This window comes from Suncus etruscus, chromosome 14 (assembly GCF_024139225.1).
Source record: "Suncus etruscus isolate mSunEtr1 chromosome 14, mSunEtr1.pri.cur, whole genome shotgun sequence".
Lineage (NCBI taxonomy): Eukaryota > Metazoa > Chordata > Mammalia > Eulipotyphla > Soricidae > Suncus > Suncus etruscus.
This window is the reverse complement of record NC_064861.1, coordinates 87,464,987-87,537,075: the sequence shown is the minus strand read 5'-3', so window position 1 is coordinate 87,537,075 and position 72,089 is coordinate 87,464,987. Positions and strand designations below refer to the sequence as shown.

The 72,089-nt window shown below is 44.2% G+C and overlaps 2 protein-coding genes across 2 annotated transcripts; both read left to right on the top strand.

The window, feature by feature from the left end:
- Window positions 1-18,520: 18,520 nt before the first annotated feature.
- On the top strand, window positions 18,521-28,890 carry LOC126028553 (carcinoembryonic antigen-related cell adhesion molecule 6-like). The gene is made up of 11 exons (XM_049787510.1): window positions 18,521-18,584; window positions 18,835-18,891; window positions 19,629-19,997; window positions 22,817-23,095; window positions 23,795-24,049; window positions 25,614-25,892; window positions 27,015-27,132; window positions 28,017-28,069; window positions 28,392-28,423; window positions 28,576-28,601; window positions 28,782-28,890. Exons 1-11 carry the CDS (start codon window positions 18,521-18,523, stop codon window positions 28,888-28,890), a joined length of 1,641 nt encoding a protein of 546 aa, XP_049643467.1.
- A 15,347-nt stretch (window positions 28,891-44,237) lies between these two features.
- On the top strand, window positions 44,238-58,005 carry LOC126028552 (carcinoembryonic antigen-related cell adhesion molecule 1-like). The gene is made up of 6 exons (XM_049787509.1): window positions 44,238-44,275; window positions 47,079-47,219; window positions 47,308-47,373; window positions 49,880-50,016; window positions 52,869-53,144; window positions 57,947-58,005. The coding sequence occupies exons 1-6, from the start codon at window positions 44,238-44,240 to the stop codon at window positions 58,003-58,005; spliced, it is 717 nt and encodes a 238-aa protein (XP_049643466.1).
- The last annotated feature ends 14,084 nt before the right edge of the window (window positions 58,006-72,089 follow it).

The following is a 72,089-nucleotide window of genomic DNA, read 5'->3' as shown; positions in this document are numbered from 1 at the left end:
TGGCGGGGATGCGGTATGAAAGGAACTCTCATCCACTGCTGGTGGGAATGCCCCCTAGTACAACACCTATGGAGAACAGTCTGGAGAGTGCTCAAAGAACTCAGAATTGAGTTGCCATTTGACCCAGCAATTGCTCTCCTAGGTATATACCCCCAACTTGGAAGGACATTCATTCCAAAATACTTGTGCACCCCACTATTTATAGCAGCACTCAGTATAATAGCCAGGTCTTGGAACCAACCTCGATGTCCAACAACAGATGAATGGATCATTAAGATGTGGTATCTATACACAATGAAATATTACATGGCAGTCAGAAATGATACAATCACAGACTTTGCAGCAACATGGATGGATCTAGAACATGTTATGTTAAACGAAGTAAATCAGAAGACCAAAGATAAACACAGAATGATAGCACTATTCTGAAGCACCCAGATCATACATCTTATACACAACTAACACTCAACAATCAAATAATAGGGTTTAATAGGGTAGAAACTCTAAACACTGTAATAGCCAACATATACTCGAGTGCAGCGCCCAAAATACATGAAAAAAGGAACAACGCAAATTCTTGACCGCATTACACCACAAAGAAAACAGCAGCACCAGAAATAACAGCATAGGGAGAACAGGTATGTAATCAGCCTTCTACGACAAAGGCCCACAATAATCACTTGGAGATCATAATCAGGATCACAGGTAAAGAATACCACTGGAGGGGCCGGGCGGTGGCGCTAGAGATAAGGTGCCGCCTTGCCTGCACTAGCCTAGGACAGACCGCAGTTCGATCCCCTGGCGTCCCATATGGGTCCCCCAAGCCAGGAGCGACTTCTGACCGCATACCCAGGAGTAACCCCTGAGCGTCACCGGGTGTGGCCCAAAAACCAAAAAAAAAAAAAAAAAAAAAAAAAAAAAAGAAAACCACTAGAAATCACTGACTCCAATGGAATCATCCCATAACATCATGTTTTAATGCCTTATCTTACTATATTTAAAATAACCTCTCAGCTTTTCTGTCCACAGGCATCCTTGGATACAAAGGGTGGATAAACCAAGATGGCAGCTCGGGATACCACACGAGATACCATACCTAGCTGGCACTACGAGATGGTCCCGAGAAAACTCTTTAACATACACTTTATTTCAAGGTTATACCTTCTTCTAGGAATCGAAGCACGTGGCCAGTCAGACCACCGAAGCAGTACCCGTGACATAGGGACTTATTAACTTATATTAAAAAAACAAATAGAGCCCAAACCTTGAACTGACTTGAACTCTGGACCCAAGAACAAGACCTCAACAATGATGAGTGATAACTGTGACTTGCCCTTTAGTGGATTATCACCATGACAGCCCCTTCAAATTTGGCTCCTGTTCTGAATAGCTTTATGTTGCTCTTGTCTACATGCTTGCATTTCCTACTCTGAACTGTACATGCCAGGCTCCCTAGAGAGTCTCCTGCACACATTCCACAAGAAGGGAAAAGGGCCTTCCCAGAGGCGATGAGCTCTCAATCTAAAGGCCTTCCCAGAACTGATAATTTATCATTTACTACTAAACAAGAGGGACCCCCACCTCCCAACAATGATAAGCCAGCTACCATCTCTGCAGACTCAGAGTCTGAAAATGGTTTAACCAAAGTTATTCCCATGCCCAAGCTCTGAGTCAGATAGACAAGTCAGTGCTGGCAATCCAAGTCCTGAGCACCTATAGCAAAACTCACCAAAAAAGGGCAGGAGAGAAATTCAATAAACCAAATTATAAATGAAAAGAGTGAGATCACTACAGATAATACAGAGATTCAAAGGGTACTTTGAGAAACTTTATATTATAAAACATGAGGACCTAGAAGAAATGTATAAATTCTTGAACTCTTATAATCTTCCACGATTGAATCAGAATGATATAGTACATCTAAATAGACCCATAACTATTGAGAAAATTAAAATGGTAATCAAAAGTCTTCCCCAAAATAAAATTCCAGGCACAGATGGATATACTAATGAATTCTTTTAAGCTTCTCTATAGGAACTACTCCCAATTCTTTCAGGCTCTTTTAGGAAATTGAAGAAACAGAAACACTACCAAATAGCTTTTATGAAGGTAACATTACTCTGATACAAAAACCAGACATTTTGATGCTGCAAAAAAGAAAACTCCAGACTAATATCCTAGATGAATGCAAATGCCTCAACAAAATCCTAGAAAATAGGATTCAACACCTCATCAAGAAGTTCATACACCATGACAATGTAGGTTTTATTCTAGGAATTTAAGGACGATTTAACATGTGTAAATCAATCACCATAATACACCATATCAACAAAAAGAAAAATAAAAACCGTATGGCCATATTAATAGAAGCAATTAAGGTCTAATTCCCATTTATGGTCCAAAAACTCTCAATAAGATGGGGATGAAAGGAACTTTTCTAAATATATACAAGGCCATATACCACAGGCAATGACAAATTTATTCTCAATGAAGATAAACTAAAGCCTTTCCTCTAAAATCTGGTACAAGAGAAGGATGCATACTCTCACCACCCCTATTCAACATAGCACTGGAATTATTTAACATAGCAATTAGGCAAGAAAAGGATAGATAGGAAAGAAAGAAGTTAAGCACTTACTGTTTGCAGATGATATATAGAAAACCTAAAAAGACTGTACCAAAAATACTTTTAGAAATAATAGATTTATTTAGCAAATTGGCAGGCTACAAAATTAACATGCTAAAATAAATGGCTTCCTATACACAAATAATGATAGAGAAGAAATGGACAACTATAAAGCAATTCCATTCATATTAATGACATAAAAACTCAAATACCTTGGAGTCAACTTAACTAAAGAGGTTAAGTTGAATAAAACTACAAAAATGCTTCAAGAAATGAAAGAGAAAACAAGGAAGTGGAGACACATACTCTGTTCATGGATTGAAAAGATTAACATCATTAAAATGTCAATACTCCCCCCAAAGAATTGTACAAATTTGATGCAATTCCTCTAAGGATACCCATGACAGTCTTCAAAGAAATAAATCAAGCACTCCCGAAATTTATTTGGAACAATAAACCACCACAAATATCTAGAGCAACACTGAGAAAAAAGAATATGGGAGGCATCACCTTCCCCAGCTTTAAATTGTCCTACAAAGCAATAATCATTAAAACCGCATTGTACTGGAATAAAGACAGACCCTCAGATCACTGGAATAGACCTGAGTGTTCAGAGAATATTCCACAGAATAAAATTAATTAATCTTTGATAAAGGTACAAGAAATTCAAAATGGAGCAAGGAAAACCTCTTCAACAAGTGGTACTGGGACAACTGGTCACCACTTGCAAAAAAGTGAACTCATATCTCCATCTAACACCATGAACAAAGGTCATAAACAAATGGATTAAAGACCTTGATATCAGATACGGAGCCATAAGGTATATAGAAGAGCACATGGGTAAACTAGTCCATGACATTGAGACTAAAGGTATCTTCAAGGAGGAAACAATGCTATCTGAACAATTGGAAGCAGAGATAAACTGATGGGACCATATTAAGCTAAGAAGCTTCTACGTCTCAAAGGAAATAGTGCCTAAAATACGAATGCTACCCACAGAATTGGAAAAAATATTCACCCAAGACTCATAAGATAAGGGCTTAATATCTGAGATATACAAGGTACTAACAAAACTTAACAAGATAAAAACATCGAACGCCATCAAAAATGGGGAAAAGAAATGAACATATACTTCCTAAAGAAGAAATACAAATGTCAAAAGTCATATGAAAAAATGCTCCACATCACTAATAATCAAAGAGAAGCAAATCAAAACAACAATGAGGTATAATAATCTCACAACACAGAGAATGGCACATATAGATTGAGAACAATCAGTGTTGGCGGGGATGTGGAGAGAAAGGAACTCTCATTCATTGCTGGTAGGAATACCATCTATTGAAAACAATATGGAGAGGGGCCCGGAGAGATAGAACAGCGGCGTTTGCCTTGCAAGCAGCCGATCCAGGACCAAAGGTGGTCAGTTCGAATCCCGGTGTCCCATATGGTCCCCTGTGCCTGCCAGGAGTTATTTATGAGCAGACAGCCAGGAGTAACCCCTGAGCATTGCCAGGTGTGGCCCCAAAAAAACAAAAAACAAACAAACAAAAAAAAAAAAAAGAAAAGAAAACAATATGGAGATTCCTCAAAAAAACTGGAAATTGAGCTCCATATGTATTGTGTAACTGATCCTACCCTAATCAATAATTGTGCCCCACTCTGTGTGTGTCCTGGTGATAGTATATTGGATTATTTTTTACTTGGTATTCTGCTCTCACGCTAGGGTGGTACCTAATTCTTGTCAATAAAAGCAAGGGTCTGAGGAAGGCTGGGGTTCATTCTTTGGTCTTCTTCCATTTAATAAAGCTGATGTCTCCTGAAACCTGACTTCCTGTGTATAATTTTCACGTGGCTACTTTGAACCCTCAGCCCCGCCAGCTGGAGGGGCTTGCAGGCATGTGGCCCAGGGTGGAGGAAAAAGGCCTTAACATCCATTCATCCATCTCACCATCATCCAGCCCATTCCAGGGCTATTATTCTATACATATGATGTAACTATATCAATCCTAAGGATATACCCTAGGAACAAAAAAGCACAATACAAAAATGACTTCCTCACACCTATATTCATTGAAGCTCTATTTATAATAGCCAGAATCTGGAAAAAACCTAGCTGTCCGACATAGATGAGTGGCTAAAAATAACTGATATATATGGATTTAGGTGTAGCTACCTGAGACCCACCCATTTCTGGGAGGGGTCTTGGGAACCAGATATTATGTGTGACCTTACCTTCCTGGGAGGGGTCTTGGAAAAGGTAGATAAGCCTTTGAGCCAGGGGATTAGGGGCTTCTGCCCTGCTGGGCTCTCAGGCTTTTGGGTCTCTGCGTTCTGGTCTTTGACCAGCATGGAGCCCAAAGTGGAGATGGCTGAAAGGGGTTAAGATGCAGGGCTAGCGAAGAATGGCTGTGCTTGAAAGGTTATGATGTAGGCCACACACATGTGGTGGATAGGGCATGAATAAAGCTGATACTTCCTGATGCCTGCCTGTGAGTGAGTTCAATACCCGTCGCTTCTCTGGACCCCAAACCCGCCAGTTGATGGGGGATGAAGCCACGTGGCCGGGGCCTAAGGACAAAGGCATCCATCGTTCACCATCCACCTCCATCCTTCACCATCCACCACCATCTTTAATTATTTGATTCTACATATATATATGAAATGGAATACAATGCAGCTGTCAGGAAAATTAAAGTCATAAAATTTTCCTATACATGGATGAACATGAAAACTATTGACATTATTGTAATAGCACCCAGATATATTAGAGATGAATGCTGAAAGGACCATTCCATGATAAGAAGTTTACCACAAAGAATGGTGATTTCAGGTAGAGACATAACTACAATGACAACTATCATGACAATGGTATTGAGAGATGTAGAATGCCTGTGTCAAATACAGGCAGGGAGTGGGGGAGGAGGGAGGTGGTCGCATTGGTGGTGGGAATGTTGCACTGGTGAAGGGTGAGTGTTCTTTTTTATAACTAAAACCCAACTTCAAACATGATTTTAATCATGGTGCTTAAATAAAGATATTATTTAAAAAAATATATCCCAGAAACACTTTCCTGGGACCAGAGAGATAGTACAACAGGTAGTGCCTTTACTATGCAAAAAGCCAACATAGGGTTTATCTCTGGCATCCAAATGGTCCCTTAATCCTGTCAGAAGTGTTCTGTGGCCAAAAAGCCAAGAACATAGCCTGAGCATTGCCCAGTGTGGCACAAAAATAAAACTAATAACAACAAAGAACATTGAAACCTTTTAGAATATTTCTTACAAAATAATACTTTTTATTTTATTTCTTTTATTTACTTAATACACTAGTAATTAAAAGCATGTAGAACTGAATGCCAATGTATATTAAATGTCAAAGTCAAGCATATGTAATTGGTGGAAATTGAAGAAGGTCTAAAGTTTTTGCTAAATAGTTTTGTACCAATGTCAATTTCCTTCTACATTCTGTTATAGGAGATGTCTTCATGGTGATATGGAGGAAGGGTTTCAGGAACTCTATGGTATTTTTGCAAGTTCCTATGTACAAATAATCATTTCAAAATCAAAAGAGGGTGGTTTGGCTGGAGTGATATTACAGCAGGTAGGAAGTTTGCCTTGCACACAACTAACACGGGTTCAACCCAAAAACAAACAAAAATCAAAGGTTTTTTAAATGGAACTGAGGATATATGAAGCAAAATAAGGCAGAGAAGGACAGACAAATGCTGAATGGTTTAACTTATACATGGTATATAGAGAAATAAATCAAGGGCATTGGCATGATTAGATGACAAAACTGAGAAGATCACACAGGGTAGAAGTGGTGAGGAAAGAAAAGAGAGAAGTAATAGATGAACATGCTGGGGGAGTGGATCCTGGGAGAGGGTGAGGCAGTAATTGAGCATCCAAACTGGAAACACTAAGGCTATTGGAAACAAGTTCCCTCAACTGCAGTTGCCTTCCCATGGGAGCTAAGCTCCTCTGTGCACCACAGAAAAGCTCTGACCTGATGGGAGGACTCACCTTGTTGAGTATGTGGGGCCCTGGAGGGCTGGTACTCTATGTTAATATTTCACACAGGGAAAAATAATTTGAACTTGGGTACTCTGAGTTTCTGTGTGGTACTGACAGAGCCCAATCAGGGCCCAGCAAAGGCCAAGACAGTTTTTCTACCAAGAACAGGGTTGAAACGTGAATGGAAACCAAGTTCAAAGGCCAAACTAAGCAAATTCTCCAGAGACCTGGTGGGTGCTCATGCCTGGAGCTTCAACCTGACATTTAGATCCCGAGATATCAGTATCTCAGAATGTCTTGGTACAGGACAGCATCCTCCAACACAAGTGACTTGAAGCTGTGGCACCATTTTCAGCCTCCCATGTGCACTGACACTTAATAAAGTGCCAAGGGAGGCTCCCCTTCTCATAACTCAACCCTACTTCTCTCCTGGCCCTAACAGACTCACCCATCTGTCATCAGGGAGCTACTTACTTCAAGCTCATAATGGTATTTCCCAAGGATTATCTTTGGTCCTGGTGGGCAATAGAATTTGATCTAAGGCTCAGAGTGTGCTCCTGGGAGGATTGTCTCAGAATCTGTCTTATAGGTTTGGGCCATGATAAGGATGCTCACACATCCTCTCACACTTGGATTTCTCTTCCAATTTCTGTCTCATAACTGAACAAGATAACGGCCCACCGGGCCAGTTTTCTTACTTCTGTCACTCTCTCTGTACCTAGTGTGGTCTATGAGATTCAAGAAAGACACTGTAAACAAAGACAGAAACCTGGTTCTACAGCCAAACTATCCATCTCCCACTTGTATCCTCATGTTTCTACATCCTTCCATGAACTTGGTATGACCATCTCCAGGGTTCTATCTGTCAGTCATAATGAACCCCTAGACAAACTGTCCCCCTCCTGAGCCTACAGCCTGATGCTGAACAGACCCACCTCGCCTGATCCTGGCATCCCTGTGTCCTTTCTGCTCAGTTACTCAGTTCCAGACTGAGGCCCAGGCTTCTCAGGGCTGAAAGTCTGTGAGCTGAGCGTCAATACCATCCCTATAAAACTGTCAGTGGGACCCCAGGTATAATGCACAGCCCAGGTAATAAAGGTGTGAATTGGTTAAGGGACTCACACATTGCCCAGGAGCACTGTGAGGTGGATCAGGCCTCTGGAGAGAGAGAAGAAGAGAGGCACTGGGTCAGCTGATGCCCACCCTGTGTCCTCCACAATTATGGAACTTTCTTTCTTTTTTCCTTTATTTAAAAATCTTGATTAAAAATATGATTGTGATTAGGTTTCAGTCATGTAAAGAACACCCCCCTTCACCAATGCAACATTCCCACCACCAATGTTCCAAATCTCCCTCCATCCCATCCCACCCCCACTTGTACTCTAGAAGGCTTTCTAGTTCCCTCATTCATTCATTCATTCATATGATTATGGTAGTTCTCAGTGTAGTTATTTTTATAACTGCACTCACCACTTTTTGGGGTGAGCTTCATGAAGTGAGCCAGAAGTTCATTGTCTCTGAGGATTGTTGCAAAAATGACTTTTTTCTTAAAAACCCATAGATGAGTGAGACTATTCTGTGTTTCTATCTCTCTGACTTATTTCACTCAACATAATAGATTTCATGTACATTCATGTATAGGAAAATTTCATGACTTCATCTCTCCTGACAGCTGCATAATATTCCATTGTGTATATGTACCACAGTTTCTTTAGCCATTCGTCTGTTGAATGACATCTTGGTTGTTTACAGAGCCTGGATATTGTGAATAGTACTGAAATAAATATAGATGTGAGGAAGGTTTTTTTGTATTGTATTCTTGTGTTCTTAGGGTATATCCCTAGTAGTGGAATAGCTGGGTCAAATGGGAGCTCAATTTCCAGGTTTTGGAGGAATCTCCATATCGCTTTCCATAGAGGTTGGACTAGATGGCATTCCCACCAGCAGTGGATAAGAGTTCCTTTCTCTCCACATCCCCATCAACACTGCTTGTTCTCATTTTTGTGATGTGTGCCAATCTCTGGGGTGTGAGGTGGTACCTCATAGTTGTTTTGATTTGCATCTCCCTGATGATTAGTGATGTGGAGCATTTTTTTCATGTGTCTTTTGGCCATTTGTATTTCTTCTTTGTCAAAGTGTCTGTCCATTTCTTCTCCCCATTTTTTTATGGAATTAGATGTTTTTTTTCTTGTAAAGTTCTGTCAGTGCCCTGTATATTTTGGAGATTAGCCCCTTATCTGATGGGTATTGGGTGAATAGTTTCTCCCACTCAGTGAGTGGCTCTTGTCTCCTGGGCACTATTTCCTTTGAGGTGCAGGAGCTTCTCAGCTTAATATATTCCCATCTGTTAATTTCTGCTTTTACTTGCTTGGAGAGTGCAGTTTCCTCCTTAAATATGCCTGTAGTCTCAATGTCCTGGAGTGTTTTGCCTACGTGTTGTTCTATATATCTTATGGTTTGATATTGAGGTACTTATTCCATTTGGATTTTACATTTGTTCATGATGTTAACTGAGGGTCTAAGTTGAATTTTTTTCAAGTTGATAGCGAGTTGTGCCAACACCACTTGTTGAAGAGGCTTTCTTTGCTCCATTTAGGATTTCTTGCTCCTTTATCAAAAATTAGGTGATTGTGTGTCTGGGGAACATTGTCTGAGTATTCAAGCCTATTCCACTGATCTGAGGGCCCGTCTTTATCCCAATACCATGCTGTTTTTATAACTATTGCTTTGTAGTACAGTTTAAAGTTGGGGAAAGTAATGCTTCCCATTTTCCTTTTCCCAAGGAGTGCTTTAGCTATTCGAGGTGTTTATTGTTCCAGATGAACTTCATAAGTGTTTGATCCACTTCTTTGAAGAATGTCATGGGTATCTTTAGAGGGATCGCATTAAATCTGTATAATGCTTTGGGGGAGTATTGCCATTTTAATTATGTTAATCCTGCCAATCCATGAGCAGGGTATGTGTTTCCATTTCCGTGTGTCCTCTCTTATTTCTTGGAGCAGGGCTGTATAGTTTTCTTTGTATAGGTCCTTTATGTCTTTGGTCAAGTTGACTCCAAGATATTTGAGTTTGTGTGGCACTAATATAATTGGGATTGCCTTCTTGACGTCCATCTCTTCCCTATCATTATTGGTGAATAAAAAGGCCATTGATTTCTGTGTGTTAATTTTGTAGCCTACCACCTTGCTATATATATATATAATATATATATATATATAATATATATATAATATATATTATATAGTTTCTAGAAGCTTTTTTGTAGAGTCTTTAGGGTTTTCTAAGTAGAGTATCATGTCATCTGCAAACAGTGAGAGCTTGACTTCTTCCTTTCCTATCTGGATTCCCTTGATATCTTTTTCTTGCCTGATAGCTATAGCAAGCACTTCCAGTACTATGTTGAAGAGGAGTTGTGAGAGTGGATAGCCTTGTCTTGTACCAGAATTTAGAGGAAAGGCTTTATAGTTTTTCTCCACTGAGGATAATATTTGCCATTGGTTTGTGGTAGATGGCTTTAACTTGCCAATAGTTTTTATCAAGAATGGGTGTTGGACCTTATCAAATGCTTTCTTGCATCTATTGATATGATTCTTCCTGAAGATCTCCTATGTGGGCCTCTGGGACTCCAATGATTCTTATGTTGTTTCTGTTGAGTTTATCAAAGACTTCTATTTTAATCTGTTTACGTTCCTTGAGTACTTTTTCCATTGCCTCATTGTTTGTCTTAAGGTTCTTTTCCAATTTCTTTTGCTATGTTGAGTTTTTCTGCATCTCATCTTCCAGCATGATGATATGTCCTCAGCTGCTATTACCCTGCTGGAGAGGCCATCCACTGAGTTTTTCAGTTGAGCTACTGTGTTTTTCAAATCTGTTATTTCAGTTTGAAGTTTTCTGATTTCTGTCTTTCTGTTCTGTTCAGATATATCTATGATTTCTTTCAGTTATAGAAACATCTTCAATATTTCTATTCTAAACTTCTCTGAGTGGTTAAGCGGATGGTTGGAATTTTTTTTGGTCATCTGAGCTATCATTTACTGTGCATGGTGTTTGCCTGCGAGGTTTCCCCATTGTCATTCTTGTAGTGTGATTTTTTTTCTGCGTGTTGTGGTGGGGTTCATTGGTTAGAAAGAGTGACCGGCCTCTAGGTGACAGTTTTTTGGTGGTGCGCTCCCTAGGCCTCTGAGGCGAGCTTTATGTATTCAGGAAAGACAGACAGGCACAGCAAAGATTTCCCTTGAAGTCCTCAGAGTCATCAAAGGCACAGCAGGGTGGAGCCTCCGCAGGCCAGAGGGCTCAGCTCTCTGCCTGGCGACCCCCACAGCCAGACTTTACTCACTCACTCACTGGGCAACTTCAGAATGCAGTTTTTGGGGGGTGCGCTCCCTAGGCCTCTGAGGAGAGCTTCAAGTCATGGAACTTTCTTAAACTGATTCTGAGCTTTCTCATTGACAGAACTGGGCCATTCTTGTTTCTGAGCTTGATTCTCATGTCTTTCTCTCCAAACCACACACCACCTCCATGTCTAAGGGCTGAGAGGGGGAACATGTTGATTCTGATGACAGATGCCTCAGGAGGCATGTGAGCTCCACTGAACCTTATTTTTTGTTTCCCACATAGCACTATTACATAAATCCCATATGAGAGCCAATACCTCTGGCCTCTTGAAGCAGGAAGACTTTGTGGTGTTAATGTGTGAATCTGAAAGTCCAGATATGACCTACCAGTTGTTCATCAACTCTTAGCTCATCCAGCCCAGTACCAGGCTGCAGTGTCTCTGGACAACAGGATTCTGACTGTGTTCCATGTTACAAGGAAAGATAGTACACTATGAGTGTGAAAACTCAAACTCTGTGTGTGTCCACCACAGCAACCCATTCATCCTAACTATTCTCTCTAAATCTTGTACTACAAAGGGGAATTTTTCCCATTCACAATAACAAGGGCCAAGTTACTTTTGACCACTCAGTCCACTACACAGACCTACCCACAACACCCAAATTGGTCAATATACCATCCTGCATGTCTAGCAGCCACAATCCTGAGGGGACAAGACGGGTTGGGGCTAACATGTGTTGGGAGGATCTAGTCAGTGAGCTGAGATCTGAACAGGGTCACAGCTCAGACTCAAGATGAGAGCACACATGAGGTAGTTTAGAACCAGGTGAGACTGGCTCAGAAAGATATGGAGGCCAGGGTAGGCTGAAGCTTCTCTTCCCCACTTTATCCTGGCACTTAATTCTATGGTTTCAGATGACCCAAGATAATTCCTCAGCTCAGAGGCAGGAAAAACCCTTGAGCACCACTGGTATAGGACAAAAACAAAAATGAAACTATCACTGAAGAAATTCAAACTGAGAACTCTTCCACTAGATGATTGAGTCTTATACCCAGATGCAAGAAGATAAGGAGTTTCAAACAAAATAAACCCTGATAGAAGAATTCTATAGTAGAATTCTATTCTATTTGAAGTAGGATAGAAAATCAGAGATCATTCAACAATCACTTCTGGTGGTACTAGGGATCATCTGAGTTGCCGGGAATTGAACCTAGGTCAACTATGTGAGAGGCAAACACCCCTCCCCACTGATCTGTCCCATCTCTAGTTTTACTTTCTTTGGTGTTATTATCACATAAAATTGTACGATTTTTCTGGCCTAAATCTTAGTTTTTTCTCCTCTCATGGTTCTGTCTTGGGCATTGAGAGTAGCTGGACATAAATGGGGGAAAGTGGCATCATGTCTGCTCCCATTTGAGTGGAAAGGCTTTCATTATTTTTCCATAACTTGAGTATTGGACACATGGGATGACATGACAGAGTTACGTCAAGCTCAAGTTGGCTGTGGTCAGAAAACTAGAGAAGATGTGAAGTCAGAGGGAGGGTTAGCCTCTCCTCAATGATCTTCTTGTGAAAGAATAAACTTGCCTCTGCAATGCCAGATCTTTGTTCAGTGCTCTCTGCAGATCCTGTGAGTCTAGGGGAACTGTGAATGAGAGGGACTGAGGAATGAGGAAGGCGTGATAACCCTCTGATCACTCCCACCACATTTCTCCACAGAGTCAGTGGTCCAACCCTCTGTCCAAACCACCCACTCCACAATGATAGCAGGTGCCACAGTCCCTTGTTCCTGACCTGCCTTCCTAGTGACACTGGGGTCTCCACTCGATGGTACCTCAATTGATAAGAATCTGTAGCTACAGAGAAAAGGAAGCTTTCTGCAGAAAATAGGACACTCAACCAACAGTCACTCGGGAGGTGGTGCAATAGGTTGGGGACGATCAATGTGAGGTGCCCAATCTCTTCAGTTCTGTCAGAAGTGCCCATTTCAAGCTGTAGGTGACACCCTTCCCAAGGAAGCTTCAGATTCAGAAACAGCAGCCACAGCAGATCCAAAAGGGCTCCTAAAGGCCCTTCATAGCATCAAAATAAGATCCACCTTGTCTCAGGTCCAAAGAGCTGTTGTCTGACCCAGGAATGAGATGTCTGCCTCCTCATATCCCCTCATGTACCAAATTGGAAAAGAATAGTTAGATCTTAGTTCACTATTGTAGTTGGCTGTTGGCAAGTTAAACATATTAAACCCTAGTTTGTAACAACCCAAGGTTTAGGCTCCTTCTCCTCCTTCTTTATTGTTTCTGAGGTGTCTGAAGTGGCACCTAGGAAGCAGTGCTCACACTTGTGTTCTGGACCTGTACCAGTAGCACAAATGTGGTCATGTGTCACCTCAGCAAGACCAGGACGTGAGATGTTGTGCACTACCCCTGAAATCAAACCATGGGCTTCTGCAACCATGTCCTATATTCTTACTCTTCAACACATTACCAGGCTCTCAATTATGTCTTTTATTTTATATGGTGAGAACCTTTCCCCAGTAACAATCAGAACTTCTAGTGTCCCTGAGGGCATTTCTCAGCAAGTTAAGCATTTGGTTCTGCACTAATGCCTGAGGGTTTTTATACTGCTCAAGTCCTGCTGTACAGAAGATTCCAGGCTTCCAAAGTCATATCTAGAGATGCTCAGGGAGGGGGTGCTTGCCAGCACATTTGAGGAAATTATTGTATCTCCAAGGAAGCATTAATACAATTACAGGAAGCTTGTTGTTAGCTGTACATTCTGTTAAATTTGATGTGTTCCTATTGGGATGAAGTTATCAAACATATGCAGTTGTCCAGAGATTCAAAGCACTACTACTGATACTGTGGCTTTTGGGGCATGTTCTCAGCTGCCAGTCCTCTTTGAAGAAGGAGGATGCAAAGGGAGTGCCTGTGCTGTAGCTCAAAAAAGCCTGGTGATAACATCCCTGAACCATATACCTGAGTTTGGTCAGATTAGTGTACCCAAAAAGAATCTTAGAGGAATGGTGAGGTGGGACCATCATGTAAATGGTAATTGTATTAATGATTCATTGGAGATACAATAATTTCCGCAAATGTGCTGGCATTAGTGCAGAACCAAACGCCTAACTTGCTGAGAAATGCCTTTTAATTGTGAGTGGAAATTAGAGGAGGCTTCACACCATCCTGACTTCAGTGTAGGATATACAGATTCCAGGATCTTCAATACAGAAACATGATACCAACAACAGAGACTGTGTGAAAAATAAAACTAGTGGCACTATAGACAATGACCTGGAATGGACAAACTAGTTTGCCTGGAACCTAGAGATGGTCTTATGCCAGGAAACTTCAGGGGTAGGGTCTCCTTGTATTTAGGCCAAGGCTTTTCCTTTGCATGTCCCTCATATTTTGGTGGGCCTTTGCAAACAATAACTGCCACTCTAACACCGTTTTTATGGTGCTCCTTTGACTATAATCCTTAAAAAAAACCATTTAAACTTTTGAAGGTTAACTTAACCTAATATGCATGTGCATGGAAATGTAACTACTATGCCTTCAAGTTTAAGGAGTTGCATAAATTTTATGGCGTTAGATTCCTTGGTGTACCACTAAGAAATGTTATAATGTACTACAATCTGGGGTCTTGAGGGACAAAGTAATTGTACATGGGTTCCATTTAATTTTTCTTAATGTTCTTTGACTGGAAGATCAAAATTAAGGCATCAGCAAGGGGTTTTCTTCTGAGAACTCTGTTTTTGGGTGATTGCCCTTTCACTGTAACTTTACCTTGTCCTCTTTCTTTGCATCATTGTTCATATAATTAAAAATAAATAAAAAATTTTTAAAAATTAAAAAAAATGTTAGTGCTTTGAGTAACTCATTTTGGTACAGTTTCATGTACCAGGATTAAGTCTGCACTGGCACCAAACAGCCAAAACTCATTTCCAGTGTCAAATTACAACCTGAGAAGCTGACTTGGGTTTTCTATAAATCCCAGAACACTTTCTTGAGAATGTCTTCTTACTCTTTGTAAGATGCTCTGTAAAATTTTGCTGGGCTAGAGGAGCTGGAGCAATACTATGCAAGGAGGTCTCTTACCTTGCACATGGGCAACCAGACTTGATCCCTGACAATCCATGCACATGGCTGATCAGACTTGATCCCTGACATTCCATATGGCTCCCTGAGTACCTCCAGATTTCACCCCCTGAACACAGTCTGGGGTAACTCTAGAACACTACTGGGTCAGGTGTGACTCCCAAACACACAAATGAACAATCTACTAGGATTGAAACATAGACACATTTGCTTTTCTAAATATCAAAGTATAGACATCCAGCAGTTTCTAAGGAAAAGATACTATTTCCAACAGGAAGGAATTGAGGGAAGAATATGAGAGATTTTTGCATGGATCAGCATGTGATTTGTCTACCTTTCCAGTCAGCACTAGGATTAATCAAGCTTGATTTCTTTTGTAGGGACTGAGAGGTTTGTTTATTGCTTTTGCAACATCAGTTCACAGACTTATAAAAATTGGATTACCATGACTGGCCCATTGTAAAATATTAACTGGAAGTCACTCATGAGAGAAATACCTTGCAAATGAGCTTTGCTTGTTTACAGTTTATTTGCAATCTCAAATGCATTTCCACCAATTTGATTGCTCCATCATTCATGTTGGTCCTAAATATCATTTGATTTGGGACTGGAGAGATTGTATAGCAGGAGGGAACTTGCCTTACCCACAGACTTTTGGGGTTAGAAATCCAGCACTTCATATGGTACCCTGAGCCCCACTAGGAGTGATTCCTACACTTGATCTTAGCCAAAAGGCCGAGAAGCGATTGATTCCTGAATGCAGAGCCAGCAGTAAAGTAAGCCCTGTGCATTGTTTGTTGTGTCCCCCACCCCAATCAAATCAATAAATACCATTTCCATCAACAAAGAGTAAATCTTTGACTGGTTTGTGTTGCAAGGGTAGGAGTGAGGGCAGGGAGAAAAAGGGATTAAGAAAAAAAGGGAAGACGCACACCACGAAAGCAGCAAGGGAAGAGCAAATGATCATGCAAGGAGTCTAGAGTTAATCCCATGACAGTATACTTCAGAGGTGGAGAAACCCTGTGTCTCCTAGGTCAAGGGAATTCCCTCTACAATAACCCCAATAGTTACTGTGCCTATGCAGGGGGATAAAGAAAAAGAGAAAAAAAAAAGCACAAAACAATCATTTTTCCACATGTTTATTTATCGATTGATCGATTTTTTTGACATCTTTATTTTGGTGTGAAGATTATGGTTAATGTCTCCAATATTATTTTATTTTATTTTGTCTTGTCTTCTCTTTATGCACTCGAGCATGAATTGATTTCAGAACTGAGACTATTGTGTGGTGCCTATCTTTATTGCTGTAGTGCTCACGGGTTATTTAATTCGATAATTTTTTTCTGTATTGCTGTGGTATTTCAATTACCTTTTTTACATCCTCTCTCAAACTGAGGTTGGAAGCCTCTAGAGAGACTCAGCCCATTTTCAGCATATTTGACTTTTGACTTCTTTTTTTTTCCTCTTATTTTGTACCCCATTCTATTGCTTTTCTTGCCTTCAAACAAAACCACATACCTCGATTTTTCTAGCTCTGCCTCTTAAATAGAAGGGAAAACGAAGGTTCCAGGACCAAACAGATATGTGATCACTAATAGTAAGCCAGACAAAAAGGGGTCCACCTACTCTAGCAGCCCGGGGAGTGATGGTGGGGTATATGATTGTAGAAAGGGAACTGGAATGGGGGGAGGACATAGTTGGTGATGGGTATTCCCCTGACTCAATGTTAATTTGTATCTAAAATACTACTGTGAAAGATATGTAAGCCATTATGGAAAAAATATGTTTTTAATCAGAAACTTTCTTTGACTTACATGTATTTTTTATTATATCAATTATATGTTATGTTATGTCACTATATTATGTTATGTTATTTTACCTCATTATGTTAAACAATTTTGTCTCTTGAATAAATTCTTACAATAAAAAAAAGAAAGAAAAGAAGGGAAGAAAGTGGAAAGGGGGAGCAGAAAGAGAGAAATGGAAATTGGAAGTAAAAGAAATGGACCTACAGATGGAGTGGGAGAAAAGGATGGAGCTAAGATTTGCAGTAACTGGGCCTGGAGAGATAGCACAGCGGTGTTTGCCTTGCAAGCAGCCGATCCAGGACCAAAGGTGATTGGTTCGAATCCTGGTGTCCCATATGGTCCCTCGTGCCTGCCAGGAGCTATTTCTGAGCAGACAGTCAGGAGTAACCCCTGAGCACTGCCGGGTGTGGCCCAAAACCAAAAAAAAAAAAAAAGATTTGCAGTAACTGAAGGCCAGCCTTTTCCTGAAGACTCTGACTTCAAACCAGTCCAGGAAAGAGATTGGAAGGTAGTAAATCAGTCTCAAGGTTGTTGTAAAGAAAAAAAAACACATTTTAGGGAAACTAGGAACACAACAGCTTAGAAAATCTCATGGAGAATACAGTGATCAGTCCATGATGAGGCCAATAGCAGTCGAAGGGAATGTCTTTGCTTGAGCCAGGTTCAAGAGCTATCTACCCACAGAATCTGTTGCAAGGGGGAGAGCTGGAAAGTTCTGGTCTCTGCAGTCAGCCTAAGTGTGGCCAGGGTTCTGGAGAAGGAGTCTCTCCTCCAGTGTCCCATCAAGCTCTGGGACTCTCTGAGCTCCTGCATCTTCGCAGCCTTCATGTAACTCCCTACATCTGCTAAGCCAGAATCTGAATTTCCCAGGCCTCAGAGTCCCCCAAAAGGGACAAAGAGTGCACCTTCCCTCCAGCACAATCTCACCTGGTAGGTCTGTAACCTGCAGCTGCTCTAGTCACATTTCAAAGGTCTCACCTAGGACCAGGATCACTCTAGGGACACCCTGTAAATATGAATTCCTAGTGAACCACAGTTCCTGCTCTTGAAGGAACAGCCAGGTGGTGGAGAGACCAGAGCACCACCTAATTAGGAGTTCTGGGTGTCTAATCACAATCACCCATGACTGAGTCCCACTAACAATGGTGTCTGGTGTGTCTGTGTTAATGGACATGTGCTGGCATCACTGCTCATTGTGCACATGGGTGTGGACTCACATCTGTGCACACACGAGTGCACTTGCACTTGAGCGCACACACCTGCATGTCTATGCAGCACACAACGCCCATGTTTGTGTCGTGTGTACTGAATGTGTATATGTACAGGCATTCATGCATGTGCAGACACATTTATGTGATGAACATGTGAGTTATATATACAATCCCAGCTGAAGAGGAGAGTCCTCAGCCTCCCTAGGAAGCAAAGAGTCAACAGGACAGGAGGGAAGGGCCAGAGGTGGGAGGGGGCACCCCAGCACCTGATCTGCCAAGACTCCTCCCAGGAGAGCTCAGTTCAGGAGGAGGAAGCACAAGGTTTATGGTCTGTCTGTCTGTCTGTCTGTTGAGGAAGCAGTTGATCCTTGGAACCTTCCTGTGGCTCCAGCTCTTCTCTTGGCCTAAGGAACCCAGCAGCTGTGGCACATGGAGCCCACCTCAGCCCCTTCCCACAGAGGGGCAGTGCCCTGGCATATTCTCCTGCTCACAGGTGAGGGGGTCTTTCCTGGAGGTTGGCAGGAGACACAGGCTGGGTATTTTAGGGTCACAGAGCTCTGAGAGGGACAAAGTATAATCTGCACTTTGGAGAGAGCACAGTGGAGCAGCGCGAGGTTTTGAAGGGTTCCTGGGGGCACAGTTCCAAGTGCTGAACCCCAGACTCTGCATGTGTTGAATCCCAGCACTGCCTGGTCCACAACCCTGTGACAGGAGGCACCACTGAGCACCCTGGTCTGGCCTAGAGACCAAAGAGGACAGTGCTGATGTGGGGACACAGCAGGGAGATTCTTATGGAAGGGGTGAGAGGAAAAGAGTCTCAACAGGGTCACTCAGCTTGTCCTCACAGGCTCATGTCCTTAAGGCAGGAAGACAGACCATGAAGCAGCTTGAAGGTGCTGTCAGGCATGGACAAGTCTCAGGAAGAGACAGATCTAGGATGGGCCAGTATAAAGTGGGGGATTCAGAGCAGGAAGAGGGGAGCATCTTCCCAGTGTCTGAGAAAACAGGATCTGAGGGAAGGAAAGGAGGAAAAAGCATGTATTGGGGTGACAGAGAACAAGTCAGGGCTGAGGTGAGGGTGGATTCACATTATGTCCCTTCGAGCTATAGCAATAGTAGGGTGCTTGTCTTTCATATGACCTACCCAGGGTTGATCCCCAGCTTCCATATGATACCCAAGTCTCCCCAGAAGGGACCCCTGAGCAAAGAATCAGGAGTAATCCCAGAACATAATCAGGTGTAGGAGAAGAATGAACTTGTGATCCTTCTGCTGACCCAAACCTAGAGGAGGAAACATTTGCTCCCTCACATGGACCCTACTTCACTCCTTCGTTTAGCAGCAGTATGATGAAGTGATGAGGGCACTGGGCCTCACCATTGTTTCATGGTTAGGGATCACTCCTGGGGAGCCGGGATCAAACTGAGTCGGCCATATGCCAGGAAAGTGCCTGAACCCTTGTTAATCTCTCCAGCCCTCAAGTAAATAGTCTACATAATTTTCTACGCCAAATAATTGGGCACGCTCTGTCTATTGCAGCCTCACTCATAACCTTCTCGGCCCTGCCCACTACTGCCCAGCAGTCCCCTGATATATTTGTGAAGTTGATGCTGCTCCAGTTTTCTGAAGGGAATGACGTTCTTCTACTTGTCCACAACCTGCCAGAAAATGTTACACAGTTAGACTGGTTCAGAGACAAATGCCAACCTGACAAAAACATTGGGACATTGACACTAAACCCAGAAAATATATCAAATGGTCCTGCAAACAGAGACAGAGAAACTATTTACCCCAATGGGTCCCTGCTGATCCGAAATCTAATCAAACAAGACACTGGGATCTACCTTATAAAAGTCACTACAGTGAGTGGTGAAGAGAAATATGGACAGAGAATACTCCGTGTCTATGGTGAGTGATCCTGCTGTGACCTTGGCTCTGGGTGAATCCACTTCACAAGCAGTGTGAGCATTTGGGGCATTTGAGCAAGGCATTTCCCCTATAGGACCCACAGGGGAAGGAAAAGGTCTGGGGCCCTTCCCAGAGTCGACTCTGAACACTCCCCTCTCAGAGAAGGGCCAGTCTGGGAACTCACCCAGCATAAAGAGAACAGTCCTGGTCTAGTCACTTGGCTCCAACTGTAGGACCCTAAGAAAGACTCTGTGAATGCCAGACACTGACCCAAATTGCAGGATTTCTAGAGACTCAATCTATAAAGCCCCCACCAGGCCTAATTCCATGACCCTGGGAGCCTATCCAGAGCTGAGGTGGCTTTGGGAGGACTGTATGGAGCAAAGATTCCTGCAAACCAGAGTGCCAAGGCACCTGAGCTGATGTCAGCAAGGGCTCATCCTATGGCTTTGTGCAGCGGGGACACAACTGCTCTTTCCCTGCTGGGACACATCTGTCTTTCCCCTCAGCTTCAGCTCAGGACCAGAAAGCAGAAATACCACAAGTTGTGGCTCCAAAACAAGCAGAATGGGATACTTCCTTCCTTTTCCCCCCTAATTTTTTGACTTTTGGTCTTTGTATACCCAGTAATGTCTGGGGGTTATGCCTGACTCTATGCTTAGGACTCATTCCTGGTAGCCTAAGGGAAACCAACCTGTGTCTGCTACATGCAAGGCAAATGCCATCCCTGCTGCACTATCCAGCCCCAAGACTCTTTTTTCTTAGGAATCTTCTCTTTGTAAAAACTCTTACCAAGGAGAGAGGTCATGTGAATCTGCATTCATATGGACCCTTCTGTTTTGTTCCTTCCACATACCTTCCTCTTCCTCTATCACATCTTAGTGTTGCCCCTGCTCCCACAGTTTCCCTCACCCTGAACCTCCCTGTAAGCTTCCACTATCACAGATCGTGCACCCCTTCTAGTTCTGTGCTCAGGCGCAGCTGCCAGGCAGTGGGAAGAACCCCCAAAGCCACTGGGGGCAGCAGATGCATGAAGGTCCCAGATTCACCCTGAAAGGGTCTTCCAACCAGTCCTCCAAGCTCCTCTCCCTCTTGTGCTAACAAGAGAAGTCACCAGACCAAAAGAAAGAAATACCCTGATGTGTCCTCCATCCCTGACCACCACAGGCCAAGCACGATGACAGTCTTTAGTCTCAGATGCCCCAGTCTGTAAAGTCAAAACAACAGTACAGGTATAGGGCACTTGCCTTCCACATGGCTGGCCCAGGGTTGATTTCTCAGAATCACATATGGTTCCTAATCCTCTTCAGGCACAATCCTTGAGTGTAAAGTGAGGAATAACTCCTGAGCACCATGAGGTGTGGTCTCCCTCCCAAAAAATGTCCCAGTAGTATTTGAGTCTGGGACTACTGACACCCTTCTTCTCCCTCCCAATGTCTTGCTCTTGGTGTAAGCATCCAGCTCCTTCCAGGAACACTGAGACCTTCCCTGAGGTGTCCAGGCCATGTATATTGACTGGCTCACTATGTAACAGAACTGTGCTGTCATGGTGTCACATGTTCATAGGGCAGGGGTTCAGCTGTCGAGACCCAATTGGAAAGATTGACTCCAACTTGAGTTGTGTTTCCTGAGCTGCAGGGAAAATTCAAGGCATCCATTTGGTCTCTTCCCTGTTGCCTCAGTGACTAAGAGTCTGGTGACAGGTCCGGCTTTTTAAACTTGACAGGTTCTAAACTTGACAGTTACTCCTGCTAGTTTGTAACTTCCTCTTCCTCATAATGATCCCTGCCCTCCTCTTCCCTCCTGTACCCAACAGACCCACCCATCTCTCACCAGGAAGTTACTGACTTCAAGCCCATAATGGCACATTCCAAGAATCATCCTTGTTTTCAGTCAGCAACAGAATTTGGTCTAGGGCTCAGAGTGTGCTCCCAGGAGAACTACTTCAGAAAGTCTTATAGTTTTGGACCATGAATAAGGATATTCATACATCCTCTTACACTTGGTCTCATTCTTCAGTCCCTGCCTCATAACTGAACAACAGAAACAGTCCATGAGACCAGGGTTCTAGCAACTTTGGTTTTCTCTATTCCTACAGTCACTCTCTGCACCTGCTGTGGTCTAAGATTCAAGAACTGATGCAACCTCAGCAGGAGACTCTGAGAACAAAGACAGAAAACCTGATTTTATGGACAAACCAACCAACTCCTACCTGTCACCTCATATTTCTAGATCCTTTCATGTATTTTGTTTAACATCTCTGGTGTGGTGTATGTTAGTCATGATGAGCATCTGGAAAAACTACTCCCTCCTGAGCCTGATGTTGAACGGACCCAGACCTACTTGTTTCTGGCATTGCCATATCATTTCTGCTCAGAAGCCCAGATCCAGGCTGCAGCCTAGACTTCTCAGGGCTGGGCCCCACCCCACCTCTAGGAAACTGTCAGTGGGACCCCAAGAATAATGCACAAGTCCAGGTAACATAAGTGTTATCAGGTGAAGGAACCCACATTTGGGGGGGGAGCACTGTGAGATGGATCTCTCTCTCCTGGAGAAAGAATAGGAGATTCACTGAGGCTGCTGACACCAATCCTGTGTCCTCCCACATTCATACACTGGAATTGTTTTAAACCTATATCTGAGCTTACTTTAAATATATTAGGGTCCTTATGGTCCCTGAGTTCAATCCTCACAGCTTTCTCTTCACACCACACACCCACTCATAGTCTATGGGATGAGAGGGGAAAGATGGTGACTCTAATGACAGATGCCACAGGAGAAATCTGTTTACCAAATGGCCCTTTTCTCTTGTCCCTCAGAGCCATTACCCAAAGTTCACATCACAGTCAACAATTCGAATCCCTTGGAGCAGGAAGACTCTGTGGTGCTGACATGTGAACCCAAGAGTCCAGGCACAACCTACCGGTGGTTCTTCAACACTCTGCTTGTCCAGCCCAGCACCAGCCATCAGCTTTCCTCAGACAGCAGGATTCTGACTGTGCTCCATGTCACAAGGAACAACACAGGACCCTATAAGTGTGAAATCTCAAACCAAATGAATGCCCACCACAGCGACCCATTCAACCTGACTGTTCTCTGTGAGTAACTCCTGTTCCTATGTAGGGAGCTCCCCATTCACACTGACAAGGGTCAGGTCACATCTAACTACTCAGGTCCACTACACAGACCTACCCCCCCCAGACAGCCAGATTGGTCATGATGCCATCTCAGAAAATCCAACAGCCACAAACCTGAGTAGACCAGAAGGGTTGGGGCTACTGTGTCTTGAGAGGCTCAAGTCAGTGACCTGTGATCTGAACAGGGTCACAGCTCAGACTCAGGATGAGAGAACAGGAGCGGCAGATTGCAGTTTAGAACCACGTGAGACCCAGCTTAGAGGTACACTGAGGCTGGGGCAGACTGGGGTTTCCCTCCTCCAATAATCATGGCATGTTGCAGGACAGGTTGAATGCTCCACAGTCCCCAATGAGATAGGAGAAGCTGGTCCAGTTGTAATTCCCCATAATAGGTAATCCCCACAGACATGGGCAGCTTCAAGCTCTTTACCCACTAGCCAGTTGCTTCTCCACGTGGAACCACAACCTAGATGGCAGCCTACTGCTAAGCTTTCCTACCTTCCATTTATTGAGATCCAAACAAAACCCTCCTTGAAGAGGGGAAGCCACATAAAAGGCGATGGGAAAACAAGACCAATGGAAAGCAACTAAGATACAAATGAGAAATATTTCAAAGACCTCTATTTACCTCACACTAGAACTTGATTTTGTGTGTTGCAGATGGCCCAGATGGCCCCATCATCTCCCCCTCAAAATACAGCTATAGTCGAGGAGAGAATCTCAGCCTCTCATGTCTCACAGCCTCTAACCCACCTGCACAATATTCATGGTATGTGGGCAAGAAGCTCCTGGTGTCCACACATAACCTCTTCATCCCCAGTCTCTCTCTGAATGACAGTGGGTCCTTTTCCTGCCTCGTCAGAAACTCAGTCACACAATTCAATAGAACCATGGAGATCAATATCACAGTCTTCGGTAAGTGCTTCCTTGGAATGTGGCATCAAGCTTGGGTGGAAGTTGTTTTTCAAAATATAAATCTGGGCAGAATTCATACTTTGTAAGTAGGAGTCCTGAGTTCAAGGCCCCTGTGTTGCTTGGTATCCTGAGCACCAGTCCCTTAGCCACCAAATATCACTCAAGGAAAAGAAAGAAAAATGACTGAAAGAAACCATTTTCCTATATCCAAGGACACAAATAAATCTCTAATTTTCACCCCAGACTTCCCTCTTACTAGATCTCTACAATCTTTCCCCACATGTTTCAGATTTCTCTTGGCTGACATGACTGAGTCTGAAACATTCTGAAGTACCTGCCATCCCAGAGGCCCCTACAGGGGAGTAGTTTACAGAGAAGAGTAATGTCCAGCTGTTCTTTCAGTCTCAACAAGAATCCCAGACCTCATTTTCTGCTGCCTGCTCACTTTGCTACAAGGGAATAGGCAGCTTTTACCTTTTCCCCAAAGGAGAGGATGAGATCTCCTCTTAGGGTTCATGGGCATGATAGAGCCCATGTTCTGCTCTGACCCAGACTTTGCTCTGATGCCCTCAGAGGTAGGATCAGAAACATAGGGAAGTGGTTCATTTTGAACCTATCTTGAGTCTCCAATCATGCCAAATCTGAGACTGGAGATTTTCACAGACCAAGTTGCATGGATGGGGATGAGGGCTTGAGAGATTCTTCTGAGCAGGGTCCTGGTTTCAACTGTATGACATTGTGCAACACTAGCCCAAGTGACAACTGAAGAACAGACCCCCCCAAAATAGGGTATGGAATAATAGTAGGAGATAGGACACTTGATTTGTAGGCTGCCAGCCAGGGTTCAATTCTCAACACTCTATATGATCCCCTGAGCACTGCCAGGAGTGATCTCTTAGCTCAGATTCAAGACAAGCCCTGAACATTGACAAGTGGGACCCAAAAACAAACAGAAAGAACAGGCCTATGGGGTTCAATCCTGAGACTGAAGGAGCAGGGCCATAGATAAAGTTAAGGAGGTGAACAGTACCAGCCTCAGGTGCACTGTGATTGCTTTCCTAGAGTCCTTCTCTTGGAGATTAGAGACAAAAGCAGGGAAATAAGCACCCTATTCAGATTGAGAAATCTGAGTTGGGAATAATCCTGGGCCTGAGATCAGGAGGATTAACTGGAATATCTTACTCTACTAAAATATTTAACAAAGAAATCTTTCCCTTCTCCTTATAAGCCACTGCCTGAGAAAGAGGAGTTTGACCTTTATAAAGACTCAAAAGATGTAAGCAGGTAGAGGCATGGAAGCCTCTCACTGCTGAGGTGCTGGATATTTGCTGACACAGAGATGGAAAAAAGTACAGCTGGGGTGTCATCTTGAGGTAAAGGAGTTCCGTGGTAGAGAAGCTGCCTTTTTCTTAGAGGTCGCCACAAAAACAAACACACTCAGTGTGACTGGATCCCTTAAAGTACCCTCTGCAAAACACTGTGGTCCAGAGGGACTGAGGTGTCTGAGGAAGAATGAAGCCTAGACACCGTTTCCTCTAGTCACCCCCATCCCATTTCCCCACAGAGCCAGTAGCTGCGCCCTCTATTCAAGCCTCCAATACCACAGTGACAGAGTGTGCCAGCCCCGTGGCCCTGACCTGCCTCACGGATGACACTGGAGTCTCCACCCGATGGTACCTCAATGATAAGGATCTGCAGTCCGCAGAGAGGAGGATGCTATCTGCTAACAACAGGACCCTCATCCTCCAGCCAGTCCTGATGGCCGATGAGGGGGACTATCAGTGTGAGGTGTCCAACCCCATCAGTTCTAAAAGAAGTGACGACATCAGGCTGCAGGTGACACGTACGTGAACTCCCTCCCTCCTAATCTGGGTCTGAGTCCACAGAGCAGTAGTGGTCAGAACAACCTCTCAGGTCCTAGGCTCCAGCTGGTGGCCCTAGGCAAGGTTTCTGCCTCTGGAATGGCTCCTGGGATGAAACTTAGTAGGAGGTTGGTGAGGCCAATTAATGGAGTTGGGAACCAGAGAGGGTGCTGGCAGTATTGTCCCTTCCCCTCTCTTCCCTTATTGAGGCTCTTGCTGGGACATCTGGGGCTCACATATATGGTTGGTGAGAAGTGGGGGTCATACATTCATGGTAGCCTTATGATGGTCTCAGCAAAGGGGCCCAGAGTCCCTGAGATCCATTGTTGTTCCCAAGCTCACTAACTCCTGACTTTTGTGTCTCAGCCACTACTCAGGATTCTCATGATGCTTATGATAGCGATGTGTTCTTGGCAAAGTCAAATTAGGGTTTATAGTTACTGTTCTCCAATTCTGTGACTCTGCAGCCTGTTTTATTAATCAACTTAGTTTTGGAGTCAATCTAGCAATCCTCAAGTCTTAATCCTGGCTCTGCACTCAGAAAACAGTACTGATTGGTTTGGGGCACAGTGTGGATTATGGAGTTAGAACCTGGGTCAACTGGGTACAATGCAAGCTCCTACCATAGTGCACTTGCTCTGGCTCATGTCTGAACTTCATGCTCTGACTCTGCAGAACAGCGGACGTCATACTCTCAGAGAATAGAAGGGTCAGATGAGAGAAATAGAAAGTTCTCCAGGCACCTGCACCATTGGCCAGTTTCACTCATGGAAACAGCCTCTAATCTCCTTCTTACTAAAGATGGTTGAGCTGAGTCCTGGATCTGCCCTCTGAGACCAACCATAGTGTCAGAAAGGCAGAGATAGTTTGCAGTATGAGGAAAGGCTGAAAGGGAATGTGATGAAGTGAGAATTGGAGCAAGTCCAAGGTCTGAGCCTGAGTAAATGAGAACCAGGGGAGCTCATGGAAGGAAGTGGAAAGCCCAGTGACAACAGGCAGGCATTGTGTCATTTCCTTCCTGCTCAAACAGTCTAACCCCTACAGTCCCCATGGTTCCCCCTGGAATTAACTTGGATTCCTGCTCCCCTGTCTCCCTCCTGCAGGAAAAGGTACCACAGGTATGCCAGTGGGGACCTTCCTCAACATCCTCATTGGGGTCCTGATTGGGGTGAAGCTGACAGTGGCCATTGGCTGCTTCCTGTTTCTCAGAAGGTCTAAAAGGTCAGAAGCTATTTCCTACCTGATTGTCTTGTCATGGGCTTCCCCAGACTTAGAAGAGGGACACCCCTCCCTTGGTTTCTGGCTTGGCCCAAAGGCCTCCCCCTTCCACAGGGATGCTTTCTCCTTTCCAGTTCCTCTCCTAGCTGCAGCCTGAGGGGCTCTTCAAAGCCTCAGTGATCCATGAGTCCCGTTCAGGCCACCCCCTCAGACTGTCCCAGACACTCAACCAACTGCACTCCCGGTTCCCACAACCACACCTCAGGTTCTGAATTCAAACCCAACCCCTGGATGTAACAGCTCAGAGGTTGAATTCCACCTGGATACACAGGACCTGGCTCCCTCCAGCACCTCACAGTGTAGCAAGGGGACTCGACGCATGAAAAATTCTGTGTACTTCATGAGGACATGTAGAGGCTCATGATCTGAGCCCACAGAGAGTAGAACCGAACCAGGCCAGCTGGGGTTGGGGCCAACTATCACCCATGTGAGAGATGTGAGACCCACAGGTCCTGACACGTGTCCTGGGTGAATGGGGGTCCCCATGATAGGAGTCTGAGAGGTGTTGAGGCCTCCTACCCAGGCAAGCAAGAAATAAGAGTCCATTTATATGTCCCTTAGGAGTTCCTCATGTGTGGGGTCCCATGGATCTCACGGAGTACCCCCCATCTTTACATTGACTCCTACCTTCTGTTCATTCAGAGCTCAAAGAAGAGCTCCCCACTCTGTCCATGCCGAGGCTGAGCTTTCTCAGGCCCTGCTGGGTGCCCCCACCCTCCATAAACAATGGGCAAATGGGACCACAGAGTCTGAGAAGTGGGGACTTCTCTGTCCCCTAGTGGACAGAAGGGTAGTTACCCTGCCCTCACCTGCAACTACACTTTCAGGAACCCAGGACAGCATGATCCCAGAGAGCAGCAGTTCACGGCACCCCCCCTTGGTGAGTGTCCCTCCTGCCAGGTGGCTGGGAGGAGGTGTCTGGACCCACTGCTCCTCCTGCCACTCACTGGGCTCTGACCTGACCGTGGGGTTCCTGAGAGCCCAACTAAAACTCAGTACAGGTGACTCAAAAAGTCATTTCAGCTCTGACCGTGGGGTCTGTTGTTGACCATGGGAGTTGTTCCATCCCTGTGTGAACATATAGTGTCTTAAGGGTCTCCCCAAAGATCATCCTGTGTGCCCTGATATTCTGGAGCTAACCTAGCCCTCCAGGGTGCTCCCTGTCTGGTGCTCACTCTGCTCACTCTTGTCTCTTCTCTCAGGCCCTGATGCTCCCAGAAGCTCTGCTGTCCAGGTAAGCCCAAGAGTCTGCAAAACATGGAGAGGAACCAAATGCTCATAGCAAGAAATGGGGGACGGTATGGCATTGCAAAGGATTGAGTCAGGATCCTTCATGAATGGGAGCCCTCTCTTTCCCCTGCCTGAGCTCACCCTGGTCCCATCCAGTCTGAAAACCTGGAGAGCAGTCAGTGGTAGGTGTCCTGCGGGCAGAGAAGATCCGTGTAAACCTGTAATGGGGACAAACTGGCACTCAGTTCAAATCTATTCTGGAGTCAGCTCCACTGGAGTACAGGGCGTACCCAAGAGTGACCCTCATTCTTTCTCCTGACATCCCTCTCTCACTGAGGGATGTCCCCCTTTCCTGACCCCAGGTCTGCCTTCTCCGAGTTTAAGATGAGTGTGGGGATGGAGCTGCTCTCAAGACCAGAGGCCCAGATCACCCCACAACTCAGCCTGGTGATGCTTCAGGTTCAGGAGTAACAAGGAAACAGGTGCTAGCTGCAGAGGGTCAGGAAGAAACTCACTCTCCCTGGGCAGTCATACTTCCTAAAAACATGCCAGGAGGCCCAGGCAAGGACACCCCAGGACTAGACCAGGGATATCCTAGACCAGGGATAGTGTTCAGGCTGGCTTTTTCTTTCTTTCCTTTGAGTTGTTCCCTGAGACTAAAGTTTTACAGCCCCAAGACAGATGTGACTTCTTAGTGTCCTCAGGAAAAAAACCCTAATCAGCTGGAGTGGGGGCATTGCTAAACCCAGAGAATCTGGTGTCCAGAACATTTAGCCTGAGACAAAGGGTCAGCTTTGAGTCCTATTAGTGTTTGGGGATTTTGCCTGGATTTTTAGAAATTACACAGACCTCCCTGACCCTGAATAGACAAGCACAGATGCCCATTTCACCAAAACTTAAAGTGCTCCCAAAGAAATCTGTAACTACCTCAGCATTCTCTTCCTTTCTGTTTGGTTTTGGGGTTTGACCAGCTGTACTCTGGGCTTACTCCTGACTCTGTGCTCAGGGATCACTTGTGGTAGGCTAAGGAATGTCAGGGATCCAACCTGAGTCAATCACTCACAAGGCTAGTGCTCTCTCCTAGAACTCTGGCCTTAAGAGAGAGCTATGAACAGCTGGAATCACTTAAAAAGTTGGGGATGGGTGGCCAGGCTTCCTCTAAAGTGATTTTTTTGGCTCTTCAGATAGGACACCCCGAGTTACACTTTCCCTCCTGATCTGAAACATATTCAGGCTATAATCTTCATTGACAGGAAACAGAAGTTGAACTGTCCCAATCCTTTTGGGTTCAGCCATTTATGTCTCCTGTGGTCTGTGAGAGTTGTTTGGGGGCCACAGTAAAGATGGTGCCTGGCTGGGGTGATGTCAACAGCCTCAGACCAAATACAAACCCAGTTTAGAGAAACCTGTGCTTTCCCCTTCCTTCTGCTGCATTTTTACTTTTTTAATTTTCTTTTTCTTTAGTTTTTCTTTTTTGGTGGGTGTTTCAGTCATACCTGGCAATGCTCAGGGATCACTCCTGACTCTTATTTCAGGAATAAATTCTCATGGGTTCTGGGGACCATATGAGGTGCTGGAGATCAAATCGGGTTGGTCTTCATCCCACCCACTGTACTATCACTCTGGCCCCAGCATCTTTACTTTCATAACTATGGGTTCCTGCACATTTGATTGAAAAATATTTGAAGCTCATTAAAAATTTCTCTAATTTAGTCACTATAAAATGGCAAGTTTCCAAAATAGTCAACTTAGTTGTCAAACTTTCACTGCTAGAGACAATTCATGAGGAACTCTCTGAAAGCAGCCCCTGAGCATCATTGGATGTGGCCCTAAATCACAGAAATTGGAGGACACTAGGAGAGAGAGCATGTGTGATGACAAAAAGTTTCTGGAACAATTGTAACAGGAGTTTGCTTAATCAAGCACCCAGACAGCATGGCAGAATCATTGGCCTTTATTTCCACAAGGAGCCCAGATCAACAGGTCTAGACCAGGCAAATCCCCTAGACCTTGGGTTCAAGAACCCATTTTTACAGAGCATTGCAGGACACTGATTATGATCATGCATTGGGCAACAAAGCAAGAACATGTGTAGCAGGAACACAGCAAAAGAAAATGTCCTTACGTTCAGTGTTTTCTTGGCTTGAAAGAAGAAATTCAGACAGAGTGGATGCCTTCCCAATTTTCCACCCACAAGTAAAATCATCAGTTCAAAGAATATAGGATGTAGAGATGATATCAATCAAAGGTACAGATACATAGCATACATTTCCATCCTAACCTTGGCCTTCTTTTTCAAGTGGATAGCAAATCATTGATACTTCATTGTTTTCTGGTAGCAAAACAGAACTGGGCTATATATATGTATATATATATATACATATATACATATATATAAGCATTAATGTAACAAATAGCATAGCATCTAATCAGAAAGCCTGGCAGCAACGAAGTTAATTGCTTTGCTAATACAGCACACTTCAGTTGGAATTAAGGTACCAAAGAAATGAATCCACTAATGAGTCTTTTCTCTCCAGTCGAAATCCTGATGACAGGCAGGACTCATTTGACAACCAATCGGTGACAGCACAATGCATAGATGAAGAAGTACCAGCCCGTGGAGCATGCTCCTTGTTGCATTCCTCAAGCTTGGGCCCTGCTGGCTGACCAGCTTCCAGGACGTGAGTAACTGGAGCTTCTCTAGAATCTGGACATCTGCAGTAGAGGGGACATTGTGGATTTGGTTTTGTGACTCTTTCTGCATGATCCTTGTGAATCCTCTGGGTTTCCTTGAACTCAACTTTAGGGTGCATGTGTTCAATGGTTCCTGTAGGCCCTAGTTTCTACCAGAAAAGCAAATATTGCTTTCTCTTTTCCTTTACTGGTAATTCGTTAAATAATCAGAATAACCAATGAAGTTTACCTCTGAAAAGTATTTCTAGTCCTTTGGCATAGGCACAGTAAGAAATAGATATGATACCTTTTATCTATAACCTTTTGGTTAAGCTTCATCTCTCTTTGGGTCCATGGTAAAAGATAAGGGCAAGGTGAATTTTTCTGGGGACATCTCATCATATTTCCCAGACTAGTCCTCAGGCCTGGTTAGCTATTCTCAACCTCATACGGTCCTTGTCTCTTGTTTCCAGTCAATGACAATCCTTGTCATTCCAGACCCTCCACTCATTCTGGTCATTATGGTTATTCTGATCATTCCAGTCCTTGTATCTTGCTTCCTTTGAGTCATTGCCAGTTCACAACCAGGCTCTTGACCAATTTTATATATATATATATATATATATATATATATATATATAGAGAGAGAGAGAGAGAGAGAGAGAGAGAGAGAGAGAGAGAGAGAGGCCACACCTAGCAGTGCCCAGGTGTTACTCCTGGCTCTTTTCTCAGATTTTTCCTCGTAGGCTCGGAGGATCGTAAGGGATGTCAGAAATTAAGCCCAGGTTCATCCTGTGCTAGCCACAATGCAAGGCAAATGCTCTACTGCTATGCTATCTCTCTGGCCCCAATGTATTTCTTCATCTTCGTCTTCTTCTCCTTCTTCTTTTTCTTTTTCTTTTTCTTTTCTTCCTCCACTGCCTCCTCCTCCTCCCCTTCCTTCTCCTCCTCCTCCTTCTTCTTCCTCTTCTTCTTCTCTTCTTCCTTCACTGCCTCCTCCTTCCCTTCCTCCTCCTCCTTTTATTTATTTTTGTTTCTGAGCTACAGTGCTCAGGGCTCACTGCTGGAGGTGCTCAGGGGACCATATGAAGGTGGGAGGAAAGAACCTAGGTAAGATGCATGCAAGGCAAGCACCCTCCCAGCTGTATCATTGTGCCAGTGTCCCGATTATATTTCTTGAGTGGGCCCGTAAGCCCTCCACTGTCAAAGCCTGGGCAGCATAATGTTTATCTCAGTTCCATTCATGGCCCTTGGTGGACTCCATTTTGGGATATTAGGAATTCAGGCCAACCTCAGGGCAAATGAAGTTTAAGTCAAGTAAATATGATGGATGCCCTCCCTGGAATTTATCAACCTGCACCCTAGCAGTTTTTGGAATGAATTAACTTCCACATTACAAAGGCAAAAAAATTGTATTCTTCCTGTGTCTGTGCAAACAAGACATTGAGTAAAGTTTTATTTATTTTGTTTGTTTTTGGTATTGAGCCACACCCAGTTGTGCTCTAATCTTACTCCTGGCTCTGCACTTAGAGATCACTCTTGGCAAACCAGGAGATGCTGGGGATAGAATCCAGATTAGCTTTGTACAAGGCAAGTGCCCTACTCATTCTTACCATGAAAACTGTTTAATTAAAAAAAATATTGGCTTTAAAAAGCATAAAGGAGAGAGAAAAGCAACTTCTCACTTATTGCAGTCTTTCACAAAATATCTCACTTCAGTCTTCCATAAAATGTCTTAGCTACTTAACACAAACATCACTTGAGATATCTTAATCACTTTAAATAGACATGACAGCTCTCAACCCAAATAGTTTCAATTTATACAATGGCTTAAATTTATACAATTTCAATAATTTTCAAATTCTCATGCAAAAATTCTAATTACTTATAGAGGACTGACTTTGACAACCAAGACGGATCAGAATGTTTCCTGACACCATAAAGAAAGACCTTGGGGTTTGACAATAAATATATTTGGAGCCTGTAGTCAGTTTCATGATAGTAAGTTTCAAGGATGGAGACATCCTGCATCTTTTTTTTTTTTTTTTGGTTTTTTGGGCCACACCCGGCGGTGCTCAGGGGTTAATCCTGGCTGTCTGCTCAGAAATAGCTCCTGGCAGGCATGGGGGACCATATGGGACACCGGGATTTGAACCAACCACCTTTGGTTCTGAATCAGCTGCTTGCAAGGCAAACGCCGCTGTGCTATCTCTCCGGGCCCGACATCCTGCATCTTTTAGGCCAAGGAAATTTTCTTTCAAATTTTCCCATAACTTACTGTGTCCATTAACACTTGCCACATCAACCTCTTTTCCCCCTTTTTCTTTTTCTTCTTTTAAATTTATATTTATAGCTTCTAAACAAGGGCTTCCACCAGCTTTCTTTTTTTTATTTTTAACAGAACCAGAGAACACAAATCATTTTGTTTAGTCTCATATCTCTATGGCTTCCTACAAATTGAGAGGGGAAAAAAGGTGGATGGTTCCAGGGGCAAAGCGGTCTCATGAGCATTGAGTGAAAATAAAAAATGATCAGACCTAAATGCCCAACCCAAAGTCAATGACAATATAATCAAGAGACCAAACTACAACAAGAAATGCACAAAAGGGACCTGTTTAACTAGCAGTTCAAGAACTAAGGGTGGAGGTATGAGGATGTTCCTAATTCACTGTCACTATGTACCTTAAATATAACTCTAAAAGACTTGTAATTCAGATTGGTCTCAATAAAAATTTTAAAAATTCTAATTACTTATCAATAACTTTTCAAAGCCCAATTTTTACAACCTTAAAAATTCTTTACAAAACTTTCAAATGAGTTTAAAACGTTATTTAACTTCACTTTTTAAATTAACCTTGCAGAGGACTGATTCCTGGCTATGGACTCAAGACCCACCCTATTGGGTTCTGGGTACTATATGGATGCCAGGAATCAAACCTGGTCAGCAAGGCAAATGCCCTCCTGACCGTACTATCACATGATCCTTACCTACACATTTAATCAAAGTGACACAGTTACAAAAGCAGCATAGAGTTTAAGACTGCAATAAGATCTGCTTATTTCAATCTGAACCATGTTGATATGTGTCCATGAAGCTATTCTGACACACATGATATCTTGACTTTATTTCTTTCATTTAAATCTTTTTTTGGGGGGGTTAGATTTAGTGTTAGGATTACTATTTGGGTTAGGGTAGCGTTAATTTCCTTTAAATCTTTAAAATTCTGAAACAATCTATATCATGTGGTCTAGATTAACCTCAAAAATTTTTGCCATCTCCAGGACATAGCTCAGAAGGTCTTTTATACATTTTAAATATATTTTTTACAAAATATTTTAAAATAACACAATCTAGAGTAAAGTGACAAAGTGTTATTAAAATTGGGGATAGATTTTGGACGATATCTGGTAATGCTCAGGAATTATTCCTGGTGCTCAGGAGAAATGTTGGATGCCTAGGATTGTATGAAGGTCTGTATATACAAGGCAAAGACCTATATATGGTACTATTCCTGCCCCCAAGTTTTTAATAATCTATGCTTATCTTAGTTTTGAAAGTCAAATATATTCCTTCTAATTTTATATTTTATCCATTTTTTAAATTTAATAACCAAAACTGTAGTATTGTACCAAAATATTTTTAATCTTTTGAGACAATATTTTTCATCCTTTTGGTCATATCTCCTTTTTTCCTTTCAGTAAAAGCTAATTTTTTGTTTGCTTCCAAATATATACACTGTGTACATGTTGAGCACACCCTCTGGTCGGTGCTCAGAGATCATTCAGTGCTGGAATCAAGCCAAGGACTCCCATATGCAAATCACATATTCCAGACATTTCTCCTTTGCTATTTTCTCCCCCCAGACTAGTTTAAAATCTTTCTGTTTAGAACATCTTAATTCCTTTAATTAAGGTCCTGTCCTCTCTCAGGAAGAATTGAATTGGCCACACTCTTAAGAGGTACATATCTACTGAAATAAAGTGCCAAAAGAGAAAAGTAAAAGCTTCTCTCTCTCCAAATGTTCAGTATGAAACCCTCTTACCACTCCAAGACTCATGAAACCAAATGCATAGCCAGTAATGAACTGAGAAATTCTATTTTAGGACTTAACACCTTGTGGCTTAGCTAAAATAACACTTAGGCCCTCTGGCAAACCCTTCTTCAGAGAACCTGAGCAGTAACTAATAAAATTATTTGTCAGGTCCATAAGCAATTACTAATAAAAACTCAAAATTGCACTTACTTGAATAAGTATAATATTTACTCAAACACCCACAAAGAAAAGAGTTACAGCTTCCAGAGGTAGTCAGCTTTTAATAGAAACAGTATGCTAATACTTTGGAACAGGAGTCAAGAATTAGCACTTAGAGATGATTTAAAAAAATCAGTGGTCTAGAGAAATAGCTCAGAATTAAGACACTTGTCTTGCATGTGGCTGACTAAGGGTCAATCCCTGGCACTACATATGAGTCTTCAAGTTCTACCAGAGTGACACCTGAGCACAAATGTGTGGTCAAAATAACAAAACCAAAACAAAAGTCAATAGACAGCAACCAGTTCAAGGACCAGCAGTTGAAAATCACAGGTTTAATTGTTTAAAGAATGTACATTTGGGATATTTAGTTTTTTCCCTTTTCTTTGATACGTTTTTCTGTTCAAACTGCTTGTGACTTTCTATTTTTGTGAAAGGGTATTTTTGGTTTACTTAGTGAATCTGTGTATTACAATCTGTGTAAATCAATTTGACTGCCTTAAGTCATCCTCTTGGCCAGGAACTCCTCAAAGCTTTATGTCGAGAGGTTCCAATAGAAAATTTGGAAGCAGTTTTCCTCCTTCATGGCTAGAAGCGGACTAACTCAATTTCTTGTCTGTTCATCAAGGGTTATGCTAATCTAGATTTCAGCCTGTGCACATTCTAGTCCCCCCCCCCCGCCCCCACCACCACCCATTCACTTTCTCAGGAAATGTTGGTCTCTGCTAAGGTATGTTTGGCCATTAGTGGAGCACTCTTCTGAGCTAGAAGGCTGCACCAAAGCTGATGCATCTCTCCTTCAGAATTGAAGACAAAAGAAGGAGGAGAACTCAAACAGGGTCGAGTTTCTTGGAGAGCCTCTGAAACATACTTTCTCCTATGCCATCATAATAAACAAGGAAAGGAGAGAGAAACAGAAAACAAACTTCTTACTCAGACCTCCGCTCCTTGAGGCTGTAGGAAAGCCTGGACTGATTGAACTCCTGCTGTGTCCAGGAGACTCCCCTAGAGATGGCTAACAGGTTTTCTATCCAAGCCCCTCTATTATGGAGGTTCTGCCTGGACACAGAATATATCTACTATCCTGCACTCATGCTATTCAGTAATTTAATTTTGCCTGATTAAGGCTATTTATAAATTATTGGTAAAGTCTGTAGTGTTTATAATAAATAATTAAATATCATACAACCTACTGCCTCACAGTTAATACTTTAGAAAATGTTTTCTTTACAGGCCCAAACTGCTTAACTAGCGGTTGCAGTAATGTTATTTCTAAGTCTACAGGTCTCTGATGTAAGAAACCAGATAATGTGCAAATCATTTGCACATGTAATAGCAAAATATCTTTCAAGAATGACAGCCACAGCAACAAATTGCCCCAACTCCTCTCAGCCTTTTCTTCACAAGGGGCAGATAATAATTAGATGCAGCAGCCAGGTTCAGTCACATCGAAAATCTCTTTGGAACTTACTCTCTTCCTGCTCCTATTCCCTTTCTTTTGCCCTACTCATGGGGATCAGATCTTTTCTACTCCAAATATCCTTATGTTTATTAATGTTACTTAGTATTAGCATATGGTCTCATTTCTGCCCCTTGCAAGTAATTAAGACTGCTGTACTGTCTTTCCTGTTTTTTCTCACCACCTAATTTTTCCCCCTGCAGTGATGCCTTCTGCCCAATGTCACTAGAAGGAAGTACTAGAAAATTAAAGAAAGTACTAGAAAATTAGCCAAGTTCAGAGGTATTTTCACAACTGCTATTGATTTTCACATCTAAGATCATACATTTTCTTCTTGTACTCCTTCATCCCTATGTATGAACTGCACCCAGACCAGGATTAGCATTCAGACCGTACCCACTTCCCTTTCTGCAGATGACCCCATCCTCTGTACTTGGAGCTCCTGCTACTCCCCCTCCCCACATATTACACCCATATACATGCTGAATAAACTCATTTAAATTGGGTTCCCCTACAGACCACTTGTTTCTCTCTGTTTCTAGATCATCAAAGACTACAAATCTTTCTCTCTTTTGGGGGGTGGTGGTTTCTGGGATGCAAGGACATAACCAGAATATAGATCCTGAGCTATCGGCCTTCCCAGAAAATAATAGCTACACCTTTGTAGATTAAGCTCTTTCTTTCACTTGACCTCTAAAATAATAGAGCCCAGCCCAGCCCAATGAAGATAGAATTCCTAGATTTTTTTCTACTTCTTACTAATCCCTTATTTTTCATTTGAAGTTAGTTTGCAAAGTGCTTCCTTGAGTTGTGACCTCCTTTGTAACTCATAATTCTTACTGCTTATGACCATAACTTGATGTATTGTTTATTGTTAATATCTGCTTTGTAATTATAAACATTCTTCTCAATACCTATGACTGGCTTTTACACCTTATATGCTCCTAGATTGGAAATTAAATTTTGTAACATTTGCCAGAATGTGTTTTCCCATAGATTCATTGTGTGGTCTCATTTTCTTCATATTTTGCTGTCCTTGTGTATCCACTCCCCTTAACGAGGACTCAAAGAAGCCCTCTAATGCATACGGACTCCAAGAGCCAGTCCACAAGATCTGATGAATCAAGGCTAGCCTGCAACACAAAAAGCAATCCAAAAGATCAACAAAAGCAAAAGTTGGTTCTTTGAACAAATAAACAAGATTGATTAACCACTGGCAAAACTCACAAAGAAAGTAGGAGAGAGAAACTTTATAAACCAGATTAGAAATAACAAGTGGAAGATCAATACAGATATTGCAGAAATTCAAAGGGTGAATACGGATTACATTGAGAAACTCTATGCCACAAAACTTGAGAACCTGGAAGAAATTGATAAATTCTTGGACTCTTATAATCATCCATGGTTGAATCAGGATGATGTAGCATATCTAATAGCCCCATCACTATTGAGGAAATTAAAATGGAAATCAAAAGTCTTCCCAAAAACAAAAGCCCAGGCCCAGATTAATTCACTAACAAATTCTTTCAAACCTTTCAAGAGGAACTACTATGAATACTTGCCAGGCTCTTTCATAAAGTTGAGAAAACAGGAACACTTCCAAATAGTTTTTATGAAGCTAAAATCACCTTGATACCAAAACCAGACAATGATGCTTCCAAAAAAGAAAATTATAGACCAATATCCCTGATGAACAAAGATGCAAAGGTCCTCAAAAAAAATTCTGGCAAATAGGGTCTAATGCCTTCCTCAAGAAGGTCAATCACCACGACCAAGTAGGATTCATCCCAGGAATGCAAGAATAGTTTAACATACATAAATCAATCAACATAATAGACCATATCAACAAAAGGGAAAAGAAAAACCACATGATCATATCAATAAATGCAGAGAAATCATTTGATATGGTCTATACCCATTCTTGATAAAAAAAAAAACTTTGATCAATTTAGGAAAGAAGGGAACTTTTCTCAATATAATTAAGGCCATCTACCACAAGCCAATGGCAAATATTCTCAATGGAGATAAATGAAAAGCCTTTCCTCTAAAATCTGGTACAAGACAAGGCTGCCCTCTCTCACCACTCCTATTTAACATAGTGTTGGAAGTTCTTGTCATAGCAATTAGGCAAGAAAAAGATATCAAGGGCATCCAGATAGGAAAGAAAGAAGTCAAGCTCTCACTGTCTGCAGATGAAAACCCTAAAGACTCTACCTAAAAGCTTCTAGAAACAATAGATACATATAGCAAAGTGGCAGGCTACAAAATTAATATATAAAAATCACATGGCCTTCTTATATATCAATAATGATAAAGATATGGATGTCAAAAAAAACAATCCCATTCACATTAGTGCCCCACAAACTCAAATATCTTGGAGTCAACTTAACTAAAATGTGAAGGACTTATACGAAGAAAACTACAAAACCTAGCTTCAAGAGATAAAAGAGGATACAAGGAAATGGAGACACATAACTTGCGCATGAATTGGCAGTATTACTATCATTGAAATGTCAATACTCCCCCAAAGCATTGTACAGATTTAATGCAATTCCCCTCTAAAGATACCTAGGACATTTTTCTTTTTATTGTTTGTTTGATTTTTTTGTTTTTTGTTTTGGTTTTTTTTTCAGCCACACCCATTTGATGCTCAGGGGTTACTCCTGACTAAGCTCTCAGAAATTGCCCCTGGCTTGGGGGGACCATATGGGACACCAGGGGATTGAACTGCAGTCCTTCCATGGCTAGCTCCTGCAAGACACCTTACCTCTAGCGCCACCTCACCGGCCCCAAGAACAATCTTCAAAGAAGCGGATCAAACACTCCTGAAATTCATCTGGAACAATAAACACTCATGAATAGCTAGAGCAACCCTTGGCAAAAGGAATATGGGAGGCACCACTTTCCTCAACTTTAAACTGTATTACAAAGCTATGGTCATTAAAACAGCATGGTATTGGAATAAACAGACCTTCAGATCAGTGGAATAGACTTGAGTATTCAAAGAATGCTCCACAGGTATACAATCAATCAATCTCTTATAAAGGAACAATAAATACACAATGGAGCAAGGAATGCCTCTTCAACAAGTGGTGTTGGGAAAACTGGTCAGCCACTTGCAAAAACAAACTCTGATCTCCATTAACACCCTGCACAAAGGTCAAATACAAATGAATTAAAGACCTTGATATCAGACCTGAAACCTTAAGGTATATAAAACAACATGTAGGTAAAAACACTCCATGACATTGAGACTAAAGGCAACTTTAAGGAAAAAACAGCACTCTTCAAACAAGTTGAAGCAGAGATACACAAATGGGGCTTAAGCTTAGAAGCTTCTGCTCGTAAAAGAAAATAATGCCTCGGATACAAAAACCACCACAGAATGGGAGAAGCTATTCACCCCAATACCATCAGACAAGGGGCTAATATTTAAGATATACAAGGTACTGACAGGACTTAAAAAAATTTAACCACATCAAAAATGGAGAGAAGAAATGAACAATTTCTCAAAAAGAAATACAAATGACCAAAAGACACATGAAGAAATGGTCCACATCACTAATCATCTGGGAGATGCAAATCAAAACAACAAAAAAAGTACTATCTCACATCACAGAGACTGGCACATATCACAAAGAACAAGAGCAATCAGTGCTGTAAGGATAGAGGGAGAACAAATCTCTCATTCACTGTTGGTGGAAATGTCGTCTAGTCCAGCCTTTATGGAAAACAATATGGAGATTCCTCAAAAATACTGGAAATTGAGCTTGCATTTGATCCAGCTATACCACTCCTAGGGATATACAAGAGCAGTCAAATATGGAATAATGATGCCACATACAGAGTATGTGGAGTCAACACATCTTCTGGTAATAAATACAATTCAAAAATCCCTTTCTTACACCTATATTTATTGCAGCACTATTTACAATACCCAGGTTCTGGAAACAACCAAGATGCCCTTCAACAGATGAATGGCTAAATAAACTGTGGTACATATACACTATAGAATATTATAGAGCTGTCAGGAGAGATGAAGTCATGAAATTTTCCTATACATGGATGTACATGGAATCAATTATGGAAGAGAAATAAGTCAGAGAGAGAGAAAGAGAGAAAGAAAATAGTCTCACTCACCAACAGGTTGTAAGAAAAATAAAAGACATTAAAATAATTCTCAGAAAAAGAAAAAACAAAAAGAAAAAATAAAAAAATAATAATTCCCAAAGATGAGGGTCAAAAGGACCAGCTCAAGATATGAAGCTCACCACAAAGAGTGGTGAGTGCAGATAGAAAAATATGCTGAGCCAAGAGTAACCTCTGAGCACCACCAGGTGTAGCCCAAAAAACATCTGACTCACTCAGACTCAAGATTACCATAACTCGGGCCCGGAGAGATAGCACAGTGGCGTTTGCCTTGCAAGCAGCTGATCCAAGATCAAAGGTGGTTGTTTCGAATCCCGGTGTCCCACATGGTCCCCCGTGCCTGCCAGGAGCTATTTCTGAGCAGACAGCAGAGAGCCAGGAGTAACCCCTGAGCACTGCAGGGTGTGACCCCAAAACCAAAAAAAAAAAAATAATAAGATTACCATAACTCTGTCCTGGCAACAGGCCCCATTCTGAAGGGACAAAAAGGTTAGCACTACCATGTCTCAGGAGGCCTGAGTCCATACCCAAGATCAGAAAAGGAACAAAACTGGGGTATAACTGGGAACCTGGGCAGACAGCTGGCCAATGGCCTCCTGGGCTAACCACTTAGTCCAGGAGACCGAGATCCCCCCCCATGGCAGACTGGTCTTCAGGGCCAGGTCTGGCAACTGGGCTCTGGGATTAAGGGGGAGGAGGGAAACTCCAATCCCATGCTTTTTCAAACTGGAGAGGAAGGCTGCAGCTGGACCCAGAAGATCCCACGTGCCAGGATTACTGCTCCTCTTCTACTGGCATGGCTGGGAATCAGGGCAAACAGCTGGAAAATGGCCTCCTGGGCTGACCACTTAGTACAGGAGACCGAGATTCCCCCATGGCAGATTGGTCTTCAGGGCTACGTCTGGCAACTGGGCTCTGAGAGAGAGGCCATGTGTAGTATTGACTCCTCACAAATAGTAAGGAGCATCCGCTATTGAGGTCCTGTCTGTGCCCATGTAGAACCTTCTGCAGCCCCTGTGTGCACATGAGTTCAAGCCGCCAGTACCAGCCACATCTCCCAGCATGTCAGGGAGATGGGGTCAGCACAATGACTCACACAAAAACACTCCAAGTGTGTTGCGTTACCTTTGGCACCAACTCTCCAGACCCTGACACTCTACTTAATGTTTGATAATAAACGATGAAAGGGGAGAAGTTAAAGGGAATTAGAGTAAATATATTAAAAAGAAAGTAGGAGTAAAGATTTGTTTGCTTTAAATTAATTTTTAACAAAAACCAAAAAAAAAAAAAAACACAAAAAAAAACCCACAAAAAAAAGGGGCCAGGAAGGTGGCGCTAGAGGTAAGGTGTCTGCCTTACAAGCGCTAGCCAAGGAACAGACCACGGTTCGATCCCCCGGCGTCCCATATGGTCCCCCCAAGCCAGGGGCGACTTCTGAGCACATAGCCAGGAGTAACCCCTGAGCGTCAAACGGGTGTGGCCCAAAAACCAAAAACAAAAAAACAAAAAAAAAATTAATTTTTAACTGGGGCTGGAGAGATGGCATGGAGTTAAGGTGTTTGCCTTGCATGCAGAAGGATGGACGTTCAAATCCTGGCATCCCATATGGTCCCTCGAGCCTGCCAGGAGCAATTTCTTCGAATAGAGCCAGGAGTAACCCCTGAGTGAAGCCAGATGTGACCCAAAAACCAAAAAAAAAAAAGTTAATTTTTAACTTGTAATTTACAAAGTTATTCAAAGTTCAGTTTCAGGCTACATTTATTCCTCATCAATACCACCAACAGTGTCAACTTCCCTCCATTCATGACCTCACATTAATTCTTCCTGAAGAAAGATGACGTGAGACTTGGGCAGGAAAATGATAAACAGATTTTGTTAAAGAAATAAGACAAGAAAGGAGGAAGTTGATAAAAGATATTTTTTCAGAGAAAATATTTTTTCTATTTAGTTTCTGCCATTTAGCAAAACAAATATTTGGTAGAATTTGGTAGCTACAGGGATATTACGGTTCTGTTTAATATTTCCAAATAAAAATGCAATAGAGAGGGCCGGAATGATAGTATGGTTGGTAGTGTATTTGCCTTGTATAGGGCTCACCCAACTTTGATCCCAGGCATTACCTGAGCCCCACCAGGAGTGATCATTAAGTGGAGAGTCAAGAGTAGACCTTGAGGGGCTGGAGAGATAGCACAGCTGTGTTTGCCTTGCAATCATCTGATCCAGGACCTAAGGTGGTTGGTTCGAATCCCAGCGGTCCAATATGGCCCCCGAGCCTGCCAGGAGCTATTTCTGAGCAGATAGCCAGGAGTAACCACTGAGCACTGCCACTTGTGGCCCCAAAACCAAAGAATAATGAGTAGACCTTGAGTGTCCCTGGGCATGTCTCAATGAAGAAATACAAAGAAAATGGCATCAAATATGCAACAGTAGGGAGGCAGAGCAATAGCACAGCGGCTATTGCTTTGCACACAACTGACCCAGGACGGACCCCGATGTCCCATATGGTTTCCCAAGCCAGGAGTGATTTCAGAGTGCATAGCAAGGGGTACTCTCTGTGCATCACCTGGTTTGGCTTAAAAACTACAACAATAACAACAAACCACAACAGGAATCAGATGACATATGAGATGTGAAAACGGGTATGTTCATTTACATCCAAGAAAGTACTTACAGACTACTAGTATCCCTGAAAGGAACATGAGAACAAGCTCCCTATATGAACACAGAGGCAGGGGCCTCTCAAGAAACAGAACTAGAGAGGACGGTGCCATGACTCTGAAGCAGGCAGCAAGGAATGGAAGGTCCTGTGTGGCGTTCAACCAAAGCTCTCGAGAAAACATCGCTTCTTACATTAGGGAGGATTGGAGACAGACTTGAAAGACACTTTTATATTTAAGTTTGCCAATAAATGGGAAAGAAGTAAAAAGCTGTAGGAGTTGTTGAGGGTCTTACTGAAATATTGTACTGGCCACAATTACATTGAAAGAGGAAATGGCATCCTAAGAGGAGAACAAGATTTGGTTGTTTTAGCAGAGCTAGACTCAGAGGAAGATGAGGTGAGCTCTGGTGGAGAAGAGAGATAAGATAGTGCAGCAGGTAGGGAGGGCATGAACCTGGGTTCAATCCCAGCTCTGTAAGGAGTGATCCCTGAGCACAGTTCCCTGAGTGAGACTGAGCACTGCTGGGATGGCCCAAACACATAGCAATAAAAGTTAAAAAGCAAGCACATGAGCTGCTGTGGAGAGTAGAGAAAGCAACGTCTAAGTCACTGATACCTCATGAACATGGAGTTTCAGGATTTCATCACCTGGTTCTACAGACCGTAAGCTCATCTCCCTGTCATACTGCTCAAAAGAGTCTCCTTCTTCCCTCCAGCCTCTGGTCTTCAGTCCCTAAGGAGTTGTGTCCTCCTATTCACTCACACTCAGGATCCTTGGAAGATCTATGTCAGAGGCTACTGTCCTGACACAGGCCAGGTTGTGGAAGGGGATGGGAGGTGTCAGCAAAGGGGACCAGAATCTGAGAACCAGCACATCAGGATCAATCTGAAAAGATAATCCATGAGAAAAAGGGGCGGGGGAGTTCAGGAATCAAGCTAAATTGTAGAAAACTGGTATACTTAGAATTGTTAAAGGGAAACTCTACAAAACTTTTAATATGTTTTTGTGTTCCAAAGTCTGTCAGTCAGAAATGTTCCCTGAGAACATCTTGGTGTCCCAGAATAGAAAAGAGTAAAAAAAATAAAAAAGTACATGTGTGTGTCTCCTCCTTCTATCTTCTTGCTTCTTAAAAGGTTTTTTGGTCACACCCAGCAGTGCTCAGAGATTACAGGTGAGTCTGCTGAGAATTCACTTCTGGTGGGCTAGAGGGATTATATGGTAGACCAGGGATAGAACCCAGATTGGTTCCACGCAAAGCAAATTCTCACCTGTTTGTTGTAGTATCTTTCCACCCCTTGCACACCTATGTTTTTCTATTTAAAGAAAAAAATATCCAGTACAGATTCACCTCAACTCAAACCTCTACCACGATTCCAATATGGTTCAGTCATTCACAAATATGCACGTTAGTACAACCAGGAATCCTAACACATTTCATAGGGCCCAGTGACCACACAGGGACTATAGCAATAAGGAAGAAAAGTCAATACCCAAATTTCACTTTATTAAATGTGGGCAGGAGAGGAGTAACAGGCACTCAAAAAACAGAATGCAGGACTGGAGCAAACATGTAAACCTGCAGGTCATAGGATACCTCATGACTTCTGGGGCTGAAGGTAGGAAATTCGTGAGGCAGGACCAGTGCAAATAAGTCAGAAAATTCCTAGAAACCAAAACTGCAAGAGTGAAAAATATTATTGCTGAAGAACTGGAATATGGCAGCTGAAAGAACAAGAGTCTGGAAATGCAAATGAGGTATCAGCCATGAAGAAACCAAAGGGTATTTTGCATTGGACTCATAATCTAATCCACACCCCTTTGGCCTTGGGCTGTGCAAAAAGAATGAATGTCTCCACAACCTAGACTGTATTGTAGGCACTATGGTTGGATGCATACCTTGCATGTAGCCTTTTAGGGTTCAATCCCCGGCATCCCAGAAGGCCTTCATCAACTTGCCAGGACTGTGAAGCAGTATGTGCAACTCCCCAAAAAAACAACAAAAGAATGTCTCTCTTGAGACTGAATTTTACAAACATGACTGAGCAGAACTTTTCCTGGGACTATCATGCCATAATTAGGAATTTCTATATTTCTAGAGGAGGACCAATAGAAGGTCAGCTAAAATGCCATTAACTAAATGCAATTTCTATTTCAAAAATTCCCAAGGGATATTTCACCAGAAGGTCCCCCCTAGGAAGCTTCCCCCAGTGTGGATGGCTGTATTAATTCCTGAGAAATATTTTTGAGATTAGTGTTATGGTACTCACATTATGCTTCCTTCACAACTAACACCTAGATGGCCTAGAAATGATTCTCCCTTCTGCTGTGTGTATTCCAGGTACATAGAGCCTTGATTAAATTTCTCTTTACCTGGAAACATCTCAGCATCAAAAATAAGACTCTTAGAAACTTCTCTATTTTTCCTCTGTCTTTATAATGCCCTTGAAGTTTCTGCTACTTCGGACATCTCTAAAATGAGATTTAGTACTTGCTAACTCTTACCTCAAAATTTACATTGAAAAAGGTTAGGCCAGAATGTAGATTTGGGCTGTTGAACTTTTACCAGAAAAGGAATTACATCTTTTTTAGATAAGTTTGTCTCCTTCATTTTGACCTTTAAACAATGAAAACTCTCCACTTAGAAACAGGAAACTTGGTCGAGAAATTTTGCTCCTCACTAATTTTACATGTGAGGCTAGCCTTCCAGGAACTGCTTTGAGATGATAAAGTCAATCTTCTCCCTAGGATTTTTACTTAATATTAGATCTATTTAGGTCTGCATACCACCCTAGCCAGTTGAGTTGTTTTACTGTTAATCTGTCCTTTGTTTGTGAACATTATTCTCATACCTATCACTGGCAATTTATCTCATATATACCTGTCCCAACATTAACAATGAGAACGTTGTTCTCCAACATAGATTTGTGTGGTCTCTCCTTTTCTTCATATTTTATTGTTCACATCACCCACTCTCCTCAAGGGAACTCAAAGAAGTTCTCTATCACAACTGAACCCAAAAGCTAGCCCACAGCATGGAACCATAAAGAAAGACAATTGGGTTTTGTTAAGTAGCTTGCCCAGAGCTGTAGTTTCATGACAGTAAGCTTCAAGTGTAGAGACACCCTGTATTGAATTAAATAATAATTAAGGCCCTTTGGATGGAGCTGGATGGTGATGGGATGAATGAAGGAGCCTTTCTCTGCCATCCCGTGCCACATGCTCCAATCCCCTCCAGCCGGCGGGTATCTTGGTTCAGGAGAGCAGCTTCCAGAGAGATCATCTTTATTCAGATCATCTTTATTCAGCCCTAGCCAACATATTTGGTCTATATCATAACCATTTACGCATGCTGGTGTCATGACAGAGATCTCATCAGTGTAACGCTGGCACTTGGCTATAGTTGGACAGGATCTTGGAAGTGGAGATGCACAGTGACCAGAATCAGTGCTGCTGACCATTTAACAGGAAAAAGGAGGTCACCGCATCAGTGTCTATGGCTTGCTACTACCCTGACCTGGTCAGCTCCTGTGTAACACACACAGGCCTGAGGACAGCTTATGCCACGAGGGGGCGACATCGGAACACGCAGACCAGCAAGTTGACATGGTCTGGGCTTTCCCTCTGAAACCTACAGACCCTCTGGCATCTATAACTCACACCACGGCCTGCTTTTCCCACTTTCCAAAATCTCCAGGACACCCTCCTCTAAGGTCAATGTGAAGGCCCATGTCCCTGCTGACAAAGCCCAAGATGAAGTGGGGTAAAATAGGGAGTTACAGGCAGAAAACAAAGGCCCCAGATGGTCAGCAAGCACAGGACAGGCTCTGAGTCACAGGAGGTTTGGTGGTTGGTTTCCCTGGAAACTTTTTTAAGAGAAACAGACTCTGTGACTCTTAATAGTGTCCCTGTCCAAGGACACACAAGAAAAGTCCTTGACAGATTGTGTGACCATGGAGATTGAGGGGGCCTTCCCCATCACCATCAGCAACCCCTGATGTTCATCCTAAATCTGTTCCTGACAAATGAGCCAGCTCGTACCCCTACAGACTGACTGATACTGTCTACATCATCACTCAGCTTCCTTGTATCCCCCAAGCTCTGGTAATCAAATATTTCTGGATCACACAATTTCTGTAAGTGTGGTACTGGCAGACACTGGTTGGACCCAGCAGAGTCCATGTCAGGGGTTTCCTCTTAGGAACAGGGTGCCCTCAGCCCTGCATAGTATGTGGGTACCAAGACCAAGAACAGATCTTCTGAGAGCCGGTTGAAGTTCACTCTCAGGGCCCCACTCCTGGTGAAAAAGGAGTCTCGGGTCTCAGAACCTCTGACACAGTATAGGGTACCTGCAAAACATTCTCACCTGGTTGGGTCCCTGTGACCTGCAGCTGTGGCAGCAATTTCAGACTCCTCTAAAAACCAGCTCCTTATAAAGTGCCAGAGGAGCCTCCTGGACACTGAAAGGGCTTAGCCCCAGAATAGTATATCCAGAGGGACCCTCAGCTTCTGCTCTGAATGAGGAAGAAATCAGTGAGAGAGGGACAAATGCACCACACTTGAAGTTCTGGGGGAGTCATGATCACAATCACACCAGAACTGAGCCCCATAAACAAAGAAAGGAGTGTGTGTGTATGTGTGTGTGTGTAAAAGTGTGTGTATGTGTGTACTGTGGTGTTTTCAATCCCAGTGGAAGAAGAGAGTGCCCAGCTCTTCCCAGGAAGCAAATTTCAGACAGAACCGGAGAGGGTGGGCATAAAAGTAGGGGAGGGGTATAACTCGCCCTAGCATGTGACTGTGATTGGTTCAGCCTCCTCCTCAGAGCAGTTCAGCTCAGCAAGAGGAAACTCCAGGGCTAACACTTCTGTCAGCCCATCTGTTTGTCTGTCAGGACAACAGTGGAGCCTGGGAGACTTCTGGAATACCACCTCTCCTCTCCTGGAGAATCCTGACATCAGTGGCCCATGGAACATCCCTCAGACCCTGCCCATAGAGGCGTGGTGACCTGGCAGGGGGTGCTGTTTATAGGTAAGGGGAGACATTCCTGGGGTTGCCCAGAGACATAGGCTGGGGGTTCTGCGATCACAGAGTTCTGAGGGAGGCAGAGTATTCTCTGCCTTTTGGGTAGACTACAGGAAAGTAGGGGAAGGTGGGAAAAGAGGCATTGTTGGCACAGCTCCAAGTGCTGAGTCCCACACTCTACATATGTTGGACAGTACTGTATGGTCTCCACCCTTGTGCTGGGAGGTAGCACTGAGCACTATGGGTGTGGCCCAGACCCCAAACAGGTCAGTGCTGGGGACTTGGGAACTCAGCAGAGAGATTCTCATGAAGACTGGAGTTGGGGGGAAGCTCTCAACTATTCTGTGAAAGGACAAGGTGAGGCTCCATCAGGGCACCTGGGAAAAATATGACAGGGTCCAAATCCTGCCTCTCTACCAGACACAGGACACAGAAACACGGGGGGCCTGGAGTCCTGTCATTTGGCAAGAGGCTGGTAGTTGATCTCAGGGACATCAGAGTCGCCCCAGGCCTTTTCACATATTCTCAGTCCTTGGGACAGGAAGATAGAGTACAAGGCATCTAGACATCTGTCAGGACGGACAAGTGTCAGGAAGGAACAGGAGTGCCAGTGAGAGAGGGAGGCATAGACATTGGGGAGAAGGAGACAGAGAACATGGTCAGAGCTGAGCTCAGTGTGGTCCTGCAGTTGCCTTAAACCTATGCTGTGAGTCACACAAACACACACTCACACACATGCCAAGCCAGATTTACAAGACTAAGACTAGCTCTATCTCCAGGACACAATTTTTGTTTCTTATTTATAAGCAGGGATATGGGACTGATGGGGTTGAAGGATTGGGCTGTACATGCAGTGCTCAGGGCTGACTCCTGGCTCTGTGCTCAAGAATACTACATGGTGAAGGGTCAAGCCGGATTACCCATGATCAAAGAACATTTACTCTTGGACTACCCTCCAGGACACAATTTTCTACCCCAAATAACAGGTCTAACACTCAGACTCTGCCTATTCCAGCCTCACTCTTAACCTTTGGGAGCCCACCCACCACCACCCAGCAGGTCTTTGAAATCCCTGTGGAGTCAGTGCCACCTATTGGTGCTGAAGGGAAGAAATATCTTCTACTTGCCAGCAAACTATCAGAAAAGTATATACGTTTAGACTGGTTCAGAGGGGAATTCCTACTTGTCAACAACATTGTAACATTGAGACCAAACCCAGAAAATATAACTAACCAGCCTGTACACAGTGGTAGAATGACAATTTACACCAATGGGTCCCTGCTGATCCGTAATCTAACTGTAGGAGACAAAGGGACCTACCTTATACAAGTCATTACAGAGAGTAGTGACCTGACATATGGAAATGGAGAGCTCCGTTTATACGGTGAGCGATCGATCCCTTTGTGATCTCAAGTACTAGGGTGAGGAGGGTGAATTCACTTATTACATGAGATTCTAACCTGAATGGGCTACACCTCCACCTCAAAAAAATCCCACTTTGGATCCTGTGAGCATCTGTGCTGGACTCGAATGGGGAGGGGAAAATCCGGGTCCTTCACAGAATTGGGCCCTGCAGGCTTCCCTCTCAGAGAGAAGAGGCAGTTTGGGGAATTGCCCAAAAGAGAGGGCAGAACTGGTCCAGACACTGAGCCCCAAGAGCAGTAACCTGAGAAAAATTACACGGGTTTCAGTCAGACACAAACAGACTAGGGATGAGCACCCAGGGAAGGGAGGGACACTGAAGCAACAGTACAGAGATTAGGGCTTTCGCCTTGCACGAAACCATCCAGATTTAATCCCTAGGGGTCTTATGATTCCTGAAACACCACCAGGAATGATTCCTGAGTGCAGAGCCAGGAGTAACCCCTGAATATTGACAGGTCTGGTCACCAAAAAAAAAAAAAAGGAGCCTTCCAGAATTGCCAAAAACTCAGTCTGGGAAGCCCCCACCAGGCCCTGAGATCATGGACCTTGGGAGTCCACCAGAGCTGGGGTGCCTCCCGGAGGACTGTCAGGAACAAAGATTTCTGCAGCTTGCATATCAAGGCCCCTAGCCTAGCTGTTTTCAGCAATGGATCTGCTAGGGCCACATTCAGAATTTTTCCTTCCACGTCTCTCCTCCGGCATCATATCTTAGTGCTGCCCCTTCTCCAACAGTTTTCCTCAGCCTGAACTTCCCTAGAAACTTCCACTATGACTGATTATGCACCTCCTCTAGTTCTTTTCCCAAGAGCACCTGCCAAACTGTGGGAAAGACTCAAAGCCACTGGAAGTGGCGGATGCATGTCAGGTCCCCAGGTCCATTAGGGAAGGGTCTTCCTGCCGGTCCTCCAAATTGTCTTCGTCTCAGTGCCAACAAGAGAAGTTACTAGAGAGGAAGAAAGCAAGACCTCGAGGTGTCCTCCCAGCCTGACTCCCACAGGCCAAGCACGATGACAGTCTTCAGTCTCAGGTGTTCCAGCCTGTGAAGTCAGAGTAATAGTGTAGGGCACTTGCTTTCTACTTGGAAGGCCCAGGTTTGATTTCTCAGAACCATATATGGTTCATGATCCCCTTCAGGAATAATCCTTGAGCGCAGAGTCAGAAATAAGTCTGAGCACCACCAGGTGTGGCCCCCAAAACACCAAAACAAATGTCCCAGTTGCACTTTAGCCTGGAACCACAGATCACCCCTCTTCTTCCAATCTCTTGCTCCTAGTATGAATTCCCCATTTGTCCCAGGAACACTGAGACCTTCCCTGAGGTGTCTGGTCCCTGCACACTGAATGGCTCCCTCTGTCACAAAACAATCCTGTCATGGTGACAAAAATCCATAGGGCAGTGATTCAACTCTTGAGACCCAATTGGAAAGATTGACTTCAACTTGACTTGTGTTTCCTGGCTTCACAGAAAAGCCATGCCTGGTTTAGTCTTTTCCCTGTTGTCTCAGTGACTAAGGGTCAGGTGACAGATCCAGCTTTCCAAATTTGACACTTCACTCCTGCTATTTGGAACATCCCCCCTTCTTATAATTGTCCCCCTTCCACCTCCCTCCTGTCCCCAACAGACCCACCCAACTCTCACCATAATGCCCACAATGGCATCCCAAATGGTCATCCTTCTTTCTGGTGGGCAGCAGAACTTGGTCTAAGGCTCAAAGTTCACTCCTGGGAAAATCACCTCAGAAACAGCCTCATATATTTGGCCTGTGAATAAGGATATCCACACATTCTCTCACACTTGGAATTCTCCTCCAGGCCTACCTCAAAACTGGACAACAGAAACAGTCAAAAAGACCAGGTTTCTAGCAACTTCTGTTCCCACAGTCACTCTCTGAACCTGCTGCCATCTGTGAGATTCAAGAAGGACTGACACTGGAAACAGCAGGAGACATTGAGAACAAAGACAGAGAACCTGGTTCTGAGAACAAATTAAACACTCTCACCTGCCCCCTTACATTCCTAGATCTTTCCATGGACATTGTTCTACATTTCCAGGGTGCTGTCTCTCAGTCATGATGAGCACCTGGACAAACTGGCCGCTCTGTGACTGATTCTGGACAAAACCAGACCCTCTTGTTCTTAGCATCACTGTGTTGTTTCTGTTTAGACACCCAGTTCTAGGCTGCAGCCTAGGTTTCTCAGGGCTGAAGGGCTATAGAGTGGGCCCCATCCCCACCAATAGAAAACCATCAGTGGGACCCCAGTAAAAAGGCACTGAGCCCAGGAAATGCAGGTGTGACCAGGTAAAAAAACCATAGGACTCCCTAAAGAGAGAACAGGAGAGGCGCTGTGTCTGCCAATGTCCTTCCCGTGTCCTCCCACACTCACACTATGGATCTTTTAAGGATTACTTTAATTATTTATTCATTTATTTTTCTGTTTGGGTCCAAACCTAGTGGTACTCGAGTTAGTCCTGGGTCTGCACTCAAAAATTGCCAGTGGCAGGCTCAGGGGACCATGTTGGATGCTGGGAATCGAACCCTGGTTCATCATGGTTCAGATGCATGCAAGGCAAAGGCCCTACCACTGGCCCTACCCTATTACTCTGGCCCCAACACTCAAACTTTCTTAAACCTGAATCTGAGCTCCTTCCTGAACAGACCAGGGCTCTTCCGGTCGCTGAGTTTGATACTCACACTTTTCTCTCTAGACCCCTCACCCTCTAAGTGCTAAGAGAGGGGATATGTTAAATGTGATGACAGGAGCCTCTGGATGGATCAAAGCACCACAGCACCATATTCTTTGCTCTCTTCAGAGCCATTAACCAAACCCCACGTCACAACCAATAACTCAAGCCCAATGGAGCAGGACTCTGTGGTGTTGACGTGTGAACCTGAGAGTCCAGACACGACCTTCTGGTGGTTCAGCAATACTTGGCCCATCCAGTCCAGCACCAGGCTGCAGGTGTCCCCAAACAACAGGACTCTGACAGTGTTTCACATCACAAGAAAAGACACAAGACCCTATGAAAGTGAGACCTCAAACCCAGTGAGTGTCCATCGCAGTAACCCTTTCATCCTGACTGTGCTCTGTAATTAACTCCTGACCATACCTGGGGAGGCAGTACCCATCCACAATTTCAAGGGCCAAGACATATCTTACCACTCAGGTCTACATACACAGACTGACTCAAGACACCCAGACTCATCACAATGGTGCCCCAGCATGTCCAGTAGCCACAACATTAAAAAGAACAAGGATGGGTTGGGACTATCATATTTTGGAGGCCCAAAGTAGTGACCTTCAATCTAAACAGGGTCACAGCTCATTCTCATGATGAAAAACACGAGGGCAGGGAACAGTTTATAACAAGGTTTGACACAACTCAGAGAAACATTTATTCACCCCAGCACTTGATTCTGTGGTTGCAGATGGCCCAGACGTCCCCATCATCTCCCCATCAAAACACGACTATCATTGAGAAGGAAACCTCAGCCTCTCCTGCCTCACAGCATCTAACCCGCCTGCACAGTTTTTGTGGTTTAGGGGTGAGAAGAATCTGGCATCCACACAGACTATCTCCCTCCCCAACCTCTCTCTGAATGACAGCGGTTCCTATTACTGCCTCATTGGTAACTCAGCCATGCAACTCAACAGGACTGCAGTGATAGGTATTGCAGTCTCAGGTGAGTACTTCCCTGGTGTGTGGGCTCCAATTTGGGGTAGATCCTGAGTGATTTCATAAAACTAAAACTGGGGTTGGAGAAAGTACAGTAAGATAGTGCATGAGTGACCCAAGCAAACAGCAAATAATGTCATTCACTAATGATTGGAGCTGAGGGCAGGTTCTACCCTCACTCACCATTAGTTGTGAGAGAAAACTCCAGGTGGGGAATGGCAGTATGAGGAGAGGCTGAAATAAACACGATGAGGGGTCACTTAGAGAAAGTCTAAGGTCTGAGAAAAAGAGAACCAGCGGGAGCCATGGGAGGAAGTAGGAGGTCCAGTGAAAACGGGAGATCTGGTGTCATTCCTTCTTGTTCAATCAAACTGACCCCATCGGTCCTATTGGTACCCCTGAAATGAACTTGGGTCCCCCTCCCTTATCTCTCTCCTGCAGGAAAAGGCACCACAGACATACCAGTGGGGACCTTTCTTGGCATCCTTATTGGGGTCCTGATTGGGGTGAATCCTGACAGCAGCCATTGGCTCCTTCCTGTTTCTCAGAAGGTCTGAAAAGTCAGAATCTATTTTCCACCTGTTTGTCTTGTCATGGGCTTTCTTAGTACTAGAGGAAAGACACCCCTTTTTTGAGTTCTGGTGTGGCCTGTAGGTCTGACCCTTCCACCAAGACGTTCTTTCCTCCCCAGCTCCTCTTCTAATTGTGGCCTGATGGACCCCTCAAAGCCTCTCTGATCCCTGAGAAACATTAAGGCTGCCCCCTCAGTACCATCTCAAACACTAAACCAGCTGTACTCCTAGTGCCCAAGCAGCACCTCAGGTTCTAGATTCAAACTACCTCCTGGGTGTACACAGCTCAGAGGCTAAGCACAGCCTGAACACACTGGTATCCCTCCAGCACCTCAGGAATCCCTTAGCACTGACAGTGTTGCCAGGGCACCCAGCACAGAGGGAAACCCTCAAAATCTCTTTGTACCCCTAGAGAGCATGGATCAGCTCTTGATCTTAGCCCACAGAGAATAGAACTGAGCCAGGCTGAGTGGAGTGAGGTCAGCTATCGCCCATGTGGGGGCATTGCTGAAGCCAGATTATCTGATATCCAGAATATTGAGCCTGAGACTAAGAACCAGCTTTGAGTTCTATGAGTGTTTGAGGGGTTTCCCTGGATTTGTGGAAACTCCACAGACAACTTTGACCCTGAATAGACAAGCACAGGTGACCATTCCAACATGATTTCGGGTGCTCTTGAAGAAATATATAAGTACCTCACCATTTTCTTTCTTTTTGGTTTTGGGGTCCACTAGTTGTGCTCTGGGCTTCCTCCCAACTCTGTGCTCAGGGATCACTCGTGGTAGGCTAAGAGATGTCGGGATCCAACCTGGGTCAACCACTTATGAGGCAAGAACCCTGGCCCCACCTCCCTGCCTTAGGAGGGAGCTATGTCCAGCTGGGATCATTTACCAATTGGGGATGTGTGGCCAGGCTTCCTCTTATGTGTTTTTTTGACTCTTCAGATGAGACACCCTGAGTTACACTCTGCTTTCTTATCTGAAACATATTCAGGCTAGAATCTTCATTGACAGAAAACAGGGGTTGAGCTGCCCTAATTCTTGGGGGTTTAGCCATTTATGCCTCCTGTGGTCCATGAGTGTGGACATGGGCCACAGTGAGGAAGAAGCCTGGTTGGGGTGGTCTCAGCAAGCCCTGGCCAAGTTTAGAGAACCCTGTGTTTTTCCCTTCCTTCCACTGCATTTTTCAAAAAAAATTTTGGAGGGTGTTTAAATCATAGCTGGTAATGCTCAGGGCTCAGTCCTGGCTCTTGGTTTAGGAATAAATTCTCATGGGCACTGGGGACTATATGAGTGCTGGAGGTCAAACCCAAGTTGTTCTTCACCCCTCCCACTGTACTATCAATCTGGCCACTGCAAATTTACATTAATAATTCTGGCTTCCTGTACATTTGATTGTCAATTTTTTGGAGCTCATTAAAAGCATTTCTGTATTTTAGTCACCATAAAATTACATATATAACTGAGTAATTTATATATGTGCAATAGGTTGGACAAATTTCCCCTTGTTTATCCAGCAAATACTCTAAGTCCAAGGCATTGTGTAAATATTTTGCAAGTGAGTCTAAGGGGCAAGACAGAATCCCTACACTGTGACCCAAGTGAAAAGGCAAGTCTCCAAAGAGTTAACTTAGTTGTCAAACACCCTGCACTGCTAGGGACAATCTGTGAGGACCTCTCTGAGAGCAGCCCCTGTGTTACACCCCACTCAGAAAGGGCACACATCAGAAGTGCTTTTTAGCCTTCTTAGGTGTAGTGCACTCCTGAAAAAGAATTATTTGCCAAAAAGGCCTGCTTAGAGTAGTCAAGTCAGTTGACCCTTTGCGTGGATTGTTTGGCTATAATTCTAAACGTGGCTGTGACTATCTCTCTCTTTATTGTTAACCATTATTAGAAATAAGGACTCAGTATTTCTTTCTAACAAAAAAATACAGTACCAAAGCCCGCCAAAAGTCTCCTGCTGAGTTCCTTTGTGATCTCTTTTTCTCCCCCCATTTCCTTAAAGAAATCTGGCTTCTCTTTACCTGTCTCTTTATATGCTAATTCTAGCTTTGATCTCTGTGTTCTTCCAAGGACCCCGACCAGCGGGTAAAGCTGGGGACCACGTCAGTAATTCGCAATTCTCAAAAGAATCCGGCCTGAAATAGAAGATGGACTAGGAAATAATGAGACTTGAGACGAGGGTTTCCGATCAAGAGTCCGTTTAATTAAGGAAAAAATAGACCTTTTATAGACAATGCAAAACAGAGAGAGTAGGGGCGAGGCACAGTAAGAATTGCTGTAACTTTCCAGGGGAACATCTTGATTTTCCAAGGTTAATAAGATTATCATCAGTCAAGAGATTTACATTATCTTTGAGCAACAAAATACAAAATCTAATCTCATCTGGGCCTTTTGACCCCTGTCTTTACAAGGACATCTTGGAGCCTAGTGTCTCTCTAGCTCTAGGCTATTTCTATTTCTTTGGGTCCAAGGGCAAAGAAGGCCACATGCAGCTTGTAAGCACTTTGGCTAAGACTTTCAGAAACTCCATTTTGATTAGGGAGAGGGCTTTTTAATTATTCCAAACAGTCTCCAACAAATCCCCCCTTTTTTATTAATTCAAAGATGGGTGGAAACCCTGTCTTAGGCTGTCTGGTGGGCCCCCAGTGTCAGAACCCCAAAAGTAGTGGCTCGGGGAGCACGCAAGAAGGTTCTTGTATCAGTGCATGTAGGCTGGAGTGCCCTACCCCTAAGAGCCTCAAAAGTAGCGGCTCGAGAAGCACGCAAGAAAGTTCTTGCATCAGTGCATGTAGGCTGGAGTGCCCTATCCCTAAGAGCCTGCACAAAGTTAAAGAATGGGGTGTGCTCCTGACTACTGGCACCAGGCTAATCCCGTCAAAGGCATTTCCACAGCCGTGTGAGGAAGGATTTCTTATGCTTAGCGAGCCGTTCCAGTTCCTCAAAATCCAGTTCTTCAGGGGCGCTTTCTTCGCCCTCAGCAGTATCAGCAACGGGGGGCTCATGAGGCTGGAGCTGCTGGTAGTAAATGCCCACATATTTTTTTGTAGCCTCATTAGTCTGGGTTTTTATAAAGCCAGTTAGGCGGCGAAATGCCCATGGACCAAAAGAAATGAGCAGCATGAACCCAATGAATGGGCCAAGCAGCGTGGATAGAAGAGCCTATATTTACAGAGCATTACAGAACATTGATTATGATCATGCGTTGGGCAGCAAAGCAGGAACATGCATATCGGAAATATAGAAAAGAAAATGTCCTGAAGTTCAGTGTTTTCTTGGCTTGGAAGAGGAAATGCAGTCAGGTTGGATGCCTTCCTAATTTTCCACTCACAAGTAAAATCATCAGATCAAAGGATACATGTTACAGAGATGATATCAATCAAAGGTACAGATACATAGCATATATTTCCATCCTAACATCAGCCTCCTTTGGAAGGAAATATCAAATCATTGATACCTCATTGTTTTCTGGTAGCAGAACACAAATGGGCTAGATATACATAAGCATTAGTATACCAGTTGACATAGCATCTAATCAGAAAGCCTGGCAGCAACAGAGCTAATGGCTTTGCTAATCTAGCTCACTTCAGTTGAAATTAAGGTACCAAAGAAAAGAATCCACTAATGAGTCTTTTCTCTGCAGTTGCAATCCTGATGACGGGCATTGGCCACAAGTCCTCTGACCAGCAGCAGGACTCGTGACAACCAATCGGTGGCAACACAGTGTATAGATGGAGAAGCATCAACCCCTGCATGATTTTTGTGAATCCACTGGGTTTCCTTAAATTCAACTTTAGGGTACAAGCATGGGTCAGCCCATTCAAGGCAAACGCCCTACCACTGCGCCATTGCTCCAGTCCCCACTTGAACTTTCTTAATCCCTATAAACAAACTTGGCAGCTCTCAACCCAAATAGTTTCAATTTATATTCATTTCAATAATTTTCAAATTATTATACAAAAATTCAAATTACTAATCAATAACTTTTCAAAGTCCAATATTTATAACCTTAAAAATGTTTTACAAAATTTTTTGGCCCCGGAGAGATAGCACAGCGGCATTTGCCTTGCAAGCAGCCGATCCAGGACCAAAGGTGGTTGGTTCGAATCCTGGTGTCCCATATGGTCCCCAGTGCCTGCCAGGAACTATTTCTGAGCAGACAGCCAGGAGTAACCCCTGAGCACCGCCGGGTGTGGCCCAAAAACAAAAAAAAATGTTTTACAAAATTTTCATAAAACATGACATACGACATTATTTAACTCCACATTTTAAATCAATTTTTGTTTGTTTGGGGGGCCACACCTGGCAGTGCTCGAGGACTGATTCCTGGCTATGGATGGAGTACCCACCATGGTGGGTTCTGGGTATCAACTGGATGCTGGGAATCAACCTGTTCAGACACGTGCAAGGCAAGTGCCCTCTTCACTATGCTATTTCCTGATCCTTAAGTACACATTTAATCAAAGTCACACCGTTACATAAGCTACATAGTATGGAGGCTGCAATAAGATTCTGATTATTTCAATCTTGACCATGTTGACACATGTCCATGAGTCTATTCTGACACACATAATATCTTGACATTCTTTTAAATCTTGAAAATTTTGAAAACAATCTATGTCACGTCATCTAGCTCAGTGTTTTTCAACCATTTTGTGCAGAGGCACATTTTTTTTTCACTAAAAACATCGTGAGAGACACCATTGTTAGAAAATGTTAAAAAAAAAAAAAGTAACTATGTGGGCCAGAGAAATAGCACAGCATTCCTATGTTCGTCTTAGACGCAGAAGGATGGTGGTTCAAATCCCGGCATCTCATATGGTCCTGCGAACCTGCCAGGAGCGATTTCTAAGCGTAGAGCCAAGAGTAACCCCTGAGTGCTGCTGGGTGTGACCCAAAAAGAAAGGAAGTCTGTGCCTATATTGACTATAGAAATCAAATAAGCATAAAGAAATTATTTTATAATTACTTTATCATGAAATAATATAATGAATATTTTATTTTTGAGCTGAAGCCTCATGTTACAAATGAAATTGGAATTTTTCCCTTGGCACACTAGTGTGCTGCTGCACAGTGGTTGAAAAACGCTGGTCTAGTTTAACCTCTAAAATTTTGCCATCTCCAGAACACAGCTCAGAAGGTCTTTTACACTACTAAAGTATATATACATATATTTAAAAATCATTAAAATCTAACACAATCTACAGAATAAAAGCAAGGGGGTAGATTTTGGGCTATACCTTGCAATGCTCAGGAGTATTCCTGGGGCTTGGGGGGCCATATTGGATGCCTAGGATTGAGTAAATTCTTTTACCTTACATCCCCCACTTCTCTTATGGGATATCTCTAATCCTAGAGATCCTGAGTTGTTTGATTAAGAGATTGTTTTAATTAAGATATTGCTGCCTAAAAAGCATTAACTTTACCACCCCCACCCATTCTGGAACAAAAGCCATCAGACGATTGATGATGCAGGGTCCCACTTTTAGCAACAGTAGCAGGATTACCGAAGGGGGTAAGATTGCAAAGAGAAGGGGTAGGGGTATTCCTGGCCCTCCAGAGGGCGTAAGGTAGGAGCATGGTCCAATCTGAAGCGCCAGACCCTAAGGCTCATTTAGTCAAGGTTTCTTTAATGGTTTTATTTATCCTCTCTACCTGCCCTGAACTTTGGGGAAGGTATGCTCAATGTAATTTTCAATTAATCCCCAAGATCCTGGCCATGCCCTAATTTACCTGGGCCACAAACGCCGTCCATTTTCGGACCCAATTACCTGAGGCAGCCTGAAGCAGGGGGAGGAGGATTTCTTTTTTCTTTTTCTTTTTTCTTTCTTTCTTTCTTTTGTGTGTGTGTGTGTGTGTGTGTGTGTGTTGTTTCTGGGTCACACCAGGCAATGATCAGGGGATACTCCTGGCTCCACGCTCAGAAATTGCTCCTGGCAGGCACGGGAATCATATGGGATGCCGGGATTCAAAGAGATGACCTTCTGCATGAAAGGCAAATGCATTACCTCCATGCTATATCTCCGGCCCCGAGGATTTCTTTCAAGATTTTCTTGGTCACTAGCAGGGCAGTCTCTTGCCTGGTTGGAAAAGCTTCCACCCATCCTGAGAAGGTGTTTACAAACACTTTCTGGAGAAAAACTGCTCCATCTGTGAACCAGGTTACCTCAGAGTGCAACAGAGGCTGGTCTTGGAGGTCTCGGGGGATCCCGGTTTCTTCAGCAAGGATGTGTAGCGGGGTTTAGGCTACAGGGCAGCCCAAAAGTCACCCTGTCCTTGTCAAGCAGGATACTTTGGTAGGATGTAATGCCAGTGTTGGTGAGCCAGCAGTCAGGCGGTTTGAACTTTGCCCTGAGTTCACGGAGGGGGTTTGAGCTTCGACGCCCCTAGTCTTTTTCTAGGGCTGGAACAGCCCGGGGTTTGTGGACTTCTGTTCTTTTTTTTTTTTTCCATGGGGCAGTCTCGTGCCTGATGACCCTTTTCTTTACAGTAGGCACACAGGTCCCGGTCCTAGCATGGACGTAGGCGTGGGCCCAGGTCCCTGTTCTCTCTCTGCTATTCTTGTATCCTCCTGCTTCCTTGTTCTCCACTACTACGGCCAGGATTTTAATATGGGCCCTATATCATTATTCGTGTTGTCTGTCTTTTCTTTCTACTCCTTTCTGCTTCTCTTTCTCCTCCCTTTATAAAACACTTTGTTTCCTTCACTAGATCCTGCAAGGTTAGGTCTTGAATTCCATCTAGGTGCTGCATCTTGCACCTGTAGCCCAGGGCCAATTATCTTATGAAGGCCGTGACTACTGAGGCCTTCTGATCCTCTGCCTGCTGGTCAAATGGAATATACCTTCGATCCACTAGCCTTTCTAGAAAACACAGAAGGATACTCTGAAGGACCCTTTACCACCTTTCTCACCTTGGCCAAATTGGTGGGCCTTCTAGAGGCTGCCCAGAGACCCACCACTAGGGCCTGGCGGTAGATGGACATATGCTCCCTTACCTTCAGGAGTGTTTGGGTCCCAATTGGAAATGTGCAGAGGGAATCGGTCGTCATTGAGGTTGGGTAACTGAGTGGGCTGACCATCTGTCCCCAGAACATGCTTCCTAGCTTCCAGCAGGATCTGATCTCGCTCCTTAGTAGTGAACGGAGCACCTAGTAACTGATGGCAATCATCCCAGGTGGGCTGATGTAGGGCTGCTTATCTGGGTGACCATACATACAAGTTCAAATGTCACTGACCATAGCTCGTTGGGTTCCTGGTCCTGTGGCCCTTCTTGACACTGAGGAAGGAGGCAAATGGCTCTGCTCTGGTGAAAAGACACTGATGTAAAGGCACAGAGCAAAATTGTCTGAGTATCTCCCCTAAGATCTCTCAGGTCTGCCCAGTGATTTTTGGGAAGTTGGCAAGGGCTGTTGTATGAGGATCTCCATCAATTCGGACCTGTCCTACTGGACAGGAGAAGTTGCCCCACTCAAGGGTATCCCTGAAGACCCCAAATCTCCACAGATGAAGCTCCACTCCAGTCTTGTGTCTGAGATTAAGATCTCCCAAGGTCAGAAGAACCTTGAGAGAGATGAATCCTCTGAGGAGACCTCTGGCTCCAGGAATCTCCCTGGAGGGTGAGGATTGCATTGGTAGGTCCTCTATGGGATTGTATGATCGAGTGCACAGCTTGATTGGTGTGTGCTACATGTTCGAGTTTGTGCCTCACAGCTGGGTACCCTTAAGGTCCCCTAAACGCCACAGAGTCAGGTGTCATATAGGGTTTTGGAGCTGCTGGGTGAGACCCCAGCCTCAAGTCATAAAGCTAGGCCACTATGGGTTCATCCACCGAAGACCTGATCTTGGTGTTCCTGGGTGGGCTCTTGGCCCCACCCAGCAGCCGGGCCCCACTGTGAGCATTGCAGCACCAGGCCCTGGCAGCCTTGAGCCTCTGCAGCTACCTGTTCCTTGTCTCTCATATGCTTCCAACTAGGGAGGGAAACATCAGGGGGAGGAACATGAAAACAACCTACTGTTGATTCCATAATGAAACATTTCAAATAAGGGTTCTCAAGGGACTATCATATTAAGGTGAGTCCTCATGAAATTCTTTCATGAGCCTGGGAGGCCTTCTTTAGAGCACATGGCCTCTGAACGAACTGAAATGGCCTCTGAAGGTACTAATTCTTTAGTTGTGAGTAGAGCTGTGTCCCATATTATAAGGCAGGGAACTAGGGCATCCCACAAATTCCCTTACATTCAATCATGATCCAGATTTCCGAGGCCATTTATTGCCTAAGGAAATCAGGGGTTAATTTTCAAGGAAACAGTGGATCTCAGCTAGGCAGTCAAGTACTTCTCACTGCTGGCAAATTAACTCGTGCCTACTTCTTGGTCCCCCTCTTCAAGCAGTGGAAAACCAAGCAACATGCCTTGAGAAGTGGAAAAACACTGATTCATTACACTTACAGACCCAGGGAGCTCATGCTTCAGGACTGGGTTCAGGAGAAAAAGCAAAGAGGTTCAGAAGAAAGACCTACGTTGTTGTTTTTTTTGTTTTTGTTTTTGTTTTTTGTTTGGGGGCCACATTAGGATGTTCAGGGGTTATTCCTGGCTATGCACTAAGAAATCGCTCCTGGCTTGCAGACCATATGGAACTCCAGTTAACGAACTTATGTCAGTCCTGCGTCAGCCACATGCAAGGCAAATGCCCTACCACTGCACTCTCGCTCAAGCCCTAAGACCTGAGTTTTATGCAAAGATTCAGGAGGTATTTGCAGTCAGGTAGCTGGAGAATATAGAAGCAGAAATTCCAACGCATGCTATATTACTAAGCATGATCTAGACTACCTCAAGGACATAATAACATTTGGCATATGTGTCCAAGTTATTAAGTTATAAAGCAAAAGTAAAACCATGTCAAGGACAACCAAATGCATTTAAACTCAGCTGCCCCCTGGCATATTCTACTTGAAGTGAGGCTGGTAATTTATAGCCATAGGCATATCTTTTTTCTCATAGTAAATTAGTCAGGATATACTTTTTTGGGGGGAGCATACCCTGTGAGATCAGACTTTACTCCTGTCTATGCTCTGAGCAATCGCTCCTGACTTGCGGGACCATATGGGATGCCAGGGATGGAACCAAAGACCATCCTGGATCAGCTGCATGCAAGGTAAATGCCCTACTACTGTGCCATTCCACCAGCCCCTAATTTTTATATCTGTAATAATTTTTATTTATTAAAGAGTGTGACTTACAAAGTTATTGATAATTGTATTTAAGAAAGGAACATGCTTTTATCTTAGTTTATTTATCAATCCCATTACTCCTGGCTCTGAGTTCAGGAATTACCCCATGAGGTGCTCAAGGAACTGATCTTATGGGATGGCAGAAATAAAGCCTGAGACAAACACATGCAAGCAAGCACCAGGAACTCTATCCCTCAAAACTGAAATCTAGCAACCACTTCAGGAGTATGGGTAAAGGGTGCCTGCTGTTTGGGGGGACAAAGCATGCACAAGATGTGCTGGCTAGAAAAGTCTCACTAAGTAGTAGTGAGAAAATATGTTTGTCAATGATGTAAAACAAGACCTAGAAACCAATTGTTAACAGCAAAATAGACCTAATCCCTCCCTAAACTCCTGGTCAGAGTTGTGGTCACAATCCATGTTGTGGATCCCGGTAGTATTTTTGGTGGAATTTGTCACACTGTGAAAGGACCTCAAAGACTTAGGTTCTAGGACTGATCCCCAAATATCAAAAATTTCCCCCAAAATTACCAGAGGTGGGGGAGGCTGGTGAAAAACTCTCCCCCAAATATCATCTGGGCAGGAACTAAAAAGGGAAATTACCTTTCCCTCTCTTAGTTCCTAAATAAGAGGAAGAACAATCTCTCTGTTCTTCTATTCGAGCCAGGAAAGCCAAGTTCTCTAGCTTCCTGGTATTAGTGGAAAGGAACTAAGGACCCTAAGGACTTGGTCCCCATATTATACTTACCAATCTAGGATCTCCTTTAATCTCGGAGGCCTCCACATGTTGTAGTGTAGTTCACTTCATCAAATCCAGCATGATTACATCATGACCGGAGAGAAAGGAGGTCTTCCTTCACACTGGCAAATCGGCCCTGTGAATCTAGGCAAACACCTGAAACCTTGAACAAATCTCAAGGGTGAAGAAGTCTGTTTTTGTAGGGCACTACTGCGAGTTCTTCATGAAAATATATTACATAATCTAGCTTACAGCATGGAGATTCATCAGTATAGGTACAAGGAGTTTCCCTAAAACTTCTATTTCCTTTACGATGAACAGGGTGTTCAACTCAAGGGCAGAATGGGCAACTTCAAAATTTTCCACCTATAAGCAAAATCATCGGTTCAAAGAATACATGTTATAGTTAATAGCAAAGATATAAAACATAAATTTCCATCAGAACAAGATATAGTTCCCAAGACCCCAGTGTAGAGAATACCATTTCTAAATATTGGTGTGAATCTCCTGGCCATGCTTAACTCCCTGTTTGGACTCAACTTCCTTTTTCAGCTTTTGGAAACTTAGTCATTGCCTGGGGTCCTGGAAGAAGAGGTGGTGTGTAGGCCATTGATTGAAAGGCCTTGCAGTAGACTTTGTATAGCTTACCAATGGAGTCTTTGGTTCATATCTCGCAATAAAGAAGGACAACGATGACAATGCCTCAGGTCATGTACTACTTTGACCCATCACGATGAGCTACTGAGTTTGCTTTCTTAGTAATTAGTGTACAGTCTCTATTATTCGTTGCATATGGTTTTATGATCATGGTGCGCTTATGATGGAAGATTTTAAGATAAACTCAAAAGAATGAGTTAATGGGCCGGAGAACTAGCATGGAGTTATGGAGTTTGCCTTGCATGCAGAAAGACAGTGGTTCAAATCTGGCATCCTATATGATCCCCTGAGCTTGGCAGGAGCGATTTCTGAGCATAGAGCCAGGAGTAACCCCTGTGAGCTGCCAGGTGTTGACCCAAACAACAAATGAGTTAATTCTGCACAAAGACAGTTGCACACCACGAACCAACCAACCTCAGAATGAGCTTTGCACACTGATTCCCACTAACTACATTTGTGGCTGGAATTGATAAGTTCATTTAAATGAATACATCTAATTACCATTTAATTAAAACAAGTAACGCAAAACAAATGACTTTGGGCCTGCCGAGGTGGCAGGATTGGAGGGGGTGGGAAAATGGGGTCAATGGTGAAGGGAAGTCCATGCTGTGTTGGGATCAGAGTTGGAATATTTGTATATGCAATGATATTATGAATAACTTTGTAAACCACAATTTTGAATATAAAGTTATTGAAAAGTAAAAATAAATACATTATGGCTCAGTGAATAATCTGAACTACTCATATATGTAAGAAGAACATTTAAAGCTTCCCAGTACCACCAGGGTTACTGGCAAGGGAAGTATGAGGAAACAAAGGACATTATCTGATGTTGAAAGGGCATTAGTTTGTAGTGTGAATGGACAGCTCTGGCTAGTCCTAGGAGATCTGAACATCCAACAACTGCTGCTGATGCCAGCCTAGCTCTGAGAGAAAGAAATAAAGCCTGATGGAGAATGAAGTAAGTCTGGCCCTAGTGGGCTTGGGAAAGACTCGCTGGGGTGGAAGAGTCAGAGTGTATTTCTCCAAAATTCTAGAACAAGGCTTGGAAACGGAACAGGGAGGGGACATCCAGGAATGTAGGGAGCTCCAAAATTTTAGAACTAGGGCTAGGGGGTGGATAAGGACCAGAATACTTTCATTTGTGAAGCCACATTGTGTAGAAAATGGAGTTGGGGTATGGTGGAGGTGAGGACGTTGGGTGAGGAAGAATGGGGAGTAGGGCTTGAGGGAATCAGGAGTGTTTCCACTCTGCGTGGTTGGCCCTGCTGATCATCAGAGCCACGCCTCAAAGAGGGCCTCTAAGGGTTTTAGTGCTGTTTCAAGGCTGAATCTCAGAGACTGGCTCCCTCTCCTCTTCGGGTCATTTCCCGTGGTGGCACAGAGTCCTCCATCCTGAGCTTTTTTGTTGGTTCGGGCTTTGTTTTTTATTTTTGCCACAGTATGCAGTGCTCAGGGAGGGCTTATGGCTCTGTGCTCAGAGATCATGCTCAGAAAATCAAATATGATGTGGAGGATTCGAGCCCGAGTCAGTTGAAGGCAAGACTCGATGATTGCCTTATCCTGCCAGGGTCCAGTTCCTCTAATACCTGCCCTCTTCGCTAAGCCCCGTGCTTCCCTCCTGACCCTTCCCACTTTCTCCTCTGGTATGGCACCCTCTGGCCCCAAATTCTCTCCACTCTTCCTGCTCTCTCCTCAGAGAAGCAACCTCCCAAGTCTCTCTTCTCTTTCGACAGTTCCAGCTCTCCCCACAGGGATCTTTCTCTTTTCTCTTTGAGCTTCACTCTAAGTTCTTGATCTTTCTGAATCTTTCCTCAGGACTGCCCCATTTTAAATATCCTCAGCTCCTGATTCATCTCAACTCCTGACTCATCATCTTGCTCTTTCCCGCCTGCCCTTTTTCAAAACCTGCTTTCCCCATCTCAGCCAATGTCTGCCCCATCTGCTCCCACCTGACCACTCTAGCCCTGCCCTTCCCTCCCAACTCTTCCTGCTCTTTCCTTTGACCCTTGCTCTCCCCAGCTCAGCCAATGTCTGCCCCATCTGATCCCACCTGAACACTCTAGCCCTGCCCTTCCCTCCCAACTCTTCCCGCTCTTTCCTTTGACCCTCCCTCTCCCCAGCTCAGGCAATGTCTGCCCCATCTGCTCCCACCTGACCACTCTAGCCCTGCCCTTCCCTCCCAACTCTCCCCGCTCTTTCCTTTGACCCTCCCTCTTCTCAGCTCAGCGAATGTAAGCCTCCCTTCTAAGCCTTGCCTCGTTTTCCCGTCCATCTTGGCCGCCATCTAGGCCGCCATCTTGATGACTCTGCCTTTTCTACATCTTGGTCCCACAGGGTCATCCCCTTATATTAAGGTGGCTTGTTGCAGTCAATCCCATCAGACTTCCATAGGGGAGTTTGAGGTCAGGCTTCAAAGGGCTCTCGGAAGCTGGGAGTGGGGACTGCGACCTGCTAGTGATGCTCTGTGGGCTCAGCACAAGCCCCGAGGATGCAAATTTGCTTGGCCTTTTCGGGACCAGGAGACCCGGTAGCCCAGCAATGCTGGGGCTTCTAGCCCACCAAAGCTGGGGTACCCCAGGGGGTGCTGGGAAAACACACTGTGGGAATGTTTCCAAATTAGTGGAGCACTTTTGGGGGCCCCCTATTGTATTTCTCCCTTCCCTATTTTTCAACCTGTTTCTCAGTGGTTAGCACGTCTATCCCTGATTGGCTTCCTGGCAGACCCTGGGTTCATCCCAGCCGGACCCCCCCCCCAGTCCAGACCCCAGACTCACCTCACAGCAGGTCTGGTCAGTGCCGTTGGATTATCCAGTTTCACTTCTGGTCAAAGAGGCGGTTGCGACTGCAGTAGGGCATTTTCCTTGCAGCCAGACAACCTGGGATGGACCTGGGTTCAAACCCGGCCTCCCATATGGCCCCCGAACCTGCCAGGAGTGATTTCTGGGCTTTAAACTGGAAGTAACCCCTGGTCATTGCGGTGTGGCTCCAAAACCGAAAGAAAAAAAGACAAAACTAATTCTAAAAAAGAGAAGGGAATGCAAGGCAGAGGAATGGGGAAAAATTCTGAAAGGGAGGGTTGCGAGGATGAAAAGCAGTGCGGTTGTTCTTAGATGGAGTCAGAAGTGCCGAGGTTGTTCTCAGATGGTGGAATAGGCAGTGAGGCTACTCCTTAGTCAGCCCTCAGCAGCCCTCTCATCAGAAAAACTAGCATCTGTGCTGCTAGATACAACCCCTCAGTGACTCGTTCTCTACTCACGTCACTCTCAGGAATCGAAAGCCACCGGATTACGTGCGGTGTCACTCCATTTGCTATAATTCTCCTTATAATGTCAAGAAATGGAGTAAGATCTTGCTGTTGATAGCACCTGATTCCAACAGCAATTATGTTGGCCCAAGTGATACCCGTGTCAGCAAGCCAAGCATTGATCCTATTGATCCTGGACCTATCCATGTTACCTCACTCCCGGCTCTCTTCACTCTGCTAACTTCTAAGCATTCTCCTGCTTATATCTGTTGTTGACACCCATCTGGGGGCTTTCAAGTTATGATTGGCTCTTTCACTTGCACGTAATTATGGCGGGTTTCCGTGGGTGTTTCAGTTGGCACTGTGAAATTTGAATTCTAGTATTTAAACCCGGGATGTCTCAGAAGAGGAGAAGAGAGCATGTGCAAGTTCTGGGTGTTGTTTGCCTGCTCACAGTCTTGTGGGCACTGGCAAGTCCACGGGAGGCCCCTTGCTGAACGTGCGCATGCCCCACCGAGTTCTGTCCTGCTCCTGGGCTTGAAAGCACGGGATGCATCTGGGTGGGATTGAGGGTCCCCACACAGTCAGAACCTTATGCCTGTGGGCAGGGATAGTGACACTTTGCTTGTGTGATAATTTTCAGAATCCTGAAGGGGTTATTCCCCTCATTCAGAGTTAAATGAAAGTCCCAGACCCTCTAAGTTTGGGACCTTGCAGGTCTTCAGCCCTCTTCACGTGTGGACCAGCAGTCTGCCCTGCCCATCTGTCCATGGGCCCCAAGTCAGAACCCAGATGGCATCCTCCTGGACAAGACCCTCCCCAGCTCCCACTCCCCACAGTGACAGGCGCTTGCCGCAAGAGGGAGCCACAGGCCTATCTCCAAGACCTCCAGGCTGACATGCTCAGGTCTCTGCAAAACTCACTTTGTGGGTCACAGATTTCACAGGCACAGAAGCAGAATCCACAATGGCACCTGAGGGGTTTTCCCCAGTCCACTCAGGGCTGGAACTGCAGAATGGTCTGAGATGAGTGGTGGGGAATTTGCATCCCTGCACAGGTGGGGAGCAAAGGGGGATTGCTGGGGTACAGGAGACAGTGTGTATGGGAGTCTGGAAAAGCTGAGGGTTGCTTAATGAGGGTGAAGGAGCAAGGATGATGGAGTGAGTGCTCAGGTTTGAGGGGAAAGAAATGGAGAAATGGTTCTTCCAGTGAAAGGCACTGTAAAGGAAGCAAAGAAGGGGGCTTGAAGTTTGGGTAGCAGTGCTGAAACCAGGAGGAGGGGAATGGGGTTCCTGCAGGACAGGCCAAGGGGTATAGGATGAGGATGGAAGGGGCAGGAAGAAGAGACCCTGAAATCTGGGGAGTGGAGAAGGACAGGGAAAGAACCAGACTGCTGACAGGAGCTTAACTCAGGAGGCACCTGCAGAAGTCTGGGGCACCTGCAGAATTGGAGATGATATGTTGGGTACCAAGTAAGGAGAAAATGACAGCGGGAGAGGTCAGCTGGACTGGGGATAGAATCTACCCAGATAAAGTTCCTGCATGCTGTCAGGTGCAGGGGTCAGCAGGGCAGGGGGAATGCAGTTTCTCAGGGGTTCAGGCATTGTGTGCCTCCAGCTGAGAAGCAGGCATCCATGTCACGGTGAGGTCTGCCTGGGTAGGATCATTTTTGTCTCATCTACCCTCAGTGCAATACAGGGAAGGACAGTTGCAGTCCTGCCCCCTCATCCTCAGAATGTACCTGGGTTGCTTTGTACTGGGCTCTGGGTGGGACCAAATGCCAACTGGTCACCCAAGAGATGCTGAAACATTGGTGGTCAGGACACAACGGAGAGAGCCACGATCTTCAGGAGCTGAGTTTTGTTCCACCATATGCTTTTGAATGCTGTTGGTGGGGTTTATCCCAGAAAGACAATTCAGGGCATAATGCTCCCCTCTCTTGTCCTCCTCAAGCCAGCCTCCACAGTCACAGGAGGTGTAGTCACAGTGCTGCAGCAAGTCAGTGTCTAGTGTTCAGCAGAGGGTGAGTGGCGGTTCAGCCTCTATGGCGCTCAGCAGAGACATCAATTTATTTCATACTCAGGGGTACTGTTATTTGGGCTGGTATCATCAGGACATATTTGAGGGAATAAATGCAGACCCTCTGTCCCCGCCTGTATAGTTACAGCCCTTAGGATGGGCTTGGATGGTGGAGGGATGGAGGGGCCTTTCTCTGCCATCCTGGGCCACGTGGCTCTACAACCCCCTTCAGCTGATGGGTATCTCGGCTCAGGAAAGCGGCGGGTAGAAATCTCATTCACAAGCAGGCTTCCAGAGATATAACATCTTTATTGGCTCTGGCCAACGTGTGGCCTATGTCATAACCATTTAGGCACATGCCAGCCTTAGCTTGCCCTGCATCTTAACTCCTTTCAGCCATCTTTCCTCTGACCTCCAACCAGGCATATCCTGAATCCCTCTTTGCTATCTTTCCATGCAGGTAAATGCAAAATCTTTCCTCGTGGCCCTCAGGCCACACCTTTATAATCTCCATAAACCCCTCCCATTTCTGGGTGGGTTTTTGTGTTGGAATACACCAGAGGTGGGGTTACACCCGCCTTCTCGTATTTTAGAAGCCCTGGCAGCCAAACATATGCCTTAAAAGAGCCACAGATTTCACAATGTCGCTTGGAATTCCTGGAAAAATTGCATTTCTATTTAATACAGGACCACACCAATTTTGACACCAATGCCTGTCTGAAGCAACCTAATGTTCAAAAGAAAAGAAGTGACAATATGATCAACTAAGAACAAGAGTTTACTAAACCTTCTGATCATGACTTAATATCTCTGTGAAGTACAATAATTTTCAAAAATTTTCTTCTTGCTATATTATTTTGCTTTTTTATTTCATTTCTTTCTTCTTTTAAAAATAATTCCCTGAAGCTGGATTGAAAGCACAGTGCACAGGGCACTTGCCTTGCATGGGGCCAACATTGGATCAATCCTCAGCACCTATTTGGTTCCCTGAGACTGTTAAGTCCAGGAGAACGATGTACCATTCAAAGACACCAAGACCACAGTCCCATGCAAAAGCAGGGGGGTTATTTTCAAGCATATGCAGGGCTGTGCTAGAGTCCAGCATAAGCCAGAAACTGCCAGCCCCGAGCCAGGAGCTTACAAGCTGTATATAGTATTTCAGGCAATAGAAAGTTACAGTAGATTGATTTGCTTTAGGAAGTACATGAGATCCGGCATTTGCTCAATCACATTTTTGCAAGGTTTAGGTGCAAGATTACAGGGTTAACATGACCAGATCAGAACCATGTCAGAACAGAAAGGAAGTTAAACTGTAACTGGGTCTACATGTTTCCAGAATTGTGAAGGGATGTAGGTGATCAGGGCAGTCAGGGAACTCAGGGGAAATTTTTCCTTTACATTCCCCCATTTTCTTATGTTTGATCTCTAAACTAGAGATCTTGGGTCACTTGATTAAGTGCCTCATATTGCTGCCTAATAATCATTAATTTACCGCCCCCACTCGTTCTTAAATGAAAGCAACTAGACGATTAATGATGCAAGGTGCTATAGTCAGCAATAGCAGCAGGAGCACAAGTGGGCCTGTAATGGCAGATATTCAGGGGGACTGATTGAACCAGGCTTGTACCAGAGCAGCTGTTTCTGTTTTAATTCCACCAGCTACCCCCATCCCTAGGATGACTGCCAGGGTGAGGGAAACTGGTTCTTGAGGGTACCGGGTGGAGCGGCTATTAAACCTTGCCTCAAAGAAATCAGAAACATAATATAGCACTCCGGGCAGCTCCTGAATTAGCAAACAATAACGGGAGGCCAGATTAAAAACTTCAAGGGTAATACAAGGTGTTTCTTTCTATGCCTCCCCCGGACTACCCCCCCCCCCCCGGCTGCTCTCC

Bases quoted from the DNA above. Each gene is read 5' to 3' on its own strand.
- LOC126028553 (XM_049787510.1), top strand. From the start codon at position 18,521: ATGGAGCCCACCTCAGCCCCTTCCCACAGAGGGGCAGTGCCCTGGCAT. The intron at 18,892-19,628 runs GTGAGAGGAAAA...TGTCTATTGCAG, and splicing joins GGGAGATTCTTATGGAAGGG to CCTCACTCATAACCTTCTCG. The intron at 28,070-28,391 runs GTGAGTGTCCCT...CTCTTCTCTCAG, and splicing joins GTTCACGGCACCCCCCCTTG to GCCCTGATGCTCCCAGAAGC.
- LOC126028552 (XM_049787509.1), top strand. From the start codon at position 44,238: ATGGAGTTTCAGGATTTCATCACCTGGTTCTACAGACC. The intron at 47,220-47,307 runs GTCTGGGCTTTC...CAAAATCTCCAG, and splicing joins CAGACCAGCAAGTTGACATG to GACACCCTCCTCTAAGGTCA. The intron at 47,374-49,879 runs GTAAAATAGGGA...GCCTGTACACAG, and splicing joins AAAGCCCAAGATGAAGTGGG to TGGTAGAATGACAATTTACA.